Source organism: Rosa rugosa, chromosome 7, assembly GCF_958449725.1.
Source record: "Rosa rugosa chromosome 7, drRosRugo1.1, whole genome shotgun sequence".
NCBI lineage: Eukaryota > Viridiplantae > Streptophyta > Magnoliopsida > Rosales > Rosaceae > Rosa > Rosa rugosa.
In genome coordinates, this window is record NC_084826.1 from 19,207,356 (window position 1) to 19,279,284 (window position 71,929).

Below are 71,929 nucleotides of genomic sequence, written 5' to 3' on the forward strand. Positions count from 1 at the left end.
AGTACGTTGGCAGAGGGTTTGGTGGCACTGAAAGTCGGCTTCTGAGAAGACTAGGACTAGGAGTGTGATCACCGGTAAGAGAAAGAGAAGGAGAGGAGTTGCTCTTAGAGAGGTTGCTCTAGAGAGAACTTAGATCATCTTAGAGATGTTTTGATGTTGTGAATGTGTCTTGGTGTTGGTGTTTGGTCGTGGTACTACAATGGAGACTAGGACCGAAGTACGTTGACAGAGGGTTTGGCGGCACTGAAAGTCGGCTTCTGAGAAGACTAGGACTAGGAGTGTGATCACCGGTAAGAGAAAGAGAATGAGAGGAGTTGCTCTTAGAGAGGTTGCTCTAGAGAGAACTTAGATCATCTTAGAGATGTTTTGATGTTGTGAATGTGTCTCTAGAATGAGAGGAGAAGGTGTTTATATAGGGAAGAAAAATAAGAGTGAAATGATGAGTGGAAGAAAAATAATGAAAGTGGATCGAGTATGAAAGTGATTTGTAAAATATGGAAAAGATAGAGAAATGATGAAATGAAAGCAAAGCATAAAGGTGCAGAAACATGGAAGTGATGATGATCTATTAAAGAGATTGTAGTAGAAAAATATATCCAAGGAAAAAAAGAAAAGCATCTAGCTTTCTTCATGTGGGTAGGAAACATGAACATGTGAATATTAAGCTGGTTTTAGGTCAGTTTCTTCCCCTTCATTCCTTCAATTATTTCTCCAACAAGCCTTCAGAATGAGCCTTCGACTTCTTCATAAAAAATGTTCCACTATTAGTGTAGATCATCCTGACAAAGTTTCAGAACTTTATTCCATGCGGTTGGGCCGGAAATGCTGCTGGATCTCTTACAGGTCCAGTTTTCCAGTTTTGCTTCTGTAGAAAATTGGACTGATTGTTTGAAGGCCTTCCACTCAAAACTAGCTCTGTCACTCTTCATAATAAATTATCCTTGGGATGTCTAGTATTAATCTGGAAAGTTTTAGCTCATTTAGATTTCATTTGGTTAGTCTGCCGCCCCTCCTTCCTTGTTTAGCTCGGTTTCTCCTAGCCGAAGTAGGAAAATGTGCTAAAGTTAACTTTTCATGCTTCCATGCTTCCATAGTAGGCTTTATTTAGCCTCTAAATATATATTTCGAGCTTGTCGACAATATATAGCTTGAGCCACTGACATTGGCTCAATTTCTCCAACACATACCTTGTCAGGCCAAAATGTTCATTTTGGGTCCAAACAGCTCCGGAGCTGGAGGATAAATTCGATTGGAACTCGCCAAACCCGGCCCGTCGTAGAGCAAACTCGTCATTCTCGGTGGTTGAGGTCGACGAACACTAGAGATTGCTTTTGGTTGACTCAGCTTCATCGGCGACGAATTGGATTTCTGTCTCCGTTTCGGAGGAGTAGCATCTCCGGCTGATCTGCTAAGAATAAGCGAAGATGTGGCGGGGGTGGTGGTGGAGCTCCGACGGGGTCGATGGCGACATCAATCTCTCCCTCCCCGGCGAAAGTTCACCAGTGAGCCCGCCTGAGGCGGTTTTCCGGTGAGATCGAGCACGGCTTCACAGCTTCATCGAAGGGAGAAGGGTGCCCAAATCAATCTCATCACCTTCCCCGGCGACAAGTACCTCTAAACAACTCAATCAAGCCGGTCCTTCTTTTTTCTTTTCTTTTTTTTCTCTATTCTTGTTTTTGGCCTTTTAATGAGAAATTTTGATGATATAAAATGTAAATTATTGGAGTAACAAGCTACAAAATGGTGTTATGCCAAGGGAAATACAGGTCTATTGGGGGGCAATAGACGCCTATTGGGGGGCAATAGACGTTTTGAATTGAGGTAATCTCCTCTTTTTTTTCTTTAATCGAAGTTTTATTTGTGTAATTTTAGGAAAATTAGTTCCAATTTCGGTAATCGAAACATCTATTGGGAGGCAATACATGGCTGATAGTCGTCTATTGGGGGGCAATACATGGCTGATAGTCGTCTATTGGAGGACAATACATAGTTGATAATCGACTATTGGGGGGGCAATACATGGTTGATAGTCGTCTATTGGAGGGCAATAGACGTCTATTAGGGGGCAATAGACTATCGGGGCAATAGGCGTTTATTGGGGGGCAATAGATGTCTATTGAGGGCAAAAAAACATTTCCGGTGAGATTTTCAGCAAATTCCGGTGGGCGGAGGTCGGTGACCGGAATCCGGCGGCCGGTGACCGGGCTCCGGCGAAGTCCTCTATGGTTTCTCTCTCTCTCTAAGTAACAAAGGTGAGGGTAAAATGATATTAAAAAAAAATAAAAACAAAAAAAAAATCTTAATGGGGTATTAGGGAAGACATCCTTAGAGTGTTTTGGGTAAGAGGGAATTAAAAAAACTTAGTGGGGTAAGTGGGAAAAAAATCTCTAAAAATGGTGTAAATGGACAAAAACCCTTTTTTTAACAAATTACATATCCATGATATTTTAAGCTTTAACGGTTGAAAAGGTAAAAAAAATCAGTTTTGGTTAACAAAGCGTCTTTTCTTAGTAATAGTATAGATTATGAATATATATCTATACTATTATTAAGAGAAGAGGTTTTGTTAGCCAAAACAGAAAAAATGTACCAAAATGACCTTGAAATTTTAAAAAACTATACAACTCATAAAACAGATAGGGGTAATATAGTTAAATTATAAAATAAACAGAAAAAAAAAAAGTAAAATAAAAAGTGAAAATGAGAAACAGATAATCAATCTACCCACTTTTATCATTCCATGAAAAACTACCCACTCCTGTACATAACTTCCCACTCCCTATTAAGAAAAAAAAATTCAATTTTCACACACATAGTGTGTGGGGCCATCTAGTAAGTTATTGACAAAAGATGACTTAACAAATACATCATTTAAAGATTCAATTAAACATATAAGGACTAAATTTTACAAATAAGGACAATGTGTTTTCCACTTGCCACATGTCATGAGTTAATTTACTTTTTTACCCTTAACTACTTCTTTTGACTTATAATCCCTTTATAAGGATTGAATCTTACAAATAAGGACAATCTAATCTCCACTTGCCACATGTCATGAGTTAATTTACTTTTTTTTACCCTTAACTACTTCTTTTGACTTCTAATCCTTTTATGTACTGCACTCGTCATCGCATAATCCTGCTACTGCACTCGTTCAATCCTGCTACTGTACTCGCTGCACTCATACTCGTCTAGTTCTGCTACTGCCCTCGTACTCGTGTTCTGCTACTGCACTCGTCATCGCCTAATCCTGCTACTGCACTCGTCCAATCCTGCTACTGCACTCATACTCGTCCAGTTATGCTACTATAGTTGTACTCATGTTCTGCTACGTACTGCACTTGTCCAATCCTGCTACTGCACTCGCTACACTTATACTCGTCCAGTTGCTACTACACTTGCACTCGTGTTCTGCTACTGCACTCGTCATCGTCTAATCCTGCTACTACACTGATCCAATCTTGCTACTGCACTTGCTGCACTCATACTCGTCCAATTCTGCTACTACACTTATGCTTGTGTTCTGCTACTGCATATTGCTTGTACTCGTGTTCATACTTGTCTTAATTAGTTAATAAAAGCAACCAGGTTGCAAATCATACAAAATGTTTCAAATCTGTTCCAAAGAAGCAAAGATCAATTACTAATTACTACCAAACCCAAAAAAAACTTCTTTAGAGAAACGTCAGCGATAACTTTGATGGAGGAACAAGAAAACAAATCACATCTAGGTTCCAGATTGAACACCTAATCCCAATCAATTCATATTTGCTTCACATACGCTAAACACACCTAATCCAAATCAATTCAGCAAACCATGAAAACATAAATTTCTTTACATAAAGTCAACCCAATCCAGCTAATTCTTACAAATTGGAATGCATAAACACACGCATACTTAGATTCACCATAAACATCCAAACACCCATACAATAAACACATCAAATGGATCGAATTCGATTCCAATTTTTAACAGATCTGAGAACTGGTGGCGTCATCAAACTCGGTGTCGCACGCCTTGCTACTCGAAGTCGCCGCGAGCCTGAAGCCCAGCCGCTACCGGTGGTAATGAAATCGGAGGTCCCAGACGATCTTGGGTGAGGCGACGCCGCGAGCCTGAAGCCCAGCCGTTACTCGTAGTAACGAAATCGGAGCTTCCAGACTATCTTGGGTGAGGGAAGAGGTGGAAGGCTCAACGGTATTGGTGGCCCAGAGAGAGAGAGAGAGAGTCTACTCTATGGCATCGTAGTAATTTTTAATAAAAACTTGTTTTAACTTGTAATTGCACATGAAGGATAAGTCATAAGTGATTAGGTTTCTTCTATTCTTTTTTGCCTGGGCTCATGTCCTTATTTGTATAAAATTTTGAGCTTTTTACCAATAACTACAATGGGCTATAGTTTATTACCACAAGCAAGATTCAAAATTTGTAACCCATGCGGTGATTACATCGTCTACACAAAAATAAAAAGGCACAGCAACTTCTAATTAATTAGGGCTAATTACTGTTTAGTACCCTGTGGTTTTAGTCCAACATCAATTCAGTCCCTCGACTTTCAATTTCATCAAAAACACCCATGCAATATCATTTTCTCGTCCAATAGGTCCCTCCGTCGGGATTCCGTCAATTTCAGCCGTTAACTGCTGACGTGGCAGTCCAACTCAGCAAAAGTGGGACCCACATGAAAGTCAAATACCGATAATGACCCTGGCCAACCAGATATGGAAATATCCAAAATAAGTCCCAAATTTTGGGGTTAGGGAGATTCGAACCCAGACCACAATGCATGCAAAGCAAAGCCCCAACCACCATGCCATGAAATTGATATATGTCAAACAACATAATATATATATATATATATATATATATATATATATATATATATATATATATATATATATACCCAACAAAATCTGGGAAAATTCAAAATAAACCCCAAATTTTGGAGTTAGGGAGATTCGAACCCAGACCACTATGCATGCAAAGCAAAGCCCCAACCACCATGCCACTTGCACAATATTGATATAGGGCAAACAACATAATATATATATATATTTGTATATGTCAACAAAATCTGGGATTTATTTTATATATTATGTCAACATAATATATATATATATATATATATATATATATATATATATATATCTATACTATTATTAAGAGAAGAGGTTTTGTTAGTTAAAATCTAAAATTTTGACAGAATTGACCCTAAAAGATTAATAAACTTTGAGAATTAATTAAATCACATGGATAATTAAGACATTTACAAAATATTTTTTTATTAAAAAAATACCAACAACCCACTTTTCTCTCTCTCATTTTCTTTTATCTGCAATAACCAACTATTTTCTTTTTTATTTTATTAAAAAAAAATAACTTGCACATGCAGAGTATGTGTGGAGAAATGCTAGTCTATATTATGTCAACATATATATATATATTATGTTGTTTGACATATAACAATGTTGTGCAAGTGGCATGGTGGTTGGGGCATTGTTTTTGCGTGCATAGTGGTCTGGGTTCGAATCTCGCTAACCCCAAAATTTGGGGTTTATTTTGGATTTTCTCAGATTTTGTTGGGTATACAGATCTATTTATATATTATGTTGTTTGACATATATAAATGTCGTGCAAGTGGCATGGTGGTTGGGGCTTGGCTTTGCATGCATGGTTGTTTGGGTTCGAATCCCCCTAACCCCAAAATTTGGGGCTTATTTTGGATATTTCCATATCTGGTTGGGTATACAGATATATATATTATGTTGTTATTTTGACATATGTCAATGTTGTGCAAGTGGCATGGTGGTTGGGACTTTGCTTTGCATGCATGTTGATCTGGGATAAAATCAGCTGTCCCCAATTACACTATCCCCATTCTGTCCCCATGCATTCATTGGTCCACAAAAAATAAAAAAATAAAAAAAAAGATTAAGAAAATATTTTTTTAATCTTTGTGGACCAATGAATGCATGGGGACAGCATAGGGATAGTGTATTGGGGACAGCTGATTTCATCCCTGTTGATCTGGGTTCAACTTTCCCTAACCCCAAAATTTGGGGTTTATTTTGGATTTTTCTATATCAGGTTGGCCAGGGTCATTTTCGGTATTTGACTTTCATGTGGGTCCCACTTTTGCTGAGCTGGACTGCCACATCAGCAGTTAACGGCAGAAATTGACGGAATCCCGACGGAGGGACCTATTGGACGAGAAAATGATATTGCAGGGGTGTTTTTGATGAAATTGAAAGTCGAGGGACTGAATTGATGTTGGACTAAAACCACAGGGTACTAAACAGTAATTAGCCCAATTAATTACGACAATTGCCACAATCTTCATTTATGTTTTCTCCCAAAACCTAACCCGTCCAATCCATTTCTCCCAAAATCAAAACCTCTCTTCCATTCTGGCGAAGAAAGACGGCGAAACTAGGCCTCTCAAAGCTCGGCGGTGAGGGTCAACGATGAAGCTAGGAGGCTGGGCGGCAAAGTTAGGAGCGACGAAGCGAGGAGGCAAAGCTCCGTGCAGCGAAGCTAGGCGCGGCGAGGCTGGGCTGGGATGCTAGGTGCGGAGAGGCTAGGGCTTGGAGGTCAGTTGCCTATTGAGGGTAAGTAGCTTAAATTGATGCCTTAAAGGTCAGTAACCTAAGAAATTTCTAGTTACTGAGGGTCAATAGTTATAGCCTCTGATTTTTGTGCTATTTTTGTTGAATTTTGTAGATTTATTTATCTCTTTTGCTCATGCGATCCATAGAAAGTTAGGGTTTCAAATGTCAGTTGATTATTTTAGTTCGTATACTAATCCTTGTGCTTTGTTATCAAATTACAATCTTGGATTGAGTTTATCATCTATTTATCAGGTGAAAATTGAAGCACCGAGTGTTTTTTTGCATTAGAGATGCATATATGAAACTAATCCTATTAAGGATCAGTATTCTACTGAGAGTAATTTTTCTTCTTCTTTTTTTTAGTCTTTTGACAACGCTCTGTAACAATGATATTTTGACAAGTATATCATCTTTCTTGATGAATTATCAAGCTTTATTCTACTTTTTTATTTCATTCTTGTTGCTATTGATTTTCATTTTGATGTATAGATAACTTCTGGTTTTGGATAATATTTTGTTCTGCTCTTTTGTTTGTGATTAGGTCGTTTGCATTCTTATAGGCTATATATGTATGTTGAGTTGGGGAAGAATTTATAAACTTCAGTACATCTATGGGAAAAGGCAGCTTACTAATCCTATTGAGGGTTAGTAACCTATTAAGGGTCTGTAGTCTATTCGGGAACAATAGCCTATTGAGGATTAGTAGAAATGATGACATATGTGCCTTTCTGTATGTGATGGCTGATTTAAGAGGTTTGAGATTGTGAATGGTGTAACTAAAGTTAGAGAACCATGTGCATTGCTACTGAGGGTCAGTATGATACTAAGGCTTAGTAATCCTATGTTTTTTTTTTTTTTTTAAGGAAGCGGGACAAGAGCTAACTTAGCGCTCTTACCCGAATTTATTAATAATCAGAATAAAAAAGATACATAGCAAGGGGGACTAGACCAAAAACCTTGCCAAGATAACAAGAGTTGGAAGTACAAAATAGAAAAGTACAAATGAGAAGCCTCAGGGACTTAGAAATACATAAAATTAAGCAATGCGGAATAACACATAAGAACCCAAGACCCATAAACTGAATTGCTATCTAAACCTGTATTGGACAATAGAGGAGCGGTCGCTACCATATAACCTTGAAATGAAACCTGGAACCAACCTCCACCAAATAGAGCCTTCATTTGCAGCACCATAGTTGGCAAGCTTATCTGCTAAGGAGTTACCCTCTCTATAGATATGTGAAACACGAAAATTTATAGAAGAAGCGAAATGAATGCAGTTAAGCCAAGCGATACGTAACCTCTAAGGGATAAGAGCTGGAGACTTGAAATAAGTAACCACAAGAGTAGAGTCTGTCTCAAGCCAAATATGAGTCCAATTTCTTACCCTGGCAACACGCAAAGCTTCAATGACTGCAAGAACTTCAGCCTCAATCGCACTAGAAGCCACCACTTTATGCGCAAAGGCACCCTGAAAAGTACCTTCTGAATTTCTAAAAATTCCCCCAAAGCCAGCTGTGTTGGGATCATGAAAAGATCCATCAGTGTTTACTTTCAACCAACCTAGAGGAGGAGGCTGCCAGCAAACAGGGATGAATTTCGGTGCCAAGAGCCTCAATGGTGATAAACCCAAAAGTGTGAATATTGGAAGAGCTCCCGAGGAGGAAGAATAACAATTAAAATAAATTGATGCCGAATCCTTGAGTGAATGGAGGAAAAAAAGCTTGAAGCTGTCTAATGTGAATAAAGCATTATCATACCTTATTTTATTACGTTCAGCCCAGAGACACCACAACCCATTACAAACCGCAAAGCACCAAAGCTTCTTTGTTGAGGGATTCATGGAACCTAACCTTGCTGAAGAGAAAGGCTCCATAATTTCTATTTGAGAGGATTGGGGCAATCTGAAAAGAAGCAACAACCAATTCCAGAAGCTACTCACCAAACTGCAACTATAGAACATATGTTGTAGCGTTTCAACTTGAGCCCGACAGAAAGAGCATTGGGAGCAGAGATGAGTACCACGTCTCTGAAGAGCATCATCAGTTAAGATTCTTCTGTGCATGACTTTCCAGGTGACAATACTTTTCCGAGTTTGGATTGCTTTATTCCAAATTAGTTTTCCCCAATTAGTAAATTGGTTAGGATCATACAAGAAGAGGTAGGCCTCTTTAGCCGAAAGCTGCCCAGATTTAGTTGAAGGCCAAACAACCTCGTCTGGAACAATATTGAGGGGAAGAGGAACGTCCAAAATAATAGAAGCTAGATCTGGAAAGGAGGAAGTAAATGAAGAAGGAAGGGACCACTTACCATCAGTAATATATGCACTAACCTTTTCTCTAAGAAAAGGCAAAAGGTGCTGTGCAATACTAAGAGAGCCAGAAATGGGTACTCCAAGCCAATTATCCAACCAGAAATTAACTTTGCTTCCATCACCTATCACCCATTGCAACTCCGCCGAGAAGGAGGGCCATAACTTTTTTAAACCTACCCAAATAGAGGACTTTTGATAATACTTCAGAACCTGAAAAGATGAATAAACGATCACGGATCAACTTTGCTGAAGGAGATGAAGCCTGAACAATATCCCAACAGCGTGTAAGAAGGAGAACTCGATTTAGGGTGAATAAATTCCTCAAACCCAGCCCGCCTTGTTCAATAGGCTTGCAACAGCTATCCCATGAAATCAAAGTGGAGCCTTTCTTTAGAGAATCCCCTGACCAGAAGAAGTTTCTGACCCATGTTTGGACCTTCAATAACAAGGACCGCGGCCATTCATACACTTGGAAGCTATAAGTAAGCAGACTGTGAATTACCAAAGAAATCAATTGAAGCCTAGCAGCTTGAGAGAGTTGCAATCCTTTTCACAAAGATAGCTTACAACGGACTTTGTCTGCTAAAGCTCGAAAATACTCAGGCTTTGGACATCCTTGAAATATTGGGACTCCCAAATAAGTGAAGGGAAGACTGCCTTCCTTAATACCTAGAAGCTGATGAATAATGTTCCGTCTACGAACAGCATGTTTCCCCAGAAAGGTTGAAGACTTCTGCTTATTAACAACCTGACCCGAATTACGGGCATATTCATCCATAAACCTCATCAATGCCTTTAATCCCCTGGAATTGCTTTGCATGAAGACCATTATGTCATCAGCAAAAAGAACATGTGAAGGAGGAGAGAGCTTTTTCGGGGCAACAATGCATTTGATCTTACCATTGTTCACTAAACAGGTTAACCCTCGACTTAAAACTTCTTCTGCAATACAAAATAACAGAGGAGATCGATAACGGATCACCTTGTCTGACGCCGCGAGAGCATCCAAAGAAACCACAAGAAACTCCATTAACCATGACTGAAAGTTTTGCTGAATGTAGAATATTGTGAACCCAACCAATAAAAATAGTACCAAAGCCAAAAGCTTTAAGAACTCGAAGAAGAAAGTCCCAATCCAGCGTATCAAAAGCTTTACTGATGTCAAATTTAATTGCCAGATTACCCCAGCGACTCCTTCTATCTAGCAGGTTGACACATTCTGAAGTGAGAATAATTGGATCCACTATAGTTCTACCCTTTACAAATCCACTCTGATTCGACGAAATAATCCTTGAAGCAATCAACCCAAGTCTATCAGCTTAGTAATCCTATGTGTATTGCAACCTCATTTGATGTTTATTTATGACGATTAATAGCTTTAGCTTCATGATTGCATTCACTTGATTCCATGAGGTATTCAATTCAAATCTATTATCGGTTCAGTTGAGCTTGCATTTTTAGACAGATTTCTTAGCTTTACTTTATGGGAAGGTCATTGCAATTATGTATACCTATAGCCCCTGTGGATATTTGATCTTATTATTGCTGTTAGTATTGCTCTATGGATATTTTCTTAATCAAATTGAGGGTCAGTAAAGTATTGAAGGTCAATACACTACTGAGGGTCAGTACTCATATATTTGCATTTATCATATACACAGATTAACTATAAATGGCAAAGAGGAAGGCTGCTGCAATAGACAAAGAGGATGTACTGATTGAAGAACATGAGAAGAACCATGGTGGAGAAATTTTTTCGCCTTGACGAGAGCTGGTATTCGAAAGTAGGTGATAATTGAAGGCAAGCAAAGATCGTTTTAGGTTAGATTGTATTAGGATTAGGATTTGCATTTGATCAATCTGAATTGTTTTGTTTTGTTGAATGAGATTAATAGCGAAATATTGATCTTTTGCAGATGTACGTAGATTTGTGTTTATGAGTTGATAGGATTTTGACGAAAGTAAATTGACATAGATGCACTACTAGGATAAAGTTCATAGACATCAGTTCACAACTGATGTTAAAAAAAAAAAATCCGATGTCTTAGTGGGTGATGTTAAAGATCACCAAAACTAAGACATCGGTTCACAACTGATGTCTAGTTTGCCACAAGACATTGGTTTAAGGTTCAGAACCGATGTAAAAATGTTTATGTGATCACCATTTTGGTGTGTTTATCTATTGTCGAACCTTCATATTTTGGCATTAGATGCTTAATGAAATATAAGTCTAACAACACAATTATCCATTTTAACATCGTTTCTGATTTAGAAACGATGTCTAATAATATTTTACACATCGGTTCTAATAAATTTTTACATCTGGTTCATAAGCTAGACATCGGTTTTCTACTTAGATCGATGTCCATAGTTACTCTACACATCGGTTTTTGTTTATACATCGATGTCCATATTAATTTTAGACATCGGTTTTATGTTTGTATCGATGTCCATAGTTACTCTAGACATCGGTTTTTGTTTATATATCGATGTCCATATTAATTGTAGAAACTACAGGAAAAAGAAGATGGTCTTCATATCCAACATCTTGGATGCTGTAACAAGGTATTCCTACAAGGAAGGACTGCAGAAACTACAGGAAAAAGAAGATGGTCTTCATATCCAACATCTTGAGAGTAATTTCAGTCCCGGAACAGCAACAATCCATCCACTCAACAAACCTGAAGTAACACCCAAAATAGGGCACACACATAGATATAGATTGATACATAGGATTAGAAAGAAATTAACCGAGAAATTAACCAAAAGATACCCGGAAGCAATTGAAAACAATTTAACGCAAAATCGAGTGAGACCCAATAATCTAATACCTGAATCGACGGCGGGCCTTGTCTTGAATGTTAGGTCTTATCTTCCATGGTGGGCTCGATGAGGGAACAAGGCGGAGCTCCGGCATGGACTGCGTCATTGGTGGATTTGAGAAGAGAGATGAGAGAAGAGGTGTTCCGGAGGAGGAGAAGGAGGAGAACGGAGACGGAGGCAGAGAAGGAGGAGAGTGGAGATGGAGGCCGAGGCGGAGAGTAGTTGGGTGCTGGTTGGAGGCGGAGGATGAGGAAGAGGAGGTCGGGTGCTGTGTCGTGGTGGGTAGGGTTTGAGAATGAAAAAATGTCGAGGCAGTCAATATGACTAAGTGTTGGGGAATTGAAATTTTGTTCCCCGCGTTGAAAATTTTGTAACTTAGTCATTTTCCGCGTTTTTCCAAATTTTGAAAAAAACATGTAGACATCGGTCAACTATTAGAAACGATGTTAATGTACAGATAGAAATCGGATTTTTAAGAACCGATGTTAGAAAATATTTTTACATCGCCTCAAATCCTAACCGATGTTTATGACATGATGTCTATTAACATTATTCTAGTAGTGATGCAAGCTTTTTGAAGTCTTTTTTATTGGTTAATGTTAATGGATCGATTTAATTACTAGGTTTCAAACCAAAAATAATGGTGCAAGGTCAAATAACTTTGGCTCTTTTATGTGTATACAAACAATCAAATAGGTTAATCATTTAGAATTGCCTCTAAAAACTGGAAAGAACTGTAATTCGTGCATGTCAGAATGATACTAAAGCTCAGTACATTAAATATGCAATCTCTCAGAATGATACTAAAGCTCAGTACATTAAGCCGATAAAGGTTATTTTGGTAATTTATTAGTTAATAGAATCAATTCAAAAAATGGCCGCATGGGGCTGGACCTTGCGCAGGGTTTAGCTACAGTACCGCAAGGGAATTGAAAAAAAACAGGTCTGCTAGTGGTAATAAATGGGCTGAGATTGTATCTATTGGTAATTTGCTATAAATTTTTTTGAAAGTGGGTTTTCTGTGTTTACATCTTTAGTCATGTGCTACTATGTAATTTTGTAAATTTTTTCTTTTCTCTTTTGGTAAGTAATTATGCGTACTTGAGTGATTAATTTAGCATTTGCACAGTTGCACTTATTGATTTTGATTTTTTTTGTTTTTTGGCGATGGAAGGATTTTTATTCAACAAGAAACTACATTAATTACAAGCAAAAGACCAAACCGGGCCCAAAGAAAAAGACCAAACAAACGCAAAAAAACTAGCCCAAACAACCCAACAAGTTTCAACCACAATGCAGATCGACCAGGAGAGAGATGACATAGTGACATCCCCGCCACCAGCCAAACCCAAGGGTGACACAGAAACGTCACCAGATCGGCCGACAAAAACTTGGAGTCCAACAAAAACAATCCCGTACAAGAACAGCAGCACAGAACCCATCGAAACATCTCCATAACCCAAATCTCTAAACCATACAAAACATCCTCCGAAACAAACACAGGAACCAAAACAAAAGAAAAAAATAAACGATTTGTAGAGGGATCAATGGGACAGACGACCAAAGACCAGGCAGACCCTTGTTGCACTACCGTAATCATCGGATTTACGCGTGATAACGGGAAAACCCCGTTTAAAAAGACAATCCAAACGACGCCGACGTCGGAGCTCCGAAGGACCAACGAGCAATCGGTGAAGTGGAGTCTGAAAGGTGAGGATGATGTGCATCTTGACCATGAAGAATCAAAGATTTGAGAAATTGAGGAAAAGGAAGGAAAAAGAAAAGAGAGAATTGACGGAAAGGACATGAGAAGGAAGAGGGTTGGTATGGATGGGGAGGATGAAGAAAAAAGAAGAACAGAGGGATGATAGGGATGGATAATCTCGAATTGAAAAATTAGGAAAGGTTGGGAGAAGGGATCTGGGAAGGAAAGGAAAGCAAAGGCATAAGGGAAAACATACCAGCCACCGTCGTGGCAGAGAGCTACCATGAGAAGGGTAGGGAAAAAGCCTCACGAAGAGGGAAGGTATCTCCCCCGACTTTCAAGCCAAAGATCCAGATAAAAAAGATCTAGATCTGGCAAGAAAGGGGGGGGGGAGGAGGGGGAAAGTTGTGTCAGCTGGGTTTTTTTAGAGAGAAGGCAGAGTTTCTCTCACTAGAAAAAAAGTACCAACCACTTAGTATAATGTCGTTTTGCACTTATTGATTTTGATGAACATTTGAATTGTGCTATACTAGTTTCTTTTTTTGAAAGGACTCTACTAATACTACGAGAAAAGAATGAGCAAAAACTAGAGATAGCCCAGGGATCGAATGAATTTCATTCTTTTCTTCATTACGGAACGTGCCAACTGAAGCAAAACGCCTTAGTCATATCCTTAATGCTTTAGTCGCATAAAACACTAAACATAACTAGCCTTACTACAGAAATACAATACAGAGTCCCATAAAACACTAAACATAACAAGCCTTACTACAGAAATACAATTAGAGTCCCATAAAACACAAAACCTAACTAGCCTTACTACAGAAATACAATAAAACACAACTAAATGTTAAATCCACTATCAACTTTGTGGGAAAATTTTGGCAACTCCACTTTGCAGAGAAATCTGCGAAGCAGGAGCACCAGCACCAGCAGCATCTATGCCCCGTGAGTGTTTCCATTCCCTCCATCAGGAGAATATGTAGAAGGCTGTGTGTATCCTGCAGCACCATAACCTGGCTGACCAGATGGGGGTGCACCATAAGATGGGGTGCCATAGCCTGGCTGACCAAATGGGGGTGCACCAAAAGATGGGGTGCCATAGCCTGGCTGAGCTGCTGTAGAACCATAACTAGATTGAGCATATCCATATCCATATCCATATTGAGCAGGTTGTTGAGTCCAATAACCAGTTTGAGAAGTTAGGGACAATCCATGGTAGCCATGTTGATCATAACCTGGTGGCTGATATATACCATAGCCATCTTGAGGATAACTTAGTTGATTATAGCCATATTGAGGATAACTATGTCCTTGCCCGGAGGTGTGATAAGATGGCGGAGACGCATTATAGTAAGGAGCAGTGGAAGGAGGTGCTTGATAATAACCACCTGCCTGGGAGGTCTGCTGAGTTGGTGCAACAGCTGCCCCTTGATGAGGATAGCCAGGATAATATGGCTGAGATGCATTATACTGAGGAGCATATCCATAAGCTAATTGTTGCACTGGAGGACCACTAGGAGCTGAGCTAGTGCGAGGAGCTGGTTGATAACCTTGCTGTGAAGATCCTCCAGCCATTGCTGGATTTCCAACTATCTGCAAGAAAATTAATCTCATAAACAACCACAACGAACTTCCATGGTGGAAGAATACAAAAAACGCAAAGGATGTACAAGAGCAAAGATTGGAAAGAAATAAAGGTTGAAAACAAATTATTTGAAAAGAAAATGAGAGTAATCAATTTCAAAAGAAAGAAAAGCAGTCTGATGAGTTTCACAACAATCAAATGTACAGCAACTAACATCAAAACCATACCTCAGGAACAGCCTCTATCAAACGCACAGCCTCCCTAATATTGGTCGTAGTTCCACCAATTCTTACCTTAACAGTTGAGCTTCCCGGATCGGCTTTAACGGGGACCAAGGTGACTTTGGTTTTGCTTGCAATACGTTGATTTCTCACCTCGGCCAATTTAGTTTTTGCCAAGGTCAAAGTCGTGTATGGGCCGCGCCGGTCATATTAGATAGCATCCTCATTTACCTCCTCCTCCTCCTCCTCCTCCTCCTCCTGCTCCTCCTGCTCCTCCTCCTTCTTCTCTCGATCCTGTCTCCATTTAAGGATAACCTTGTCCGCTACCTTCCTGATAGTATTCAAATCCGACTTCTCCATCACCTTCCACTCTCTTCCTGGCAGCCTCCTTGAATTGCTGAGTTTCTATAATAGAGGAGAGTGGACTGAGAGGATGGGATTGTTGCACCCACAAACAGATGACTGGAGTGGGTCGGTGTCACGGCGTCTCGCGATCCCTAAATTTTGCAGGTGGGCTTCAACATGACTCGGCATCGTTTTGTGTAGAGTATATTTTGATGGTCATTAATTATTTGTACTTTTATTTAGGTTAATTCTAGTACCTTTAATAAATACTTAGAGCGATCATTTAAAAAGTACTTCTCAAATTTAACAAAAACGCTTTTAGATGAAGATTCACTTGACAAGTGCTTTTCATACTCACCCGAGCATTATAGCGCCTCTGGATCTCCGAAAAGCAAGCTCAATTCCCAAACATGCTTTAATACTCTTCCAAACAAATATAAAACTAATAAAGAAAAAAATATAGGGTCCTTTGGTGACCCAAAGCACTAAAATTGACCAAAATTATCTCACTTATCCCAGCAACATATTTTTATTCTCACTAACCTAATTTGAAACAAAATGACAATTTTGCCATAACCTAATTAATGAATTTACATCGTGCCATCTTCCAATCTGCATACTATCTCTCTCTCTCCCCCAAACTCGGTCACCACGGCAGATAACTTCCAGCACCGACTGACCGGGACGATCTCGCCGGCCATCCCTCCTCTCACTCACCTCGATCCCTATCTCTCTCTCTGCCGGCGCCAACTGACCGGGACAATCTCGCCCACCCATCCCTCCTCTCACTCACCTCGATCTCTCTCTCCTCTCTTTCTCTCTCTGCCGACACCGACCGACCGGGACAATCTCGCCCACCCATCCCTCATTTCACTCTCACCTCGATCTCTCTCTCCTCTCTCTCTTTCTATCTCTACCGGCGCCGACGTTGACTTCTTCTTCTTCTTCTTCTCTCTCTCTCTCTCTGCTACCGCCGACGCCGACTTCTTCTCTATCTTTTTCCCCTCCCTCTCTCTGCCAGCTTGCCTAAAGACGACGAAGAAGCTCAGGTCAGAGCTACCTCGCCGGTGGAGAACTCGGATCTCGATGCAAAGACGAAAGTCATGGGCCCTACACTCCGCTATCTGGCCAGCACCAGCAGCATCTATGCCCCGTGAGTGTTTCCATTCCCTCCATCAAGAGAATATGTAGAAGGCTGTGTGTATCCTGCAGCACCATAACCTGGCTGACCAGATGGGGGAGCACCATAACCTGGCTGACCAAATGGGGGTGCACCATAAGATGGGGTGTCATAGCCTGGCTGAGCTGCTGTAGAACCATAACTAGATTGAGCATCTCCATATCCATATCCATATTGAGCAGGTTGTTGAGTCCAATAACCAGTTTGAGAAGTTGGGGACAATCCATGGTAACCATGTTGATCATAACCTGGTGGCTGATATATATCATAGCCATCTTGAGGATAACTTTGTTGATTATAGCCATATTGAGGATAACCATGTCCTTGCCCGGAGGTGTGATAAGATGGCGGAGATGCATTGTAGTAAGGAGCAGTGGAAGGAGGTGCTTGATAATAACCACCTGCCTGGGAGGTCTGCTGAGTTGGTGCAACAGCTGCCCCTTGATGAGGATAGCCAGGATAATATGGCTGAGATGCATTATACTGAGGAGCATATCCATAAGCTAATTGTTGCACTGGAGGACCACTAGGAGTTGAGCTAGTGCGAGGAGCTGGTTGATAACCTTATTGTGAAGATCCTCCAGCCATTGCTGGATTTCCAACTATCTGCAAGAAAATTAATCTCATAAACAACCACAACGAACTTCCATGGTGGAAGAATACAAAAAACGCAAAGGATGTACAAGAGCAAAGATTGGAAAGAAATAAAGGTTGAAAACAAATTATTTGAAAAGAAAATGAGAGTAATCAATTTCAAAAGAAAGAAAAGCAGTCTGATGAGTTTCACAACAATCAAATGTACAGCAACTAACATCAAAACCATACCTCAGGAACAGCCTCTATCAAACGCACAGCCTCCCTAATATTGGTCGTAGTTCCACCAATTCTTACCTTAACCGTTGAGCTTCCCGGATCGGCTTTAACGGGGACCAAGGTGACTTTGGTTTTGCTTGCAATACGTTGATTTCTCACCTCGGCCAATTTAGTTTTTGCCAAGGTCAAAGTCGTGTTTGGGCCGCGCCGGTCATATTAGATAGCATCCTCATTTACCTCCTCCTCCTCCTCCTCCTCCTCCTGCTCCTCCTGCTCCTCTTGCTCCTCTTCCTTCTTCTCTCGATCCTGTCTCCATTTAAGGATAACCTTGTCCGCTACCTTCCTGATAGTATTCAAATCCGACTTCTCCATCACCTTCCACTCTCTTCCTGGCAGCCTCCTTGAATTGCTGAGTTTCTATAATAGAGGAGAGTGGACTGAGAGGATGGGATTGTTGCACCCACAAACAGATGACTGGAGTGGGTCGGTGTCACGGCGTCTCGCGATCCCTAAATTTTGCAGGTGGGCTTCAACATGACTCGGCATCGTTTTGTGTAGAGTATATTTTGATGGTCATTAATTATTTGTACTTTTATTTAGGTTAATTCTAGTACCTTTAATAAATACTTAGAGCGATCGTTTAAAAAGTACTTCTCAAATTTAACAAAAACGCTTTTAGATGAAGATTCACTTGACAAGTGCTTTTCATACTCACCCGAGCATTATAGCGCCTCTGGATCTCCGAAAAGCAAGCTCAATTCCCAAACATGCTTTAATACTCTTCCAAACAAATATAAAATTAATAAAGAAAAAAATATAGGGTCATTTGGTGACCCAAAGCACTAAAATTGACCAAAATTATCTCACTTATCCCAGCAACATATTTTTATTCTCACTAACCTAATTTGAAACAAAATGACAATTTTGCCATAACCTAATTAATGAATTTACATCGTGCCATCTTCCAATCTGCATACTATCTCTCTCTCTCCCCCAAACTCGGTCACCACGGCAGATAACTTCCAGCACCGACTGACCGGGACGATCTCGCCGGCCATCCCTCCTCTCACTCACCTCGATCCCTATCTCTCTCTCTGCCGGCGCCAACTGACCGGGACAATCTCGCCCACCCATCCCTCCTCTCACTCATCTCGATCTCTCTCTCGTCTCTTTCTCTCTCTGCCGACACCGACCGACCGGGACAATCTCGCCCACCCATCCCTCATTTCACTCTCACCTCGATCTCTCTCTCCTCTCTCTCTTTCTATCTCTACCGGTGCCGACGTTGACTTCTTCTTCTTCTTCTCTCTCTCTCTCTGCTAGCTCCAACGCCGACTTCTTCTCTCTCTTTCTCCCCTCTCTCTCTCTGCCAGCTTGCCTAAAGACGAATAAGAAGCTCAGGTCGGAGCTACCTCGCCGGTGGAGAACTCGGATCTTGATGGAAAGCCGAAAGTCATGGGCCCTACTCTCCGCTATCTGGCCAGTCGCTGCTGATCCATGCTCCACAGCCTCGAAGAAATCCCGGTCTTCTATGCCTTGCTGGTCCGAGTTCGAGTTCGACTGCAACCGAAAAGGAGAAGAGGACATGAGTACCCAGATCATTTTCTGGGTGCCCAAATCAGTTTCTTTTTTCTCTTTTGGTAAAATATGGGCAGAAGGCCCAGAAAGAAAGAAAAAAAAAAGATTTCATTGGGGGTAATTGACGTCTATTGGGAGGCAATAGAGGTTTTGAGTTGATGTAATCTCCTCTTTTTTTCCTTAACCAAAGTTTTATTTGTTTAAATTTAGAGAGATTAGTTCTCATTCTGGCGATCGAAAGTTATATTTGTCACGCCCCTGATTTTTAACACAATTAAAAATCGATATATAACCCCATAATTATACATGCGTGAACGTTCAGCCATCAATACCAAATACCTGGAAAACTTTTTCCCTTTATACAACATACATATTGATGCCCTGAACCCACTATGTCAATATTGACCCGCCCACAGAGTCATATATTACATAAGCTTACGAATTAAATTGTCCACAACAAGATAAAACGCAAAAGCTCCTCAGAGTATACTACATAGCGGAATTCATAACATTGGCAAGGCCAATCAATTTTGCTTCCTACCTGTTCTGTTGCCAACAAGCTACCTCGGCTTCAGCCCCGATTATCCTACCCTGCAGGATTAACCCCTACACCGTTGGAATGGTGCACCGGGTTGTCACACAACAAACCCGGTAAGCTTTTGCAAGCCCGTATGAGTAACTCGAAACAACTCACACCAAATCACAACCACAACCACACTTAAAAAAATCAAATTAAGTAAAATCAATAATCCCTGCATTGAAACTTAGTTCAGGAGATCACATCAAAACAACAATCCAAAAAGCAGTAATCCCTGCATTTAACTTAGTTCAGGAGATTACATCAAAACAACAATCCAAAAAGCAGTAATCCCTGCATAATACTTAGTTCAGGAGATTACATTAAAACAATCGATAAAATCATAGTAATCCCTGCATAGAAATTTAGTTCAGGAGATTACATTAAAACAATCAATCTCAGTTTAAACATTATTCTCAAAACAACTCACACTTAAATTCTATCAAAATAACATAGAAAGCAACTCACACCTTGATTTCTATCAAAATAACATAGAAAGCAACTCACACCTTGATTTCTATCAATCGTACCAAAACGTACCATAGAAAACAACTCACACTTGAATTCTATCAAAATAACATAGAAAGCAACTCACACCTTGATTTCTATCAAAATAACATAGAAAGCAACTCACACCTTGATTTCTATCAAAATAACATAGAAAGCAACTCACACCTTGATTTCTATCAATCGTACCAAAACGTACCATAGAAAACAACTCACACTTGAATTCTATCAAAATAACATAGAAAGCAACTCACACCTTGATTTCTATCAAAATAACATAGAAAGCAACTCACACCTTGATTTCTATCAATCGTACCAAAACGTACCATAGAAAACAACTCACACTTGAATTCTATCAAAATAACATAGAAAGCAACTCACACCTTGATTTCTATCAATCGTACCATAACGTACCAAAACGTACCAAGTCGTTAATAAGGAAAACAACTTACACCTTGTCCCCTTAAAAACCGTTAATAAGGAAGCAACTCACACTTTATTCCCTAAAAACACGTAATGTCATGAGTTGTCAATAACCAATTCCCGTTACCCCATGAATTACCTAGATGGCAGACAGACTAGAGCTCTAACTGAACGTAACCACTCGTCCGGCCAAAGACGTGATTACCTGATATTCTGCCCAAGGTCATAGACCTTCGTTCCTCGGGCCGCACTGTCCCTTGGAGCAAATCATTAAAACAGTCGCACAGGACTCAAAAACATTACACAAATCTCACGCTTTTCAAAACAATCGAAATCGACATTTCCATAATCATTGTTTCCGAAAAACCACAAAACAATAAAAAGCATCATTTCATGCATATTGTTTTCATACACAAATCTCAACGCTTTTCAAAACAAATCGAATCAACAATTCCAAGTCATTTGTTTTCCAAAAGCCACAACCCAAAACAATAAAACGCATCATTCATGCCTATTGTTTTCATAAATCCACAACCCACTAAAACACATAATTTGCAGTTAAATCAATAACTCACAAAACGATAAGGTGTTCCGTTCCAAAATGAACCTTGTGAGATTACTCACCTCGAAACTCCCGCTGCGTCTTCTATACAGAACCGAACCAAAACTATCACCAACAACTCGTCCAATTCACCTTTAGAAGCACCTAATCACCAATGACCTCAAATCAGTAACTATTCACAAACGATTTAAGTCCGAAACCTCTGTTTTGAACTAAAATCCCCAAAGTGGTGCCAATCGAGGCAAAACCACATCCGAGACCTCCCAAGGTCACCGGAACACTTCCATGATCGATGTGTCCAAATCACAAGTCGATCGGATACTCAAATCCTCACGGATCGAATAAATTTATCGATATGAAACGATAAAAATCATAACAAATTCATTCGAACTCCAAAACTTGCATATTATATATCGAAACGCTCGTATCAGCGAGTAGAAGACATATAATACCAGAAACTGTCTCATACATGGCCGGAACACCGCCGGAACGCCGCCACAGACGGAGGCGCACCGCCGCCGACCAAAACTCAATATTTCACAAAACTCCCAACATCAAAAAGCTTCATCTAAGCATGCTTGTGCCAACACATAACTAGCTCGAAGTCAGAAAACAACCATAAGGGATCGAAAACTACCTCACAAGCCGTGAACAGTAAACCCAACTGAGTTGATCGAAGTTTCACGTAAACCGATCGAAACAAACACCATAGATCGATCAAGGAGCCTCCCACGAACCCAAAGATGGAAGCTTGAAGCCTTGACGTCGCCGGAACTGTGTTTTCCGGTCGGGTCCGAAAACACTAGGCTGCACCACCTTTCTCCGTCGCACACAGTAAGAATCGACGTTAGAGAGTACCACAGGGACGACCAGACGGAGGAGGCGAACTGATCTGGAAAGTCTCGTCGCCGGAGATGGCCGGAGCTCGCCGGAAAAGTCGGGTCGGATCGACCGGGTCCGGGTCAGTCGAAGATTTTCGTTTCTGAAGGCGCGGACGAGAGAGAAGAGAGAGAGGAAAATTATTTCCGGAAATGGAAATGAGGAAAATGAAATAAAATTCTGATTTTCCATATTTATACTAAAACGGAAACTTCTTCCGATAGCCATAACTTCCTCATACGAACTCCGATTGACGCGTTCCACATGTCCACGAACTCGTATCGACGCGCTCTACAACTTTCGTGAAGGAAGTTTTCGGAGAATCCCAACGTATCAAAAGTCAACCTTAGCAACCCCCCTAAAGTCATACTTTTCGAATAATTATTCGCCCGAAACACTTCCGCTCCATCCACGAGCCACGAAACCGTCCAATAACCACAATCTAAATTCCGGAAAATCCTCGGAAAATAAATACGAATTTCCGGGGCATCACATTCCACCCCCCTTAAAGAAATTTCGTCCCGAAATTTAAACGTACAAAACCAACAAGTACGAATAACTCATTCCAAGCCTCCATAGGGTATTGAACTAGTCAATTATCCCCGATCAAAGTTCACGAAACCGTCCATACAAAAACAATCCAAACATCTCACCTGTTTCAATCACAAACCAATGCAACAACAATTCTGCACAACTACAGCACTATGCACAACCACCTAAGAGTCCAAAGTCCTGTCCTCACAATATCTGCATCGATATATCATCTATTGCAACACTCTCATTACTAAATTTAAAATGACATTTCATTTCAAATCAATCGATAAACTCTAGGTCTTGCCATAGTCAACTATTTGCGAAATCACAATAAGCATTCCAACCATCTCCAAACACAACAAAATGAGATTCAGCCTCAGCCGAACTACTCATCAATTGTCACATAGTATTGCACATACAAACAAAGTTGTAAAAGACTTCTCTATTACAACAATGAAAAATGCATCATGCAACCTACCACATAAAACAGTACTTTACAAAAGGAAGCCACACACAAAAGTCTAACTATAGACATCAGGCAAAGCCTGTCACAGCACACAAAGGAATCAGGTTCTCCACTATCACACTTCGCCTTAGCAAGAAAAGTCTTAAGGCTGATAAGACACCTCCATTCCCTACACTTTGCTAAAATTAGCATCCAAAGGCTACTGTCCCCGCTAATTTCCCTGTCTCCTACCCTGCTGCTGGGTACAATCCCTTGAGAAATGCCCTGTCTGGCCACAAGTAAAACATGCCAAGTTCTTCGGTTTCGTACAAACCCTAGCAGTATGGCCAACCTCCTTACAGTTGTAACATCTCAGAGGTGCTTCTTGCCCAACAGGTGCAGCCGCTTCCTTAACAGGTGCAGCCCTAGCAGGTGCAGCCGCTTCCCTAGCTGGCGCCTGCTGATGAGTCCTGCGTCTCTTCCAGAACCCACCCTGAGCATCTGTCCCTTCACTGCCCTCAGCAGTTGCCTTTCCCTTCCTTCGGGAGTCCCTCTCAGCTGACTCCTGCTCCTGGAAAATCAGGTTTTCCTGCTCAATGGCCATAGCCTTAGCGAAAATGAGCTCCATCGTCTTCAGTTCCAAAACAGCGACATCACGCCGGATCGAAGCATTCAGTCCCCACTGAAACTTCATGGCTAAGCTCTCAGCATCCATTTGCCTCACAAAGCGATACAACCTTGAGAACTCAGCCTCATAATCCCTCACACTCTTAGTCCCTTGGACTAACGAGACAAATTCCCTTTCCAACTGCTCCCTCACTGAAGGCGGAAAGTACTTCTTCCTGAACAGTTCCACAAACTCATTCCAGGTCATGGTGGACACATCCATAACCCTCTGTGTGCCGCTCCACCACACCCGTGCATCGCCTTGGAGCATAAATGTGGCAATCTTCCTCTTCTCAACGTCGTCACAGACGACCATCTCGAAGTAGGTCCTCATGTTCTCGATCCATTGATCTGCCAACATGTGATCCGTTCCTCCCTGGAATGGAACTCCTCCCAACCTCGAAATCTCCTTTGCCAACTTCGACAAACGAGTGGGATCAGCAGCATTCACAACCTCCACAACAGGTGGAACAGGCAGCTCAACATTCGATGCCTCAATATCATTCTCAAACATCTCCTCAACAGGAGGAGGAATCCTGCCCCTACCTCGGGCTCTACCCCTGCCTCTGGGTCTACCTCGACCCCTAGCTCTGCCTCCTCGTGAATCCATCACCTAAGGAGCATAACAACCTGTGATTAATACTTGCACAACTTCCAACTACAAGTATAAGTCAACGTTATGACTAAATCAACCACACACTACGTCAGAAGATACAATTCTATCCCCAACGTAAACAAGAGTTACATCTAAAGGCCCTCACTCCTCAAAAGATTATAACTCCTAGAAGCTACTCTAAGCTCCTACACTTTGTTCACTGAGCCAACACTACCCTGAAGACTCACATTCCAACTCTCACTGCATACCCAATGACTATATCAATACCGAAGAGCATCAGATGGGGATCCGCTGCAGACGGGCCATCACTCGAGGAGTATTGATTGTCACCAAATATGCACCTTACGCTCTGATACCAATCTGTCACGCCCCTGATTTTTAACACAATTAAAAATCGATATATAACCCCATAATTATACATGCGTGAACGTTCAGCCATCAATACCAAATACCTGGAAAACTTTTTCCCTTTATACAACATACATATTGATGCCCTGAACCCACTATGTCAATATTGACCCGCCCACAGAGTCATATATTACATAAGCTTACGAATTAAATTGTCCACAACAAGATAAAACGCAAAAGCTCCTCAGAGTATACTACATAGCGGAATTCATAACATTGGCAAGGCCAATCAATTTTGCTTCCTACCTGTTCTGTTGCCAACAAGCTACCTCGGCTTCAGCCCCGATTATCCTACCCTGCAGGATTAACCCCTACACCGTTGGAATGGTGCACCGGGTTGTCACACAACAAACCCGGTAAGCTTTTGCAAGCCCGTATGAGTAACTCGAAACAACTCACACCAAATCACAACCACAACCACACTTAAAAAAATCAAATTAAGTAAAATCAATAATCCCTGCATTGAAACTTAGTTCAGGAGATCACATCAAAACAACAATCCAAAAAGCAGTAATCCCTGCATTTAACTTAGTTCAGGAGATTACATCAAAACAACAATCCAAAAAGCAGTAATCCCTGCATAATACTTAGTTCAGGAGATTACATTAAAACAATCGATAAAATCATAGTAATCCCTGCATAGAAATTTAGTTCAGGAGATTACATTAAAACAATCAATCTCAGTTTAAACATTATTCTCAAAACAACTCACACTTAAATTCTATCAAAATAACATAGAAAGCAACTCACACCTTGATTTCTATCAAAATAACATAGAAAGCAACTCACACCTTGATTTCTATCAATCGTACCAAAACGTACCATAGAAAACAACTCACACTTGAATTCTATCAAAATAACATAGAAAGCAACTCACACCTTGATTTCTATCAAAATAACATAGAAAGCAACTCACACCTTGATTTCTATCAAAATAACATAGAAAGCAACTCACACCTTGATTTCTATCAATCGTACCAAAACGTACCATAGAAAACAACTCACACTTGAATTCTATCAAAATAACATAGAAAGCAACTCACACCTTGATTTCTATCAAAATAACATAGAAAGCAACTCACACCTTGATTTCTATCAATCGTACCAAAACGTACCATAGAAAACAACTCACACTTGAATTCTATCAAAATAACATAGAAAGCAACTCACACCTTGATTTCTATCAATCGTACCATAACGTACCAAAACGTACCAAGTCGTTAATAAGGAAAACAACTTACACCTTGTCCCCTTAAAAACCGTTAATAAGGAAGCAACTCACACTTTATTCCCTAAAAACACGTAATGTCATGAGTTGTCAATAACCAATTCCCGTTACCCCATGAATTACCTAGATGGCAGACAGACTAGAGCTCTAACTGAACGTAACCACTCGTCCGGCCAAAGACGTGATTACCTGATATTCTGCCCAAGGTCATAGACCTTCGTTCCTCGGGCCGCACTGTCCCTTGGAGCAAATCATTAAAACAGTCGCACAGGACTCAAAAACATTACACAAATCTCACGCTTTTCAAAACAATCGAAATCGACATTTCCATAATCATTGTTTCCGAAAAACCACAAAACAATAAAAAGCATCATTTCATGCATATTGTTTTCATACACAAATCTCAACGCTTTTCAAAACAAATCGAATCAACAATTCCAAGTCATTTGTTTTCCAAAAGCCACAACCCAAAACAATAAAACGCATCATTCATGCCTATTGTTTTCATAAATCCACAACCCACTAAAACACATAATTTGCAGTTAAATCAATAACTCACAAAACGATAAGGTGTTCCGTTCCAAAATGAACCTTGTGAGATTACTCACCTCGAAACTCCCGCTGCGTCTTCTATACAGAACCGAACCAAAACTATCACCAACAACTCGTCCAATTCACCTTTAGAAGCACCTAATCACCAATGACCTCAAATCAGTAACTATTCACAAACGATTTAAGTCCGAAACCTCTGTTTTGAACTAAAATCCCCAAAGTGGTGCCAATCGAGGCAAAACCACATCCGAGACCTCCCAAGGTCACCGGAACACTTCCATGATCGATGTGTCCAAATCACAAGTCGATCGGATACTCAAATCCTCACGGATCGAATAAATTTATCGATATGAAACGATAAAAATCATAACAAATTCATTCGAACTCCAAAACTTGCATATTATATATCGAAACGCTCGTATCAACGAGTAGAAGACATATAATACCAGAAACTGTCTCATACATGGCCGGAACACCGCCGGAACGCCGCCACAGACGGAGGCGCACCGCCGCCGACCAAAACTCAATATTTCACAAAACTCCCAACATCAAAAAGCTTCATCTAAGCATGCTTGTGCCAACACATAACTAGCTCGAAGTCAGAAAACAACCATAAGGGATCGAAAACTACCTCACAAGCCGTGAACAGTAAACCCAACTGAGTTGATCGAAGTTTCACGTAAACCGATCGAAACAAACACCATAGATCGATCAAGGAGCCTCCCACGAACCCAAAGATGGAAGCTTGAAGCCTTGACGTCGCCGGAACTGTGTTTTCCGGTCGGGTCCGAAAACACTAGGCTGCACCACCTTTCTCCGTCGCACACAGTAAGAATCGACGTTAGAGAGTACCACAGGGACGACCAGACGGAGGAGGCGAACTGATCTGGAAAGTCTCGTCGCCGGAGATGGCCGGAGCTCGCCGGAAAAGTCGGGTCGGATCGACCGGGTCCGGGTCAGTCGAAGATTTTCGTTTCTGAAGGCGCGGACGAGAGAGAAGAGAGAGAGGAAAATTATTTCCGGAAATGGAAATGAGGAAAATGAAATAAAATTCTGATTTTCCATATTTATACTAAAACGGAAACTTCTTCCGATAGCCATAACTTCCTCATACGAACTCCGATTGACGCGTTCCACATGTCCACGAACTCGTATCGACGCGCTCTACAACTTTCGTGAAGGAAGTTTTCGGAGAATCCCAACGTATCAAAAGTCAACCTTAGCAACCCCCCTAAAGTCATACTTTTCGAATAATTATTCGCCCGAAACACTTCCGCTCCATCCACGAGCCACGAAACCGTCCAATAACCACAATCTAAATTCCGGAAAATCCTCGGAAAATAAATACGAATTTCCGGGGCATCACAATATTAGGGGGCAATAGATGTTTTGAATTGATGCAGTCTCCTCCTTTATTTTTTCTTTAATTAAAGTTTTATTTGTCTAAACTTAGGGTGATTAGTTCTCATTCCGACGACCAAAAACTCTATTGGGCGGCAATAGGCATCTATTGGGAGGAAATAGACGTCTATTGGGGACAATAGAAGTTTATTGCCCCTCTATTGGGGCAATAGAGGTTTTTTTTTTTTTTTTTTTTTTGTAGGGGGGAGGGGCGGACAATAAACTTTCCGTGGACCTATGAGATCACCGACAACCTCTTTGGAGACCTCCAACAAGGTTTTCAGAAAAGTCTAGTGGACGGCAGCTAGTGACGAGAATCGGACAAAGTCTCCTATAGTTTATCTCTCTTCCATTCACACACACACACTCTCTCTCTCTCTCTCTCTTTATGTAAAAAAAGGATGAGGGTAAAATAATCTTAAAAAAAAAAAAACTTAATGGGGTATTAAGAAATATCTTGTTAGAGTCTTCATAGGTAAGAGAGAACTAAAAAAACTTAATGAGGTAAGTGGGAAAAAAATCCCAAAAATTAGGGTAAATGAACAAAAACCCAAGAATATATATTTTTGGCAATCTGTTGGGATCATAATCCATAAAATGAAGGGGCCGTGACCACTTACCCAATTTCAGTCTAAAAATTGCCCACTTACTCCACTAAGAGTATTTTGCTCCCATTTACCCAATCTAACATCTATTGATAGTTTTACCCTCATTTTAATCAACAACTACACTCCTCTCATACTCTCTCTCTCCAGCCGGACGGTCTCTCTCTCTCTCTCTTTCTCTCTCATACGGTTATACCTCTCCGATCTGAAACTCTCTCTCTTCTTTCTATCTCTCTCTCTCTCCGGCCCTTCCCTCCCTCCTCGTTAGAGTTGGACAGCCGACGTCGCTCGGTTGGATCTCCGTGCTCAACAATGGCCTCCCGAAGACGACGACGGTCGGCGCGAAGGACAACTCCGATCTAGTACTCGAAACATGGAATTCGATTGGTACTCCGTCACCTGTGAAGCTTTTCCGAACACCACCACTGGTTTCCAGTCGCCGTTTCTTGAAGATTAATTTCCATTGGGTTTCGACGCTTTCAACCGGATTCCGACCGCTCCACCATCGGGTTTCTGGATTTCTGTGATGAGGGTTGCAAGCAGGAGATGCTGATGGAGAGGGTGGAGTCTGGAAGGGACTTGAGCGCCATGATTTTTGAGAGGTTGAGGGAGGATAATTTTCTAGAGAAGGTCGACCCGACCCAGGCTCAAGCTACGGGTGCTCTGGAATCCGGATGTTACAATTATGTTGGCAGAAAGTAATTCTAATCATGCATGTGTGCCAGTTTGTGGTTAATTGGTTAAAGTAAGCCCAAATATGCAAATAGCTTGGGTAACAAAACTTCTATGATCATCACCCACTAGTTTGGGCCTTAGTCACCGTTGTACCAAAGAGAAGAATCCGAATCCAAGTATAGCTTGGGTAACAAAACTTCTATGATCGTCACCCACTAGTTTGAGAGTTTATGCAATTCACATGAGGGCAATAATATAATTATTAGAGGGTAATAATATGATTATTGGGGGCAATAATATGATTATTGGGGGGGCAATAATATGAGTATTGGGGAGCAATAATATGATTATTGAGGGGCAATAATATGATTAAAGGGTATTATTAGAGGGCAATAAAATCAGACGCCGGAATCTGGTCACCAGTCCTGTAGCCGGATTCGGAATTCCGGTGATTGGTTGCCGGATTCCGGTGATCGGTCGCCGGATTCCGGTCACCAGTCGCTGGATTCCGGTCACCGGAGTCCGCGGCTGGCCACTGGTCACAAGAGTCCGGAAATGTCTCCGATGACTTCTCTCTCTAAGTGACAAAGAAGGAGAGGGCAAAATTGTCCCAAAAATAAATAAAAAGGAATAAAAAAAATACTTAATTGGGTATTAGGGAAATTATCTCTTAGAGTGTTTCGGTAAGTGGGGTTAATTAACCCCAAAATTGGGTAAATGATCATTTCCCCTTAAAATGAATTGAAACAAGTAAATTAAGGAAATTGAAAGAAAATAAACTAAGCAAGATTCATATTCATAGATAATCTCTTACAATAGATGCATGTGTCTTATATAGCTCTATTTGCTATAACCCTAGATACCCGTTTTCACAATACAAAATTACATAGTAGCACATGACCAAAGATGTAAACACAGAAAACCCACTTGCAAAAAAATTTATACAAATAAGGACATGAGCCCAGGCTCAAAAGCCAAATGAATGGCTTTTAATGGCAAATGACTAAAATACTCGAGTTTCATCATAATTTACGGCATTGCCACTGTCCAATACCCAAACTAAACCGAGTTTCATCAATTTCCAAACTCACCGATTTGGAAATCCTTCAAATTCTCCTTCCACAGTGAGAATTTCAGCTAGAAGCTTTGAGGGAAGATGATCAGTGACTCGAGGCGCTCCTAATAAGACCGGTTTCACTTCCAGAAGTGGCCAGAAAATGGAGAATTTCGCCGGAGAACACAACTGCTACAGTGACGGTTTTGGCCAAAATTGATGGTTTTCTGGCCAAATCGCTGTGACCCATGGTTTTCTACCCACAGTAACTTTCCATATGTATACTAATTACCATAAATAGTAACTTTCGTATTTCGCTTATAACTTTTGAATACGAAGTCCGATTTTTACGAACCAAATATGCACGCGCTCGGTTTAACGTCCTCTACGATTTCATGAAGACAAACTTTTCAAATTTTGACCCAGTCAAAAAGTCAACTTTTAGGGCCCCCTAAAATATCGAAACTTCAATAAATTGTGTAGAAAATCGTCATTCCTCGTTTAATAACAACTAAACATGAAAAATTTGATTCGGGGCGTAACAAAGGTTCTGTAGTTTATTTTGATTTCTGTAACGCCCCAAACTGCACCTCACCAGCTTGAGCACGTCACAGTGCCGCGAGACCCCGAAACATAAACCGAAGGTTCGATTTATATTCCAGAAACCCGCAAGGCATTTTATTAAATAATTTTTTGTAAACCGCACAGCGAAAACGTTTAAAATAATATTGAGGTGAAAACTTTAAAACTTTTATTTCAAATATTTGTCCGTCTAATGCTTGAGTCAACAAGGAGTCAAGAAATAATCGACATATCCGAGTATCGAATTTAGAATAAATGATCAATCAACTACTTCTGAGATGACACTAAACATCCAAGAAATGGAATTAAACTTCGAAACCTGTTCCCATTACAACCATTTACCGAAGTTGACTCCGCACACCCGCTCCGTCCGTCAATCCCGTCACCAGTGCACAGTACCTGCATCCACACTGTTGTAGGGGTGAGCTTTCGTCCTCGCTGCTCAACAGGGGCTTCACCCTGGCTAGATTTGAAAACCTTTAAATAAACTTTTGTGGCGCCAATATAAAAACATATGTAAATGCATTTTCTTTAAGAACGACATCTTAAATGATTTTCCGATATAAAATCTGATGCATGAACTTCAAGTAAATACGGGCCCAAAACAATACCTGATGGCCGGTCCCATAGACCAACTACACGACCTTACCTCAAATCAATTTATAACCAGGTAAGCGTAGCGAGAGCGTCCGCTACCTAGCTACACACACGGAATCGGGTCGTCATTACGATTGCGCACCGTCCGACCGGTGTAGCTAACCCTTCAGAGGTTTAGGGAATCGAACCCAAGGAAATCAGTGCCCCTTTCGCTCTCAAGCCATCAACGATATCTCTCACGGAATGGTTAGTATGCATTGCATTTAAACATAACCATACCATATAATTTAACATGCATCATTCATCACTTTATATAAAAATAAGAAAGCGACTAACCGAGAAAGGCCTCGAATCCCCTACCTGGATTCCGAAGTCGTTTAGTTCACGTTGTTCGAGATTCACGTACCTTCCTTTCCTCGGGTAACTGGAGTCCTAGATTCCGACATAATGATCGTTAATAATCCGTTAAACCATTATTTATAATCTCGACGATTATCTAAACGTCCAACCAACTTTTCCTGATTTGACCATGATTGACCCACATCGGCTAATGTTTGACCAATCACAACAACCCCAATAACTATCCCAATTACTTAACATTTCACTTGAAATTGGAATATTGACCAATTTTATATGCCTTTTAACATTTTATTTCTGTTTTTCTTCACGATCACGTCACATAGTAATTTCATTGAATTTAAATGAAGTGTGCCCAAAACTACTAAGGACACCAACTTAACTCTGCATTTGTACCAAAACCCGATACTAATACCATCGACAATTTCATTCATCAACCAAAAGCATTGCAAACCAATTCACTACTTCAATTCCGATTAATAACCATTTTCTTAATTTTTGCACTTTCACCTCTCCAATAACTTCTTCCTGTTGTTCTTTACTTCCCAACCAAAACTCCATGCATACAACACAACATTATTCGCACAATTTCAAACAAAACCCATCCTGCAACAGCAACCACAATTCTCCAAGGCTAAAGATAGATAACGTAGCTCACCTACGCTCAATTTCAAAACACGGTACTTCCCGGAATTTTGACGATGAACAAACGGAGGAGCCGGAGTACACCAACCCAGCAGCTTCAAAAATTCAGCTATAGTCGAGGTTGACACGTCTACAGGTGCAGGCAAGACGGAAAATGAACCCAGAAGAGCTAGAACAGCCGCCGGCGTCGAAAATCACGGCGGAGCCGAAACCAACCCAAAATCGAAAATCATTAAACTCGATCAAATCCAAAAACTAATTATACCCAGATGTAGAGCTCGACGAGAGGATTACATTTCATACCTCGGACAACCCAAACGGTGGTCGGAGTAGCCGGAAAATTCAGAAATCGTCGGTAAAGCTTCGAGCTTCTGAGCTTCGAATCTCTCTCCAGGGTCTGTGCGTGGACGATCCGTGGCCAGAGGCACGTCGGCGTGGTCTAGGCGAAGCTAACGCCGGTGGTCCGTCGCCGAGATGTGGTCGGACGGAGGAGTTCCGACTGGGTCGCCGGTCTCTTTCGCGGGTCGAGACGCCTGGGACCTTCTCGATTCTTCTGAATCGTTTGATCTGATCGTAGGCTATTTATAGCCAGACCCAACTTAAATCCGAGGGCTGAGATTAAGCGGTGGAGAATTGGAGGGCTGAGATACCTCCACGTGATTTCTTGTTTTCCTTTAATAATTTCTTTAATCCCAAAACTTCCAAAATCCGTAAAAATTAGCTCGGGTATCCGAAAAATTCTCCGAAAATTCCCACGAACTCGTCGCGTTACGTATTTTATTATCGAGTCCAAAAATAACATATTCCATCTTATGAAAAATTCGGATAAACATTCCCGAGTATTTAATTAACCATCGAGGTCGAAAATTTAACCCCTCAAACGATCTCACTAATACCTTTAAATTTTTCCGGGGCTCACAATATACATGAGGAGCAGATTCATGAATTTAGTATCACTAAGGTTCTGTGGTTTACTTTGATATGATCGGCTGCTGTCAATGATATGATCTGCTACTGTTCAAATTGAATTGATCTGCTACTTTATAGTTTATGGTTTATGTTAATGATATGATATTCATTGTTTATGGTTCAAATCGGCTACTGTGTGGAGGTGCAAAAGGGTGATGACACAAGAAATAATCGAACAAAACCAGTGAGAAGAAAAGCTCCGGCACGTAGGAAAAAGTGCAGTAGCAGAACTGGACGAGTATGAGTGCAGCGAGTGCAGTAGCAGGATTGGACGAGTGTAGTAGTAGCAGGATTAAGCGATGACGAGTGCAGTAGCAGGACAAGAGTACAAGTGCAGTAGCAAAACTGGACGAGTATGAGTGCAGCAAGTGCAGTAGCGAGATTGGACGAGTGCAGTAGCAGGATTAGGTGATGACGAGTGCAGTAGCAGAACACGAGTACAAGTGCAGTAGCAGAACTGGACGAGTATGAGTGCAGTAGCAGATTGGACGGGTGCAGTAGCAGGATTAGGCGATGACGAGTGCAGTAGCAGAACACGAGTAGGAGAACTAGACGAGTATGAGTGCAGCGAGTGCAGTAGCAGGATTGAACGAGTGCAGTAGAAGGATTAGGCGATGATGAGTGCAGTAGCAGAACTGGACACGAGTACAAGTGCAGTAGCAGAACTTGACGAGTATGAATGCATCGAGTACAGTAGCAGGATTGGACGAGTATGAGTGCAGCGAGTGCAGTAGCGGGATTGGACGAGTGCAGTAGCAGGATTAGGCGATGATGAGTGCAGTAGTAGAACATGAGTAGCAGAACTGGACACGAGTACAAGTGCAGTAGCAGAACTTGACGAGTATGAGTGCATCGAGTGCAGTAGCAGGATTAGGCGATGATGAGTGCAGTAGCAGAACATGAGTAGCAGAACTGGACATGAGTACAAGTGCAGTAGCAGAACTTGACGAGTATGAGTGCAGTAGCAGGATTGGACGAGTGCAATAGTAGGATTAGGCGATGAGATGAGAGTAGTAGGAGAGTGAGGTCTGAGATTCTTTCTCTTAGCAACGTGTAGAAGAAAGATATATATTTTTTTTTTGCTTTTGAGAAGTAACATAAATTGATTATTCTTAGAAAAAAAAAATAATATAAACAGATTATTCTAAAAAAAAAAAGTAACATAAAGGGATTATTCTCATAAAAAGAAAAAAAAATATAAAGGGATTAGAAGTCAAAATGAGTAGTTAAGGGGGAAAAAAAAGTAACATAAACGGATTATTCTCAGGGAAAAAAAAAAGTAATATAAAGAGATTATTCTCGGAAAAAAAAAAGTAATATAAAGGGATTAGAAGTCAAAAAGAGTAGTTAAGGGTAAAAAAGTAAATTAACTCATGACATGTGGCAAGTGGAGAGCAGATTGTCATTATTTGTAAGATTTAATCCTTATAAGACCATCTCCAACGGAGTGGTTATTTTCCACGTGGAGGCCCAACAGCTATAAATGACAGATAAAAAACAAGTCCAACCCAGATGTCATTTGCCACATGGATGACAGTTTTGTTTCAATCTGTCAAATTTGACCGTGGCTGAGTCTTCTGTCTTTTAATTTTTTATTATTTCTCTCTCTTCTTGCTCTTTCATTCTCGTCTCTCTTTCTTTCCTACCCAAACCAAAGCAAAAGTCTGTACATCTGCAATTTTGACATAAAAGAAGCAATACTACTTGAAATTTTAAGAGTATATCAGTAGAAATCTGATTCCAATAAGGTTATTACTTGAATCAAAATTCTGATTGGTGTACCCAAAGCATCAGATTGTTTAAAGATGTGAAGATCAAGAAGGGGAAAAGCAGTTTGGGTTCAGAGGAAGAAGATGATTGCTGGGTAAAAAGGTCTCTGCAAAAGAGATGGATCAAGAATACCTACGGCCAAATAGTACGTCTATGGTGGCTGGTGATGATTGATCAATATTTGAAAAAAAAAAAATGAATACGATGGAGAGATTAGAGAAACAACCCAAACAGGAAAGGAAGATAGAGAAGGAAAGAGAAAACAGTCCAAACAGATGAGATGAGATCCAAAAAGGATGTTCGATGGTCCTCCACCGTCTTTGATCAGAATCTTCTCAACTTTGGTCTGCCTTATTTACAAGATTAACTGATGTTCAAAAAGATAGAGAGGAAAAGAGAGAAGGAGAATGAAGATTCGTTGAAGAAAAGAGAGAGAAGAAAGGATGATAAACATAAGGGAGCTTCTATTCATACCTCCAAAATTGGTATTTTGACCTCCTCACTTAATAGACCTCCAACTTACTTTTACAAATAACCAATTTGCTATCTACACCTCTTAATTTTCCCATAATGCCCATTGTCCAATTAAATAAATAAAAGCTTTTTTTTTTTTTTTCAATTCATACCTCAAAAAATCAATAGTTGGACCTCATTCAATTTTTGAAGATTTCACAATTCTATTTTACCTTAATACAATTAAGCTGGAAAAAAAAAAACTTTTAGTTGGTAGTCGTCTCTCTCTGCCCCTGCTGCTTTTCTCTCTCTCTCTCTCTCATTATCATTTGTAATTTTATAGAGGTTGTTTACAACCTTGTACGTGTGAACTCTTTTCAGAAAATTTTCAACGTTTTATGATCTTATGGAGGTTAGATAGCTTATGTTTCTTTTTGTTGAATCAATGAAATACAATGACTCTTTCTCCCCTTGTCAAATCTTCTTTCCACCTCATTCTTGCTAACAGTTCCACAATTTTTTGTTTCCTGATTTTTTTATCAGTTTCATAGCTGAAGCTCTTTTTTCATATGAAACCTATTTCCATTGATGGGTGATCAACCACAAAGTTTAGAAAATTTTGACAACAACATAGATAACGTTTGCCGATGTATATTTTAAGGTTCACGTTGGAGGAGAAAGTTTTCTCCAATTAAAGATTACTACTATACGTAGAGGTAAGAAATTTTCTTTTTCTTCCCTCTTTTGTGTCTTTATTGGTAATTTAACATAAGTTGACAAAGTCAACTATTATTTGAAAAAAGAGGGAGGTCCAAATAACAATTTTGGAGGTATGAATAGAACCTCCCTAAACATAAAAAACAGAAGAAAGGAGAAAAAAGTAATAAAATAATAATATTCTTTTGACCCATCTATTGGAGTAAAATTCTAGTAAATGTCAAATTGCTATGTCAGCTGTCAAATTTAAATTTGACAGAAACCAAAAGACATCTTTGCTGGAGATGCTTTAAAGGGATTACAAGTCAAAATAAGTAGTTAAGAGTAAAAAAGTAAATTAACTCATGACATGTGGCAAGTGGAGAGCATATTGTCTTAAGTGTAAACTTTTGTCCTTAAATGTTCAAAACCAAATGTTGTGGAGTTTTTTGTGTTTTGAAATCCTATCAAGGGGGTATATGTAGTTTGCTATATTTTATTCTCTTAAATGAAAAATTATTTAACATTCTGTTAGTGGGAGGACAAGTGTCACGATATTATACAAGTAACAGAATTGGAATACAGAAAACTGTGACGGGTGCTCTCCCTCCCAATGAAAAATCTCTTATTCAAAAGCTATTTAATAGCCACTCTAAAGAAATAGTCTATTTAATACTCTAGTTAATTCTATATACGGTAGAAAACCAAAAGACTAGAATCTTAAAGACTCAAAAACCACCATTCTAGAACTCCAAGGGTCTTGATTAAACGACGCATTTAGAGCACGTTTACTTATTAGGAATGTGAATGAAAATGGAAGGAATGATTTCGGGTTAAAAGTATTTCTGCGTTTACTAACCGATAAAAAAATCAGAAAGAGTGTGGGTCCAACCTTCTTGTCAGAAATCGATTCCTGATTATCAAGAATTTGATTGTGAGGGGGGGAGAGATGAGTTTAGGAATCAAAGCCTCTAGAATCAAGACCGACTCCTTTCTTCTCCCATTTCACTTGTCTCTGATTCATGATTTTTTTTTCTTTCCAAGCAAGTAAACATGCCATCAATTTTGTATGAATATGTTCCGTATCATTATCGACATAAATGAATGAATTGACGCTTTGAGAGACTCAAAAAATCAAAATATGATACGAAACACAAGTAAAACCCAACCTAAACAAAACGGAGTGGGCCGACCCGATCTATTTGACTTTTTTTGAAATATCTATTTGACTTTGTTGCGAACTTGAAAGAAGCCTCAATTAAATAGACACACGAAGAAGCTTCTCTCCTACTACTCTCACACAATCTCAGCGTGTGCTTCAGCACAGATGTGGGTTAGAAAGTGGGGAAATTACCAAAAAGGACAGAGAGAGAAGAAAAGTTATGGTGAACTGAAGAAGTAAATATAGGGTCCCTACCGAAAAGTGGTAGTGGGTATTATTGTTATGACCCGACTCTCGGAAAAGCTCCGTCTGTCTCTCTTCCTTCTTCTGTACAATCCAACCCGGTTTCTCTCTCCTCCTAAGCAGCTCTTGGCTACTCTCTCCGTCTCCACGCTCCACCTCGCACGCGCCCTCGCCTCCAAAACCCTAGCCCTCTTCTTCTTCTTCTTCGCCATGGACGACACCTTCCCCTTCGCCTCTCCCGACGGCGACAACGACGGCTGGGACTTCGACCTCCAGTCCCGCAACCGCGCCCAGCGCCCCCGCCTCCTCCACGACTACGACGACGACGACGACGTTTCCGACAATGCCGTCGATAAGGTCTACCTCGTTCCCTACAGGTAACGCAGAGAGAGAGAGAGAGAGAGAGAGAGACTTGGCTGTGTTCTTATTTGAATGGCCGTGGGATTTGATTTCTTTGTTCGCATTGCTTGCTTTGGATTTCAGGTGGTGGAAGGAGGTTCGGACCGAAGACGATGATCGTGGCGAAGGGGTGTTGTACAGCACTTCGCCGGAGGAAGACGACTCCGGCTCGGAAATTGTGTTGAGTTTGAGGAAGAGGGACTCTGCTGAAGAAGGGTTTTCAGGTCGCGAGTATGCCTTGGTCCCTGAAGCGACATGGTGCCGCGCACTCATACGGTTAGGGAACTTTCTTCTATAAAATTTGTTTCTAATTCTGGTATCTCTCAACTTATAATTGCTTGATTAGGGCACGCTTTAGATTTTTAGGGTTTAGAAGTTGGAGAGACTAGTACATTGCTCTGGTATAAGTCTTAATTGTTTGTTTACGTGTCTGGATTCCATTACATTTGCACTCTCCAATGTGATGAATATGGTAAGCAACATTTTCAGCAAGAGCTAAGCTTTTTAATTTTTTCCGTAATTTATTTGAATTGCCTGCCTTGATTGCTGTATTGTAAAACGGCAACAAGGGGAAACCTTGAGTGTAATAATAGTTGGCGGAGCTTAAAGGGCAGATCTGATCAGAGCTTTCTTGTTTCCACCACTTGAAGTGACTTGAAAAGTTGATTTCTATTCATATATACATGACTTAATAATTTTTATGCGATGGCTGCTTTCTCTTCCGCCCCCCTTGTGTCTATTTGTGCACCACTGTTGTCATGTAATCTCTATTATGGAGTGGCCTGGCCTACCTTATAGTGGCATTTATTTGTCTTCTCTTCTTGTAGGCATTATGATTTTAATACAGCAGCAATGGATAATGTGAGCTTCTTTGGTGATGAAGAGTTTTTAAAGGATGTCTTTTCTTTACAAATTAGGCTCTTTGTTTCCTGGGAAACAAATTCATTGGTTGTAAAGATCAGCCAAAAGGTTAGTTTTATTATTGAACCCTATTCTGTAACCCTTTGCTCTCGTTATAGTTCTGTAATAGATGAATTCTGATAATTAGTTATGGAAGTGGGATATTTTGGATCTCAATTTGATTATATGGATTGCTGCAGTTCTTGACATATAAATGTCTGGGAGAATAATACTCTAGATTCGGCTGAGCATAATAGAAACTTCGAAAGTGGAATTATTGGTGCTTTTTGCCACCATAGGAAATTGGTGCTCTTGATATGATAGATATGCAAAGGGTCTAAATCCTTCATATGCACTGATCCTAATTTAATTTAATACAAGAATTAGATATCTGATTGGAATGGTTCTGTGATATTTGGTGGAAACTTGGTGAATATAGTTTTATGGGGGTGGTACAATCCTACTGGAAGAAATGTCATATTGGGTAAGAGGAGTCAGGTTAAGAAATACAGAAACAATAAGTGGCAACATAATAATTTTGATCGATAGTTTGACTTATTGCAGTTGGACTTGAAGCATGAGGAGTTGCTTTTTTTGATGTAAAGTGTTGTATGCTGTATGGTTGGTGTGACATTGTGGTCTTACTGAAATTTGGACTGTTAAATTTCTCTTTATTTTCTTATAACACTATACTTGTGACATGAATATGCTTCTTGCTGAAAAATGCATATGATAAGTTTCCGTGCTTGGGTCAAATTGCTCTGGGATGAAATAGTAACACTGTTCAGTGCAGTCAGCAGCAATAGTTCACATTAGGATGTACTAGCGCAGTGGTAGTTGGGTAAAGTCCATGCAACTAGGCAATGTATCGATAGGTATAGTGGCTTAAGCAACAGAGTATTTATTATTCTCTCCTCAGACACCCAAAAATGCAAGGATTTATCTCTAGCATACAAGTTGTAATTATTAGGAAATAGTCATGACGTGTATGATTGGTGGATTATTCCTTGAATGTTATATCTTATGTGGCCTTGCTTAATAGCTCAAACCACATCTGTTTCTTTAATTTTAGATCGGTTTCTTATCTATCTGACTATAGAGTACAATTTTCAGGATAATGCGGCTGATTCTTTCAAGAGAGCCTGCATTATTTTCAGTTCAGAGCCCGAGCCGGTGAGTGAATTGACAATAATCATTTACAAATATTCTAAACAGCATTATGTACAATTGTTTTATGTGTTGATATTCACTTGTTCATGAATTGATTGGACAGTTGCATATTTGGGACTTCTCAGGGCAGACAACCCAATTTTTCATGAATGACAGAATTAGTTTGCCAAATGACATTCCTGGACAACTGAACAAAGAGGTGAATCAATTTTATATTCCTTTTTTGTTTTTTTCCTTTCTAATCTTGTCTTTACTTTCACCAGCAAGTGCCGACAAGAAATGTTAGGATGTTGAAATATAATGTGAATTTGAATAGATGAATAACACTTGTGTATGAGGTCTTCCATATAGAGGGAAGGATGAATGAAGAAGAAAACCAACTTTTACATTTGGTAATATTTTTACTTTTACTTGCAAGTGTCTGTGAACATTAGGATGTAAATAGAGTTACCCTTTAGTTAGCTGTACCTTGTCAAATCAGAGAATTTCTTGTCACCTATGCTGGTGACTCTTGTTTTTGTTTTTTGGTTCCTTTGTTTTTTACCCTTTCCGTCTGGCACTGAAGCATCTTCTCATAGGAAGATCACTGTTACAAGGCATAAAATACTCTTGGGAAACACTGACCAGAGATGGCCAAAAGTTGTTCTGGCATGTTGTGCCTGACACTGTTAAGGGGACTGGATTCATACAGAAGGGAGAATTAAAGCAGAACCTGATGTTCTTTCTGTGATGGTCATTTTTACTATTTATATCACAATACGATGAATAGCAGTTTTTATCTCATTGTACTTCTTTAGGCCTGTGACTTCTTAACTCAGTCCGCTTTATCAGATTTTTATTGAAGGTTATGCTGGTGATTGCTATTATAATCTGAAGTAGGTCATTCTTGAAGTTCAGCACCATGCATATCTGCATTGAGCAACACTGAGTAGCTTGTATGAATTGTTAATAACTGGCTGTTTTATCAATATCTTTAGCTTTACAGGGGTAAACAAATCAGGTGGATTTGAATTTAGACGAATACAGAATATCAAATTGTGCTTGTATAACAACAGTCTTGGCAAGTTTATGTAAATTATGCTTCATGAATAAAGCCTTAACTTCAGCAATTGAAGGTTCCTCAAAGTCGGTGATCTTCTTCCTAGTTGAATCATGAATTCTTGAATGTTTTTCAAAAGGACCGGAGGCATAGTATAGAAGAATGCAGATTTTTATATTACAAATGTCTAATCAACTTAATTTTGAATGCGCATTGTGCATTTTAGATATAGACATATATCTCTATGGCAGACTAAACTGCAAAGCTCAGCCACATACCTTATTTTCATGCTTTCTTTGCAGATTGTCCTGGAATTGCATCTTCATGGATTTTCAGAGGTCAGAGGTTGGAGGAGTGATGACATGGCTGAAAACCACTTCAGTATTGATGGTTGTATTAGTGGTGGCTCTTCTAAAATGAATGGGAACATTTACTACGTCAATCCCTATTTAAACTCAAGCAACTCCTGGCGAAGTGCTGTTATGTATAGAGGAGTTGGTTCTTTAGGCTTAACTGGTATAAAGAATCTTGGGAATACTTGTTTTATGAACAGTGCAATCCAATGTTTGGTGCACACTCCAAAGCTTGTTGACTATTTTCTAGGAGATTACCGGAAAGACATGAACTATCAGAACCCATTGGGAATGAAAGTATGTAATTGAACGAAGCTTTCTTAGTTTCCATTTTAAATAGTGGAATCTTTACTTTCGTTGATTCCATGATACTAAATCCTCAATTTCAGGGAGAGCTTGCTTTTGCATTTGGAGAATTATTGAGGAGATTATGGGCTCCAGGTGCAAGGCCAGTGGCTCCAAGAATGTTCAAGCAAAAACTTGCCAGTTTTGCTCCTCAATTCAGTGGCTATAATCAACATGATTCCCAGGTTAGTGAGTAATTTTGGTTATCTGTAGTTCCTAGGTACATTTATTTACTTTTGTTTTGTGTGGTAAATAAGTTCGTCGTTGTAATTTGGTGAAGTGTTTCATTTAGGAACTCCTTGCTTTTTTGCTGGATGGTCTCCATGAAGATCTAAATCGTGTGAAATGCAAGCCATATTTTGAAGCTAAAGATGCAGAGGGTCGTCCAGATGAAGAAGTGGCGGAAGAATATTGGCTGAATCACCTTGCTCGCAATGATTCCATTATTGTTAATGCATACCAGGTAAGTTGTCTTGTTTAAATGCTTTTTCATTTTGACATTAAATTTCTACCTATACCTACCAATTAAGTTCTGTGGATCAAATTCATTTTCATTGTAGGGTCAATACCGGTCAAAATTGGTTTGCCCCGATTGCAACAAGGTGTCCATTACATTTGACCCCTTTATGTATCTATCACTGCCATTACCTTCTACAACAATGCGGAGTATGACTTTGACGGTTTTAAGCACAGATGGTGCTGCATTGCCTACTACATTTACTGTAACAGTGCCAAAGAGTGGGAAGCTCGTGGATCTTACTGAAGCCTTAAGTATTGCCTGTTCTCTAAGAGATGATGAAACCCTGTTGGTGGCTGAGGTATTTACTGAATGTTCTCTGTTGCATGTCGTTGGGGGCGGGTGGGAATGACATATTGTATGTCTGTATGGATGGGATGCATGACAGTTATACTTGTCATGTGGCAGTCGTGATCGTGTCTGCATTGTTTGCCTTTCGAAAATCATTTGGCTTTTTGTGCTTTCACCTCTCACATTCTGTTGACATCTTAGATTTTGCCAATTGCTAATGCTTTGACCTCTTTGTTTGTAGATATACCAGTGTCGCATATTTCGTCTATTGGAGGATCCATCTGATTCATTAGCCTTTGTTAGAGACGCTGACAAACTGGTTGCTTATCGCTTACCAAAAGATTTTGAGCGATCGCACTTGGTTGTGTTTCTTCATCAGGAGAAGGGAAAGTAAGTTTTAGTTGATTTCTGAAATAAATCATCACTTCTTTATACAAAATTCAAAAGAGTGATACTGCTTTAAATTTTCATGCTGTGATTAGTTAATTTGCTTTTCTCCTTCCCTCCTATACTGTGCCTAACCAAAAATATTATTGAAATAAATGAGCGACCTAAAGAATCTGTGGGATTACAAATTAGCTGGGGGTATTTTGGGAGTAGGAGATGTTCAATGTGATATCCTCTTTACATTTACATGTACTCAAGGTACTATGTCTGATAGAGAAAAGATATTTTCTTCTATTTAAGGATCTAATGCAATTTAGGCAGGAAAAGACACATGACATGGATGCAAAATAATAGAAGCTGTTTCTTACAGCTGACTAGAATATACGTTTAGTACAAAATATACCCTATTTGTCGGTTCAGCCTATTCTTCAAAATCAGTTTGTGTACGTTTAACTCCATGAACAATGTCAGTGATTTTGTATGTGCTATATAGACGGCTTCATTAAAAAAAATTGATTAGCTGATGTTATGTGAAGTATTCTTTTCACTTATTTGTGCTGTAGTAAAAGGGTAGTAATTGTTCAGAGTGTTCTATTAATGTTTTATATTCTTCAAGATAAATGTCATATGGTAATGAGAATTGCATCCCACAGTTAAATCAGTCAACTTGATTATGACCTTTAAAAGGTTTTTGAGCTTCAAAATTGTTATCTCTTTTTTTTTTTTTTTTTTTTTTTGTGCTTCCTTTTCTTCGGTTTCTTTTGATTTATCCTCTTGAATGTTCGTGTTTAATTCGCAAGTCTTTGTTTCTTATTCTGCATTTTAGGTTGTAAATACCTTTTGCGTATTGTTTTCTTTTTTCCTTTAGCATGCTAAGGGGATGTCGAAGGTTTTTTTTTTCTCCTCTACATTATAATACAAGGCTCCAATAGCACTTTATTTGTAAGTACATGGCTCTGGGAAAAAAATGCAATAATCTCATAACACATTCGGTAAATTGGTGTTTATATTAGATAGACTTTGACCATCGTCTGTTGATTATGAATTATATCTTTTATTCCCTTTTTTTTTCCCAGTTGTGATCTCTTGAAAAGATCAAGTAGTGTTTGCATGTTTATGTTTTCAGTGATGAAAATTTTGTTATTATTGTCATTGTTTCTAGGATTTGTTATTGTTTTTGTTATTATTTTTCTTTAAACTACTAAATACTTTTTTCCATCTGCGGTCAGGTATTACTATAATCAAGACACAATTGGTATCCCACTTTTAGCAAGGGTGTCTGATCCTTGTTATGGATCTGATATTCGCAACGAATTCCTAAATAATTTAAATCCATTCTTGAAGCCTGATGGAGATATATCAGATGTTTTTGATGATGATTCTGGAAACTGTGCTAATGAAGACTCTAACAAGGAGGATGACAGTAGTCCTACAGTTTGGGATAATGATTCTGACACAGACAGGGGAACAATGGGTGAAGCGCTGTTGGATACTGACTTCAAATTTTACTTAGCAGATACAAGAAAGGAAATAGAGTTGAATCAGCTGATAGAGGTCTCACGGTTGCCTGTGATACCAAGGCCTAAGATACTGGAGGTGATTGTTTTATGGACAGATGAGATGATTAACAAGTATGATACACGCCTTCTAAACTCTTTGCCTGAGGTTTTCAACATTTTCACGAGTAGTGAAGAATCTGTTTCCCTTTACAAATGCCTTGAGGCCTTTCTGAAGGAAGAACCTCTAGGACCTGAAGACATGTGGTTAGTGTCTGTTCATTTGAAATCACAAGCACAAAAATGTCATATGTCTTATTGAATTATGAAATTATTTTTATGAAGTTTTTTTTTTGTGCGAGTGTTTTTGTTTTTGTTTTCTATTTTTTTAATGTTAATTTTGTTCTTATTGGTATTATTGTAATGATGGATTGCAGTTTCCTGGTGCCTATCTAATGCTGATTTTACAATTATATTACAGGTTCTGCCCTAGCTGCAAGACTCCTCGGCAAGCCAGCAAAAAGTTAGATCTTTGGAGATTGCCTGAGATATTGGTTATTCATCTGAAAAGATTCTCGTATGACCATTATTTTAAGAACAAGCTAGAAACATTAGTTGATTTTCCCATTTATGATATGGACATCTCAACATACATAACCCACCGCAGTAACCAGTTATCCAGTCGATACATGTTGTATGCAATCAGTAATCACTATGGTGGCTTGGGTGGTGGTCACTATACGGCATTTGTTCATGTAAGTGTTGTTTAATCTATTGTTGGAAGTACCTTTTGTGAATTGAATATGCCATACTGTCATGAAACTTGGACTGCAAATATAGTTCAAGGCGTGGTAACATAATATATGTATCCAATTTTTAAGTTTCAGTTTCAGATTAAAGAAATGTAATTTTTTTTTTCTAAATGAGAAAGAAATATATCACAGCTAGTTGTAACTTTTCGAACCTTAAAACAGAAACACTCACTTGTCTTGTAGCTGTTACTTTTTCTCAGACCTGATTAGCAGGATTGTGGAGTGCCTTTTTACTATAGAATGTTTGCTTTTCTTCTCTACATGGACCCTTTGGATGACATGGATTTTCTAACCACCTTATTCCCATGCAGCTCGGTAAGGGTTCATGGTATGAGTTTGATGATGATAGAGTTTCTGCTGTTAATGAGGAGAGGATTAAGACTTCAGCAGCATATGTTCTTTTCTACCGAAGAGTACCAGATGTATAGACATATCACAATTGTATAGTTCATTAATGATTGGGAAACAGTTAGAGAGGAACAACACCCTGCTTAGAGGAGAGATGTAGAGAAGGAACACAAATGGTTCATGTTGTACAGCATTTGGTGTCAGTGAGTGAGCCATAATAGCATTTTTAGAAAGGGTCATAGTAGCAGTAGGAGAAGCGGCAAAGAAGAAGCATCGTTTTGAGAAGGGGAAGATAGCATCACCTCTTTGGTTTTTGTTTTAGATGTATATATATTTTTCATACAGAAAAACATTGAAATTACATCAATTGCAATAGATGTGTCTTTCCTTTCTATTGGTATTTGTAATGGTGCCTATTGTCTGTCACTTTAATTATACCGCATTTGAGTTGGTGTAAGACTAGGGTCTCCACCAATCTCATTGCAACTAGTTTTTTTTCCGATCAAAATTTTTTAAATTCTCGACCGAGATGAGAGGTTTTTCCGGTTGCTATCTCAACTCTCTAGTACTGAGGTCAGGTCTGTTTGCCATAGGTGTTTGAATTTATCAGGCTCATCCTTTAGGTATTCGGAGTTCTGAGCATTTTTTCAGATGAGGAAGAGACATTTGGAGAGTAGTGCTTGACACTAGGCCTGACATTTAAATCCGTAATCCGCAAACCCGCACGGTAAAAGCCCGCACGAACCCGTCCATTTTTTTTTATATTCGGCAACCACAAGAAAGGCGAGCAGCCGAGCACAGCAGCCTCCCTTCGCAATCACTCACCGCTGTCTCTCTCATCTCTCTCTGCGCGCCCAATTTCTCAAGGTATTGGATCTGTCATTTGCTTTGGTTTTTTTTCGATTCTGTGCAGTTTTTGTATCTGGGTATTGCATTTTGTAATCTGAAATCTGAGTGTGTTATTGGTTCTGGGTTTGAATGATGGAGTTTTCGTTGTGATAGATTTCTGGGTTTTTGTTGTGATAGATTTCTGGGTTTGTGTTATAGGTTGCTTAGCAATTCGAAATGGGTTTAGTGATGAATTCCTGGTATTAGGCCATATGGATTGGTTTGAGTGGTTTAGATCGTGAGGAACTAATTGTAGATGCTCAAGGGACTATTCCATCTTCCAAAACTTGCCGACGAAGTCCATAATCTTTCGAAACGTCAGAAAAAGTAAGAAAAGGGTACTCAGAGGACAGAGTACTCTTCAACCCACCTGGGCTTTGTTTTAATAATCTTACAAATTTGTTGAGCGACTTGTTTAAAGTTAGAATCTTTGGTTTCTGTTGGAAGGTATCTAACTGGGGTTTTGGCGGAGGGGTCTTCGGATTGAAGATGAAGCTCTGGCCATGAACCATTGGGTCTTTCTAGCTATAATTGCAGGTTGTGTATTGAGAATGGAAATTAACGTCGATATTATTGAACGGAGAGAAATGGTGAAAATAAGTGAAGGTTAAAGCATGAGATTTTGGAATCTATTCTGTTCAATGACATATACTATTTAGCTAGTGAGTGAACTGCATGCTATTGATGGTCCAAACTCCAGAGTTTTTATTTGTAACCTTATTGCATCAATATAGTTATAATCCTTGCTTCAAGCTTAGCCACGGTTTTTTTGGTTCAATACTACTAGTCAATGGTTCTTATTAGTGTAAAAAAAAATAAGAAAAAAAAAGCTGCTTACGGGTTTTAACGGGTTCCAACGGATAATCCGCAAATCCATCGGGTTTAGCCCGCGAAACCCGTTAGTTTAACGGGTTCTTACCGGGTCGGCCCGTTAAGAACCCAGCCCATTAAGAACCCGCATGTTGCCAGGCCTACTTGACACTAACAATATGGATTCTACTTTAGTAGAATCTAGTGTTCATCAAGCTAAGTTCTTTTGGGGTGATCTAGAAAATGAAGAACCCTCGGTCATTATACATATGCTCAGGTTGAGATAAGTAATTTGTGTTCTTGGTTTGATGAAGGTGAAGTAACTCTGGAAGATGAAAATCTTCTTAAGTTTATTTCAAAGTCTCAAAAAAAAAAAAAGAGTATCGAAAATTCAAATTGAAGATCAAAAGAGATTTACAAGACTAGTGGCATATTTTCTTTGGTCACTAACTGATCGTGTGAATACCAGTGTTAGCAAATAATGATAGTGCCTCTTACAAAAAAACGAAAAAGAAGAAAAGAAAAAGAATATCGAAAATTCAAATTGTTCCTTTTAAATCTTATATCATCCAAGTGGAACCTTATATAATTCGAAAAGAAGGGTGGTCGTGATAACGGGGCAGCGATAGTTGTAAGCACTCACTCTCCAGAATTGACGGTGTCCGACTACTTGTCCCATCTTTCAGGTTCAGTTGAGTTCTATACTTACATGAAATAATCCAAGAATTGATCGAACGTGGGATTTTTTAGATTTTTGCATCTATCTGTAAATTTGGTTTCTGAATCACTCTTCTTGTTTGGTCCTCAGATTTTGTTCTGGGTCTACTCAATTTAGTGAGTTCTCCAATGGCTGCTTCTGTGACTGGTAAGTGAACTCTGCTCGTAACTAGTTACAGTTTATTATCGAACCTTTGTTAAAGTAACAAAGATGTAATCCAGAAACCTTTTTTTTTTTTTTTTTTTTTTTCTGTTGGGTATTTACAACTAGGTAATGGGTTCTGAAATCTTTGTACTTGGGGTGATATTAGCTCTGTTGGGTTTTTGTTGAGTTTAGACCATGGTCGGTTGTGGAATTTTTATCTATCCTAGAATTCAATTGAGGTATTAGGAGTTTATAACTTACCAAGCAAAGTCAATTTTGCCCAGTAATGTTGTTATTTGGCTTTGTATATGGTTTAAGAGAATAGTCTCCTTTCCATGTGTGTGTGTTTTAATGCTCTGATATTCTTTTCAGCCATTTAGAGATAATAAGAATTGATTTTCATCAGGAACAGCACATGAAGATGCTGCAATTAGAGGGGGGGATAAGCTTGTACTAAGGGGTTTGAAGTTCCATGGTTTCCATGGGGTGAAGCCAGAAGAAAGGAAGTTGGGTCAGAAGTTTCTGATAGATGTTGATGCTTGGATGGATCTTCGGGTGGCCGGAAGATCTGATCAGTTGTCAGACACCATTAGCTACACTGAAATTTATCGGTCAGTAATTGCGCATCATCTTCTACATTTCCTTTATCTTGGAAGCTCATATATTGGTGTTCTAGTCAATTGCTGTAATTCAGCATTTTCACATTGTTGTCAAATAATTACCTCAGTTTGATATGGCTTTGAAAAACTTATTAGTCTTTCTTTAATAAATTCTGTTTTAATTCAGTGGCTGTGCTCTAGTCTAATAAATACATTATTATTACTTATAGTTGCTTGTCGAATATGTAAAATTGAAGTACACCTGTGGAGCTAGGCACCTGTAAGTTGTATGCCCAAAACAAAAACTTGATACAATATGCTTCTCATTTTATGGGCCAATTAAGGTTTTCTCATATTGTTATTGGATATGTTTTGATGATTTAAATTTGTAAACCACAGCATTGTAAAAGAGGTTGTAGAAGGGCCACCTCATAATCTTCTGGAGTCTGTTGCTGAACTCATTGCATCTACCACTCTGAAAAACTATCCCCAGATATCTGCTGTCTCTGTGAAAGTTGGAAAGCCTCACGTTGCTGTTCATGGTCCTCTTGATTACTTGGGCGTTGAGATATTTAGATACAGAAGTATTGATGCACCGAACTAAAGATTTTATCATTTAATCTATGTCCACGTGATAGCCTGAAACAGGTTTGCTTTGCGTGTTTATTTTTATTTTTTTGTTCCTTTCAAACACTTGGTGGGGATTCTTGTTCTATAGTTTGAACCAGTGCACAGGTGACTGTAGTTCCTTCTCACGCTTATGCTTATTTATTGAAATTTTTTTTTTAATTTATGATTTATGATATGTGATTCATTTCTTTTACCCATTTCACTTTTCGGGAAGAGTTTAGCAACTTCCTTAATTTATAAAGTACTAAAATATTAGCTTAGATGTCTCCTTAGTTTTCAAATGTCCTTTGTGCCATCAAATCTGTCTATTTTTCTATTGATTTATTTCTCTGAGCGACCACATGATGTTACTTTTCAGCTACTTTTCCAATATCTATTCTTCATTTCTTAGTTATTAAATTCCATACCAACAGTCCAAATTCCGGTTTCAGCAGTTACGTTGCAGTGAATATGAATCTGTAGTTTTGTCCATCTCACTGGTTACTTTATGATTTTACTAGTGGTCTAGTTTTTGGTCTTGTATGCTTGAAATGACAGGGAATGGTTTAAAAGTGATAGGGAAAACCTGTCTTTGGTGGTCTCAACTGAAATTAGTCAAATCACACTGATCGACACCTTTGGGATTTTTGACAGATTGAGGGCATCTCATTGTATTTGTTAGCTATAACTGAATCCTGATTTTAAGTACAACTTTTCTGTGTGATTTTTGCATAGTAAGTTTGTGCAGCTCTGCTGTACCAAATGATAAGTTCGTGCCGAGTATTGGCGGTATTTCTTGAGGAACCTGCAGTGGTACATTCTGCATAGTAATTAGCAGCTTACAATTTCTATTCAGTTATCTATGTTAGGCAAGGTATGAAACCATATTCTGGGGAGTCATGCCTGGATATTTGCCCACTCTAGAACTACTGTATAAATATCACTAGTATTTGCAATTGCAGATACAAGTTCTGAAGTTTCTGGCCATCAGAGCGAATACTTTTGTAGGACATTCGACATGTGTGATGCAGCTATAGCAATACCAAACTTGGTTGTTCTTTCCATAATTTTGTGTGTGTGTTGTGGGGGGGGGGGGGGGGGGGGGGGTTGTGTGTGTGTGTGTGTGTGTGGAAGGAGCCTAACCCAACCTGTTTATAATTTCGTATTCTTGTAATTGTCAAGCATTGGTGAACCCAAATGTGCGAGTATACAGATGAATTACTGACCTTCCCAGGATATATTCTGTCAAGTGTATATAAATGCAAGTACGTTGCAGAAACAAAATATAACTATATTTGATCTGTTTAATGACCTTGCCTAGATAACTGGTTTGAACATTGTAATTCAGAGACACAATATAAAGGTACCACGCTTACTTAAAAATAATAATAAATAAATAAAGATACCGTGCAGGATTAGATAGAAGTTCGAATTTATTGCAGTTTGGAAAGGGTTGATATACAGATCTATCAACCCTGACTGCTCCTCTTATATACACGTATAGACACTTTAAGGGCCGTATGGAGGGGGTTGAGGGAGACCCTTGATGCCACAGAGAGGTGTCTGGTCTAGCAGCATGTACTCGTCCCTGAGAGAGCGTGCGACATTTTCAACACTCAAGTAGAGCTGTTGTCCTAGGTACGCCCTCTCTGGCTGTGCTGACCTCAAGTTCCACATTCCAGCGTTGTCGAATGTCAACATAATGGCGGCCCATGAGCCGGGATACACGTGGACGGTGTGTCGGCTTATGGCGTCAAGAAGGTTGTAGTTCCTTCTTTTCTCTGGTGCCCACCTCCCAAACTCGATGGCAACGGGAAAGAAAGCGTATCCATCCAGATGCCATGACTGAATGCTCTTCTCGTGGTTCTCAAAGATAATCTCCACAAAGTCCCGGTAGGTTTGGTTGACAACATTAGGTGCTAAGGTGATCTTGTCCTCTACTTCAGCTGAGGGCTCGTCCTTGATGATATCGTACTTGAAGACCTTGTCCGCAACTCCAAAGTACTGGGCATACTTGAGTGGGGTTTCAGTGTCAATGTGGGAGACTCCATTTATGGCATAGCGCAGCTTGCCATCAACCTTGCTGGCAGAGTTGACGAGCTTGATGGTGCGGGTGATGTTGATGGCACCATAGTGATAGGAGCCTTGAGGGTTAGGCCTGGCAGCACTGGCAGTGAGGTTCCATCTGAAGGAGCGGGCTTGGTTGAGAGACCAAGCCAATCCCACAGGAGGCGAAGGGAGTTCGGGGCTTGCAGGACCCTTGCCGTTGGTGTATCGGATAATGCCTAAACCGGTGAGCATAGTCTTGGTGAATCGGGTGTCAGCCACCATGTAGTAGTCCATAGGTTCTTTGTCAGCCGTGACAAGCGCCGAAAAGCATTGCCCGAGATGCACATCAAGAGACTCGTATATGTTCTGGACGACGTGAGAGCCTTCCATCTCAACAAGCTCCATTGTGTGGCCTTGGATCCTGAAGTTGAGCGAGTTCTTGAGACCAACATTGCAGACTCTGAACTTGTAGGTCTTTCCGGGCGTCATGGTGAAGAGGGGCTCATCAGTGCCATCTCCCTTTGCGTTCTTGCCATTAATGAGGACACCGTCCGGCCTTCCCATGGAGCGACCCATGTCCAATTGTTTCCTGAGACTGCTGTGGCTTTTGGTGTACCAGTCGCCGATGAGGACGGTGTAGTCATCCTCGGGATCAGCATATGGAACTGGGATCAAGAGACGACTGTTAATACGGAGGCCACCGAAGGCACCACCTGCTCTGTGCATGGCGGTGATGGGATAGTAGAAATAGCTTCCAATCTGGTCCTTCACTTGGAAGTGGTACGTGTAGTTCTGACCAGGAGGAATAGGGCACATAGTCCCTGGTGTTCCATCTTGCCATGAATTCTTCTTCTGTTGGATTCCATTCCATGTGAACATCAATGGTTCATCAAGGTTGTTGAAGACATTGATGACGATGTTGTTGTTGGTGGTGGAGTTAATGTTAGGTCCCGGAAACTCGCCGTTGATGAGAATGCCTTGCTGGGGGACTCCTAGGGGAGAGATGGTTCCATAGGTTACATTCCATGTGAAGAAAAGGTAAGGATCCTCACCATGAACAACTGAGATTACGCCAATCGAGAGGCACAACAGCAGCAAATTCATGGTCATGGAACCCATCTCTCTGGCTCTACAACTCAACCCTTTCCAAACGCAATAAAATCTTTTTTTTTTCTTTTTCTTTTTCTTTATCCCTAAATTCCTATCCCTATTTTATTCTTAGGACATGGGAAGAAGATCTCAATCTTCTTCTTCTTTGTTTCGTTAAGGGTCCCCAACCTCTTCCCTTTTATACTATTCATTGCGATATTCTGAACCATTCAAACTGTCCGGGATTGTCTCTGAGCTAGCTCACCCTTGTTAGGTTCCGCGTGATTGAACAAAACAACAATAACAATTATTTACCAAAAATGATAACATCATGTAGTGAAAAAGAAAATAAAATCATGCATTAACCACACAAAACAAAACAAAACAAATCGTCATTCTCTCCTGCGAAACCGTCAAAAAGATCTCTCTCCTCCCCACATTTTCCAAACGTTAATTGATTCTGGTGGAAATTAAGACAGGGCACATCCTTTCTCTTTTTGTTGAATTAATTCTGGTGGAAAATTAATTCATGAGTCTAGGACATAACACTTAGGAAATTGGGAAATTGCAGACAGTGCCGTAGCTACTATTTTCTAAAACAAAGTTTAAACTAGTAAGCTACTAGAAAACTGGTTTTAAAAACCATATCAAGAGTGCCACAGTATTACAATTGTTATGAAGGAAACAAAGTTACTACTAATTAGTTATTTGGACCGACTTGTATAATTCAGATTTTTCACAGCAAATTATCGTCTATCTCTGTTGATAAGGATTCCAATTTGCACCATCCATCATATAGAGCTGAAAGGGAAAAGCAAAAGAACAAACGAAGGAGAGAGTGAAAAGAGTAAATCTACACGGATAATATTTTCTCTTATATATTTCTATGTACTCTATTTTTTTGAAAAGTGAATTCATTGAAACTTTTAACGATTACAATCGTTTAGAATGGCATCCCGAAAGACCTTGGGAGCAGACACAAGCCATAGACGGCTTGAAGCTAGAGCTAAGCTAGAACAAACCAGAAGGTGTACTACACCAACAGGAAGTTCATGTACAATAAAATACTGCTCTGAATCACTTATAAAGACACTAACAGAAAACAGAAGATCAATTCTCAGCCTCCTCAAGATAATTACCAACAATGAGACCATTGCCACGATCTTGAGATTTGAAGACCAAACCATCAGAATCTGTAATTCGGGCATGCAAGAGATCGGTAGATAACTCAAAACTGTGTTCGTCCCGGCCAGTACAATTAACATTGCTCGCCAGGCACGCAATTGTGGTACTCACAGCGTGATTATACAGAGATCTTTCATAGAATATAGCAATGAACAATCTGCCTGCACGTAAGCACAACACATCCAAAATAAGACGAAGAACACATTTAAGCAAGCAAATATCCAAAACACCTCCTGGGTCCCAAATCCAAATCTGTGGAGAACTCAAGCCCAACCATTGGGCTCTGTTTTGGGCCCAAAGCCAGCCCAGCCCCCAAGTCCACGACCTTATACTGGGCACCCAAAAAACTGATATGGGCACCCAATCAAGGCAGGACCCGGTACAGAAAGGGAGAACCAGTGCCGCCGTCCCCATTACCGGCAGCAAGCTTGCCGTGCCAAAGTCTAGGCCCGTCGCCGCCGCCGTCAATTGCTGCACCTCCGCCATCCAACTGCCCTGAATCACCGCGCCCGGCAGTGCTTGTGCTTCTCCCGCCTCAACCGCCAATCCCAGATCCAAGTATCGACAGCCATAACCAAGAACCCTCGCCCCGCCGAACTCAGGCGGCCTACCCCATCGCCACAGCATGCGATCAGAATCAGATCCCATCGAACCCAGCCTATTGGACCAAACGCAGCATCGCAAATCTGAGATCGAAAATGAACCCCAACTCAGAGCTACTCCACACCGGCCAACACTGAACAGGAACACGATCAAAGACACAATCAACGCCTTCATCACTGCATCTCTGGTACCAGCGAATCCTCAGAAGAGTGCCGCCGTTTCTCTCTGCTCAAACCCTAGGGTTTGCTAACTCTTTTTCTAGAATTTTGGTTCTTTCTATGTACTCTATTGTAGGACGAGTTACATTTTTCTTTTATTTTATTTTTATTACACAATAACATATCGTCTTTGGATTGACTCAGGATATTCAAATTATTATTCATATCTGCCACAAAACCAAATGATCGTGCCAAAGGATACCTTTTCCAAAAGAGTGGAGTGGCCTCTCAAACTTCTCTCTCTTTGAGAAACCCTAAAGCCGATGGCAGATCTTTCTGACGGGAAATCACTCTTGTCTGGCAGCGGCTTGATGTTTGGGCTAGCCCGGCCTCTCCGACGTTTCCAGGCTGCTGCCAGCCTTCCAGACAGGTACTGATGCTATTGCCGAGGAAGCTCTTGGTTGGGGTTCTGATTAAGGTTTTGCAGGTTGGCTTTTCAGCAACTGGTCTTGGTGGACGTCTCTGAGGCGCGTTGTCGTGCTGAACAGAATAGGAGAGTCTCATCAACGGTGGCGTGGATCGGCGGCGGCATAGGTCTTGGGATGTTGGTCGATGGGATGCTGTCTCGTGGCGGCTGGTGGAGAGACGATGTGGATCACGACGACATAAGTCGGAGCGATGTCGATTGCGGCAGAGTAGGTGGGGGTGGAGCTCTACTGAAGCTGTGATGTGCGGCGGTGAGGATGCAGATGAAGACTGGGCTTAGGCCAAGCCGGGCTGAGAGAAGATTGGGTTGAACTCTTCCTTGGGCTATCTGTTGGGCTGGGCTTTTACCTTTAGGCCTATCCTATGTTTTTATTTTAGTCTATTTACAATAATTTCCTTTGTTAGGAAGCTATGCACTTTAAGTACACGATTGTGACTCTAGTGCCTCTAGAGTAGTACCAAAGGAGGATTCCTACTATGTCTACGTACATGAATGTCTAATGATTGGGTCTACTTCTATGTACCACTGCGGGTACTACCACTATCTTCTTGTCTGTCTGTAGATGGCAGCGGAATGGTATGTAACGGCCTATTCTGGCTTTAGATGAATATATTGGCACCCGATTTTGGGTTTGATACAAAAAACAAAAAAAATGATCCTGCCAAATGTTATTTTTTTTTTTTATATGTAGTACGTTTTACCACTTCACTATTCATGAAAGAGGTAACAGGCAACTGAATTGAGTGTTTGGCTCCAATTTTGCTGCAGCTGGTCAACAGTCTCTTTTCTTGCGCGGGCGTGCCAGCACCGTTCGGGTGCGGTCGTCGGGGGTGTCCCTTGACCTGACTTCTTTCAAGCGATTGTAGACGAGGAGAGCACCAACCTCGTCGTGGGATTCTTTGTGCCTCGTGGTGAGGACTTTGCTGAAGTTTCTTCTTGTTCACAAGTCGATACTCAATATTGCAGATTGAGCAGAGCGAAATCACCGGGAAATGTTGAGATCTTGCTAAAGCGTGACTTTAGCTTGGCTGGGTTGCTAGGGCGTTACCCTTGCTTGGCTGGTTCTGTAACCGTTGTGGTCGCGGCACTACCGTCGGCTCCCGAGGAGACTAGGACCGAAGCACGTTGACAGAGGGTTTGGTGGCACTGAAAGTCGGCTTCTGAGAAGACTAGGACTAGGAGTGAGATCACCGCTAAGAGAAAGAGAAGGAGAGGAGTTGCTCTTAGAGAGGTTTGCTCTAGAGAAAACTTAGATCATCTTAGAGATGTTTTGATGTTGTGTTGTGAATGTGTGTTTTAGAATGAGAAGAGAAGGTGTTTATATAGGGAAGAAAAAGAAGAGTGAAATGATGAGTGGAAGAAAAATAATGAAAGTAGATCTAAGTTCACTTGTAAAATATGGAAAAGATAGAGAAAAGATGAAATGAAAGCAAAGCATGAAGGTGCAGCAACATGGAAGTGGTGATGATCTATTAAAGAGATTGTAGAAGAAAAATATATCCAAGGAAAAAGAGAAAAGCATCTAGCTTTCTTCATGTGGGTAGGAAACATGAACGTGTGAATATTGAGCTGGTTTTAGGTCAGTTTCTGCCCCTTTATTCCTTCAATTATTTCTCCAACAAGACTTCATTATATGCCTTCGACTTCTTCATATGAAATGTTCCACTATGAGTGTAGATCATCCTGACAAATTTTCATATTTTTATTCCATGTGGTTGGGCCGAAAATGCTGCTGGACCTCTTACAGGTCCAGTTTTCCAGTTTTGCTTCTGTGGAAAATTGGGCTGATTGTTTGAAGGCCTTCCACTCAAAAAACGCTCTGGCACTATTCATAAGAAATGATCCTTGGGCTGTCTAGAATGGATCTGCAGAGTTTCAGCTCATTTCAAGTTCATTTGGTCAGTCTGCCGCCCCTCCTTTCTTGTCTAGCTCGGTTTTTCCTAGCCGAAGTAGGAAAATATGCTAAAGTTGACTTGTCATACTTCCATAGTAGGCTTTATTTAGCCTCTAAATATATATTTCGAACTTGTCGACAATATATAGCTTGAGCCACTGACATTGGCTCAATTTCTCCAAGACACGCCTTGTCAGGCCAAAATGCTTATTTTGGGTCCAAACATTGAGAAAACTAAAATAAAATATTGTGTCGCCAAGTATTGGTGATGGAGTCTCGATATGTTCCGAGTTCTCGTGTTTTTTTATTTTATTTTATATTATTTGATTTATCTAACTGAAAAATTGAAATTGGAAACCGTTATCGATCCTTGGATTTTAAGGACGATACTGTCATTAGAAAAATGAATGTTGTGCATCTGAAATAGTCTGTTAAAAGGCCCGCTATGGCATAAGATCTTTACTAAAAGTTTCTAGACTTGAGGTATTTCAATCCAAATCCCTTTTGACATCTGTCAGAGTACGTCAATAGAATGTGCTTGCACGCGCCTGACAAACAATTAGATTTCTTCCTGTCCGGTGGCGAGCCCTTTCGCAGTCGCCAGACGGGCCTTTGTCGTCCCCTTGTGGGACTGATGTGGTGTCGGGCTCCTCGATCGACATTCTCAGCCGGTGTGGGGAGATTGCAACGGTGGTTTGTAAGGTGAGGAAGGAGAACACGGTGGCTGTCGGGTTGTGGTTTGCCCCTTGCTGGCCTGGGCGGAGGTGTGGTGTACTGTCGCGGGGTCGGAGGAAGTTTGGTTGGATGGAGGCGTGGCTTGATTCAGATCTGCAGCAGGGTTCGATCAGATATAGGTTTTACCCGATCTGGAGGGCTCGTGGTCGTGTGATATGGTTTGGATCGATTGGATCCAGTCTGGAGTGGATCTGACCTAGAAAGGTCAGGCACGATATGGTTTTGCTCTGGAAGGGTGGTGCGATCAGGCGTAATGGTGGAACGTGGAGGTGGGAATCTGGCGAGTATGGCAGGAAGGTGGTCTGTCGGCGATGGCTGGGATGGGGTTGGGCCTAGCTTGGCTGGCGGCTGTTTTTTCTCCTCTTTCCTGGGTTAAGGCTTAGGCTTGGGGCTGGGCCCATTTCGAGGGCCTTGCCTGGCCTGGTTGTTTATTTACTATTTTTAGTTTTGCTTATGTTAGTTGGTTAGAATTGTAGCACCATCGGTGTAATAAGTCCCTGCAAGTATTTTGTAGGGTTGGTCGGGCTATATGCATATGTTTGCACTCTAAGTGCCTTGTCTGGCCTAGTGAGGCGACGATCTATTCTGATTAAATGGTCGCAACCTCCTAGTGGCAGGATAAAACTGAGTGTCATCGGATTTCTTCTCCGGCGGCAACATAGTGGGAAAGCTGTGATTATGGTAATTATGCTTCATTGTAATCGAGTTATCTTTCCGGTATGTCACCGCGATATCAAAGTAAATGGAGTAGTCAATTGTGCACTCTTTGCTAGTTGGTGCTTGTTAGGATACATGTTTTTTGTAGAGACTCCTGATATCATTTCGAGACGTACTCTAGATGCTTATTGTAATCAGGGGTTTAGGCTCAATGTCCCCCCCTTGTATTCGACAGTTTCATTAATCGAGGCTTGAGGGCAGCCGCACCAGCCCTTTATTCAAAAAAAAAAAAAAAAAAGTTGGATGTAGTCCATGCATCTTTTCTTGTTAATTGCAGTTCATTTTCTTTTTTTAATAGTCCATTTAGAACCAAATAAGGTAAATATTTCCAAATTCACTAATTGAATCACAATTTTAGCTCAGTTTTAAATTTCAAATTCAAATTCCAAAATCTACAATTCATCAATGAATAATTTTCAGACATATAAGACTAAATGCATTCCTATGAAATCAATATACCTAAAATGTAGGTATAGAAATACCGAATACTTATATACCTACATTATAGGATGAAAAACATTAGAACAAAAATTCAAACATTATTACTTCAATTGTATCCATATAGTAGGTATTTAAAGTTGTATAGTAAAGATTTGACCTACCTAGACATACAAAACAAGAAAAAAACATAGAGTATATTACCAATTTAATCAAAAGGTACAAATATGTACATATATAACCTATACCTAATTAAAAGATAAAAAGTATGAAAGAGAAAGAAAGAGGTATGTTAGGAATGAAAAATTTAGATGTTGAGTCAGCAAGATATATAGAAAATGAAATAAATTCAATGTGGCAGCTAAGTCATAGGACCGAGATTAACAAAAAAATTCATCTGGACTACATCCAATACAGGGTGTGAGTTTTAGACTTAGATCAAATTAATTTACTTCTTAACTACTTATAAGCTGCAATCAACAAAATATCAGTAAAATCAAAATACTACATGTGAATTTACTTAGTTTACATGATTCTTTCCCATGCAAATTGAAACTGTCAGAACCGAAAACCAAAATTGAATGCTTTTGATTGAATCTGACGATGGCTGTGTGTGTGTGTGTGTGTGTGTGTGTGAGAGAGAGAGAGAGAGAGAGAGAGAGAGAGAGAGAGGAGAGAGAGAGAGGAGGGATGGCCGGATCTGATTGCGGCAACTAGCACTGGTCGCTGACGTCCTCCGGGAGCTCCAGCCCAGAGACTCTCAAAACTGGCACAAAGCGCGACCTCATCCTCCTCCTCGGCGACACCATCTCCAACCGTCGCCCTATCTGCTGCAGGTTGGAAGCTTCGGTTCATAAACCAGATCAGAAATTCTAAGGGGGGAGAGAGAGAGAGAGATCGATGACGTTTATGTAATTCATTAATTAGATCAAGGGCAGAATAGTCATTTTATTTTAAACTGGGTAAATGGGAATAAAAATCTGTTGATGGAGTAAGTGAGATAATTTTGACTAATTTTGGTGCTTTGGGTCAATGACCTAATAATTAAACTATTTTCTCCTAGTAGCATAAGGTTATCTTGTCTAACTGTTCGATGAATCTTCTTGGTCGAAACATAAGTCTGCCAAAAATGTCATGGTATCTTGGAGGAGGTTGGTTATTTCTTAGACTAATTATGCCTGAACGGCCGTCCCACCAACCTACTTCACACGTGATTACAGACTTTTGGGTTGTGGAATTCATATTAGCCATATCATATTTGTTACACCCTCTATTGACATATTTGAAACATTTGTTGTGAACGAATAAAAATTTCGAGCTGAAGTCCTATATGTGAACTATGAATAGATTACTTATCGGATTTAATTTTTTTTTTTAAGGGACTCGAGCGTGTGCACTTGGATTTGAACAAAGGATCAGAAGTCGAGAACGAAACTAAGTGTGGGCAAGCACTCCATATCCAGGTATGTGAGCGTCCCTATCTTTTTAGTGGTTTTATGTGTGTGTATATGCTTATGTAATATTATGTTACCTGTAAATGTTTGTGGATGCCATGGTCAATGCCTTGATAATTTATATGCATAAATTGTTGATTATCGAAATTGAATGAAAATTGAGGCTAGACTTTGTTTGTTATGATGAGATATATGTGTTTAGTGATATGAAAGTGATGCTTCCTACGGGGTCGAAACCGTGAACCTCCAAATGGACAATATAACCATATGTCTTATAGATCCCGTGTCACTTTAGTAGTGTACGTTGGGGATTGACAGTGAGTTCATATGACATTAGGCCAGTAAATAGATACTCTCGCAGCCCATAGCTGGTAAAGAAAGTGAATGAGAAATATTAACGGGTTTTAGCTATGATCGATAGTTGGCCTAGTTTGCTGAGTATATGAAACCAATGATCCTCACCATGAGCGACCCGCTTCTCCTGCCACTGATGCCCGCCTCCGCGAACGTGATCCATTGTCGACGATCATCACTGTCAAAGAACATCAATGAATGAGAGGATGCTATGAGGCATCGTCTCAGTTAATACTGCTGGAGAGAGAATGAGAGAGATCCTTGAGTGAGTGACAGGTTGTAGTTTCATAATTTATCTAAGCCTTAAACTGACATTTTGCCTTTAAATGAGGTGATTGAGAATTCTATTCTGTTGATTAGGTGAGTGTGAGTGTTTTGCTTAAAATTTGGGCATAGGGTCAATGCCCCATAAATCAAATATTCACTTACTTTGATTGAGGCTTGAAAATTGCAATCTTTTAAAGAAACAGGTACGTTTTGAAAGCACTGAAGCCTCCTTTGGTTCGCGAATTTGAGAGATTGAAAAAGGAAACTCTTTTCTTTCTTGTGTTTGGTAAGCACATGAAATAGGAACAAGTTTCCTAAAGCCCAGAGAAAGTGAAAAAGTGGGGTAAAATGAATCATACCCCCAACTCTTTTCTTGCATTAATTATTCACTTCTCATTATTTTGTTGCATTAATTACGTATTTCCCACCAACTTTCAGGACCACTTCTCAAGTATTTCCAAACAGCGGAGAGGGAAAATTCATGGGAGTGGATAAGAAACTAACTATGGGATTTTTTTATTTTTTATTATTATTATTTTTTTTATAGAGAGTGAGATTAAACTTGCTAGTATTCTGACATCCTTAACCTAGCCATCTGCGTCTAGGGTTTTCTTCTCCGTCCTGGGGATTAACTTGCTTCACCATGAGCGTGGACATTCTCAGTTGGAACTGCAGAGGGATATGTAATCCAGCCACAACTCGAGCCTTACGGGATCTGGTCAGCCAGAGTCGACCTCAGATCGTGTTTTTGTGTGAAACAAAAATTAGTCAATTACCAGATTTCCAGGCCCTTCATAGGGATCTAGGGTTTGCTCATTTTAAAGAGGTGTTGAGCGAAGGCCAGGCCGGTGGCCTCGGAGTGTTCTGGAAGGAAGATGTTGGTGTTCAGATACGCACGGTTTCGGCTCATCATATTGATATGGAAGTGTGTACAGGTCCAGGAGAACCACGATGGCGTCTTACTGGGTTCTATGGCTTTGCACGTACGTGTGAACGTGATCTTTCTTGGCAGCTGCTTAGGGATTTATGTGACCTAGATTCCCTGCCTTGGGTGATTATTGGGGATTTTAACGAGATTCTGACTAATGGATAAAAGTTGAGTGGTCCGATTCGTCCTGAGAGGCAAATGAGGGGCTTTAGAGAAGCTTTGGGGTATGCAGAACTTATTGATCTAGGGTTTCAAGGGTCCAAGATGACGTGGTGGAACTCTGAAACGCAGTTGTGTCTTGATAGAGCTATTGCTACGAACTCATGGAGTGATATTTTTGGTTTCGCTAGGGTACGACATCTAGCACCGAGTGACTCGGACCATGTTCCCATTTTATTGCAAGCTAGTACTGCTCCTCTACCTTTGCGACCTCGAAGACATAGATTCAAATTTGAATCTTTTTGGTTGCAACACGAGGAATTTGATCCTCTTGTGCTTTCTAAATGGCAGACTGAGTTTGAGGGAGTACCTATGTATGAGCTCACCAGGAAGATTGTATGTACTAGACAGGCGTTGGAATCTTGGCAGCAAAACACATTTAGACTGGCAGCAGCGGATGTTTGAGGTGCGGAGTAGACTTGAGTTTTTGATGGGGGAACCGTACTGCAGCTTTCTTGGCAGAGAAGAAAGAGTTGATGTTGTCATTACAAAGTTTGTTGGCACAGGAAGAGGCCTTTTGGAAGCAGAGGGCTAAGATAACTTGGTTACAGGAGGGTGATAGGAATTCAGGTTTTTTTCACAGGAAAGCTGCAAATAGGAAACGGAAATATTCTTTGTTGGGTTTTTCGATGTGAATGGAGTGTGGCAGGAGGATGATGATGGATTGGAGAGGGTTGTATCCTCCTATTTCTCGAATATGTTTACTGCATCTACTCTGGATAGTGAAGCAGTGGAACTTACTTTAGGTGCGATACAGCCATGTGTTACCTCTGAGATGAACCAGAAACTTTGTGATCCGTACTCTGAGGAGAAGGTTAAGATTGCTTTGTTCCAGATGTATCCAACCAAATCACCGGGTCCTGATGGTATGCCTCCTCTATTCTTCCAACATTATTGGGATTCTATTGGTAGGGATGTCACTGCTGCAGTCTAGAGTTTTCTGCATACTGGATCTCTATTGAAACAGATAAATTTTACACATATCTGTTTGATTCCAAAGGTGAAACAACCGGAAACAATGAGTGACCTTAGACCGATTGCGCTTTGTAATGTCATTTATAAGTTGTGTTCCAAGGTCATTGCCAATAGGTTGAAAGTTTTTCTACCTGAGATTATATCTCCATTTCAGAGTGCTTTTGTTACAGGTCGTTTGATCACGGATAATACTTTGGTGGCTAATGAGATGGCTCACTATGTTCACAATAAGAGAGAGGGTCAGGATGGGTACATGGCTCTTAAGCTGGACCTCAGTAAGGCTTATGACAGAATGGAATGGGCCTTCTTACGTAAAGTGTTGGGAAGATTTGGCTTCGCTCAAGCTTGGATTGATATAGTAATGCAATGTGTGGGCTCTGTGAGGTATTCCTTTTTAGTCAGAGGTAAACCTAGAGGATACGTTATTCCTTCTCGTGGGTTGCGACAAGGGGATCCACTATCGCCGTACTTATTTTTACTTGGGGCTGAAGGTTTCTCGGTTTTGCTTCAACAAAAATAGCGCCTGGGCTTATTGCCTGGAATTGCTATATGTCAGGGTTCTCCGTGTGTAAATCACTTGCTGTTTGCAGACGATAGTATGCTTTATGCACAAGCCACTCCAGCAGCTTGTTTTCACATCCAAAATGTCATTGAGATATATGGTAGAGCATCTGGGCAGGTTGTCAACTTTCATAAGAGCTCCGTGGTTTTCAGTAAGAATGTAGGAGGATTTGTCCAAGATTCAGTGGCCAGTTTGTTGGGGGTTGAAATAGTGGCGTCACATGAGCGTTATTTGGGATTGCCAACCTATGTGGGCAGAAAGAAAACGGCTACTTTTGAGTATCTCAAAGAGAGGCTGGCAGAAAAGATGAAGCATTGGCAAGGTAAATTACTAAGCGGTGCTGGTAAGGATATTTTGATCCGGGTGGTCGCCCAAGCTCTCCCAAATTATGCTATGAGTGTCTTTCAGCTTTCGAAAAGCCTTTGTGAGGATCTTGAGCAGATGTGTGCCAGGTTTTGGTGGGGCAACACAACTGATAAACGAAAAATCCACTGGAAAAAGTGGGATGATCTTTGTCACCCTAAAGAGATGGGTGGGCTGGGGTTTAGAAGCCTTTCAGAGTTTAATTTGTCCATGCTAGCAAAGCAAGCTTGGAGAGTGGTGTCTAATCCGATGTCATTGGTAGCACGGTTGTATAAAGCGCGCTACTATCCTGATGGTAATTTCTGGACTGCTACAGCTCATGCTTCGCCTTCCTACTCATGGCGTAGCATTTTTGCAACGCGGGATTTTATCCGAACAGGTTCCTTCTGGCAGATTGGTGATGGAAATCAGGTGTCGATTTGGGATGATGCTTGGATCCCAAAGCTGCCCAGTGGCAGGCCACAGGGTATATTACGGCAGGCCGAGTACCCAACTACTGTGAATGAGCTTATTACTAGTCCTAACTCTTGGAATGAAGATAAGGTTCGTTCTACTTTTCTTCCTGAAGATGCTGAGGCCATTCTCTCAATCCCATTAAGTAATTAATAGACAGCATGAGGATCGTTTAACTTGGCAATTGGAGAAGCGAGGTATGTTTACTGTTAAATCCGCTTATCGCTCTGCTTTTTCTCGAATAGCATCGGTGTTATCTCCTGCAGTGGTGGCTAATCAGCGAGTTTGGAAAAAGATATGGTATGCCAAAATGCCAAGTTCAGCTAAAGTAAATGCTTGGAAGATCTGTCAGAATATTTTGCCTACCTTGGATCGTTTAGCATCTAAAAATGTTGTCTTGGAATCTCCAATGTGTGTGCTGTGCAATGCTGAACCGGAAACAATTATTCATTTATGCCGAAATTGCCAGTTTTCCAGGGCTGTCCTTAGTACTCAAGATGCCATAAGGAGGGGTTGTTTCGAAGTTGACACTGATCAGATGGATGCATTGAGTTGGATACATTATAGCTCTAAGAAGCTCTCATTAAATGGATTTGCTCAGTTTCTATTTTTTCTGTGGGGTATATGGAAAGAAAGAAATGTTCGAGTATGGGAGAAGAGGGACACAGCGGCCCGTGATGTTGCATTACTCTCTTCTACTCGTTTGAGTAGTTATCAGTTCCACAATTCTAAGTTGAACTGTGGCATTACTACAGGTAGGGTTCTTCGATGGCAGCCTCCTCCTATAGGTTGGTTGAAGTTGAATTTTGATGGGGCTTACCATGGAGATGATGGTAGGGCAGCGATAGGCTTTCTGGTACGGGACTCGAATGGTTCTTTTATTCAAGCTATGGGGAAGCCAGTGGCTCATGTGCAATCTGCTGAAGATGTTGAACTTTTGGTGTGTAAGGCAGCTGTGGCATTTGTTTTGGAGAATAGGCTGCAGCCTATCATATTTGAGACGGACTGTCTGGCCTTGAAGCAAAATCTGATGCAGGGGGTCCATAACTCATCTCTGCTTGGAAGGATCTATGATGATCTTACTGAAGATATGGAGCTTATTCCTAGTATGCGGATGATGCATGTGCGTAGGGAAGCTAACTCGGTGGCCCACCTTTTGGCAGCTCATGCGATTGTTTCTGGACATGATTTCTTTTTTTCTACTGTTCCCTCTTTTATTCAACATGTAATTGCTGCTGAGCGGCATGTACTCTGAGCTGTTGCTCAATGATCAATAAAAGCCTAACCTCCTTCAACTCAAAAAAAAAAACTATGGGACAAGATAAAGAAAAAAACTTTTCTTTCCGCAAACCAAATGAGACCTTAGTGTTGTACTATAATTCAAAGAAAGACAAAGCTCATTAATGAATGAAATTATTAAGTTTAATAAAATACGAAAAATAAATAAATGTAGGTATAGCAAGTGTCGATGTATTTTTTATTAGTAAAAGTGTTCTGTTTTTTTTAATTATATTTTATTATTGATTATTTGGTTTATCAAATTCAGAAACTGACATTTTTTTTTTTTTTTTTTGAGATGAATGGTGTCAAACTTTATTAAAAAGAAGTAGCTAGTGATTACAAAGTTCATGAGTAATAACCTCATGAAGAAAAGAAGGAACAGAAGAATAAAAGAGAGCTTGGCCCATAGCAGATGCCTGGGCAGCCATTAGATGAGCTGCCTTATTTGCATCTCTTCTTGTATGCACTATCCGAACATTAGGCAGTGCTTCCAACAACACTCCTAGGTCTTCATATATACGCCCTAGTCTAGACAAGTTAACTCCAGAACTAGATAGCTGCTGTTTAATAACCAAAGAATCTGTCTCCACAATTGCAGGCTGCAAGGACTGCTCAATTATAAGCTCCAATGCCTCCTTGCACGCGAGAAGTTCAGCATGCTCAGCTGAGAGCAACCCCCATATTGGCCTTCCTTTACTCACAAGAAAGTTTCCTGAACTGTCTCGCAAGACCAAACCAATGGCACCTGCTCCAGAAGCAGTCACAAATGCCCCATCGATATTTATTTTGATACAGCCAATTGGAGGACTTTGCCAACGAACCTCCCTATTAGCTCCTCTACCACGATCAAGATTACAAGAATTATGATAGATATAATCTTGTAGCCTGGAAGTGGAAAATAAAACAACATCCCCCACACTCCTGGCTTTACCTTCCCAAACTCTAGTATTCCTTTTTTTCCACACACTCCACAAAAGAAAGATAAAGAGATCAAACAGAGTTGAAGACAACCTACTCGAACAAAACATAATCCATTCCAGAATTCCCATTCCATCTGATTCAGTAGTGAAACATACCTGAGCCAGCGTAACATTGGAACGCAAAACTTCACGAGTAAAGGTACAATCCCGGCACAAATGCAGTGTAGATTCAATCCTCCCAATGCAAAGTACACACAGTTGGGAGTCAAGAGGAACATGTTTTGTCACCAACCTTTCCAGAGAAGGAAGAATATTGTGACAAATCTTCCACATATTCACTTTAGTAGTAGCTGGAACCTTAGCTTGCCAAATTCGCTTCCAAAATTGGGATGTCGTACCAACCAACATCATTGGTCTCCCCACATTTTCAAAGCAAGCATGTCTGTAAGCTGTCTTTACAGAGAACTCTCCTTTTTTTTCAAGTCGCCATGCAATCCTGTCATGCACTAGACGTCTAGAGAGAGGGATTGCCAAGATAGCTTCTGCCTCTACCCCATTAAACAGGGACCGGATTTTAGCCTCATCCCACACACCTGGTGCACAAAATAATTCCCCAACAGTCATATTCTCATTATACCTTGTCCGACCAGAGATGGGAGCGGAATTTGGTAACCCTGGCACCCAAGCATCAGTCCAGACACTCACCATATGCCCAGCACCCACCTGCCAATACGAACCTGATTTTAACAAATCTCTCGTCCCAAAAATGCTCCTCCAAGAATAAGATGGAGCACTATGGGTCGAAGCATGCCAAAAGGAACTATCAGGAAAGTATTTTGCCTTAAAAATTCGAGCAATGAGAGACTGCGGATTGCTAGCTAACCTCCAAGCTTGCTTTGCAAGCATAGCTCGGTTGAAATCAGATAGACTTCGAAATCCCAAGCCTCCCTCTTCTTTAGGAAGGCAAAGCTTCTCCCAAGCTTGCCAATGTATCTTTCTTTTGTCATCTGTACTCCCCCACCAGAACCTTGCACACATTTGTTCCAAATCCTCACAAAAATTCTTTGTTAATTGAAACACACTCATGGCATATGTAGGAAGGGCTTGAGCTACAACCCGAATTAGAATGTCCTTTCCTGCTCCACTAAGCATTTTCCCTTGCCAACTCTTTAACTTCTTGGCCAAATTATCCTTTATGTACTGAAAAGTTGCTGGTTTCTTACGTCCCACGTAGGTTGGCAACCCTAAATATCTTTCATGAGACTCCACTATTTCTACTCCCATTAACAAAGCCACTTCCTCCTGCAAATCTGTGCTAACATTTTTACTGAACACAACTGAGGATTTATTAAAGTTCACAAGTTGTCCTGAAGCTCGGCCATAAATGTCAATCACATTCTGTATCTCATAACATGCCTCAAGCGAAGCCTCTGCATACAGCATACTATCATCCGCAAACAGTAAATGATTAACAGAAGGGGCACCATGACAAACCTCAATACCTGGCAGCAAGCCAAGATGTTGTTTCTGTTGTAGAAGCGCAGAAAAACCTTCTGCACCAATCAAGAACAAATAAGGTGACAAGGGGTCACCTTGCCTCAAACCCCTGCTAGGTGTAACAAGTCCTCTAGGCTTTCCTCTAATCAAAAAGGAAAACTTTACTGAGTTTACACACTGCATTACCAAGTCAATCCAAACTCGAGAAAAACCAAATCTTTCTAACACCCTCTCAAGGAATTCCCATTCCATTCTGTCATATGCCTTGCTTAAATCCAATTTCAGAGCCATATAACCATCATGCCCTGCTCTTTTGTTGTGTACAAAATGGGCAACTTCATTGGCAACAAGGATATTGTCTGTGATCAATCTACCAGGAGTAAAAGCGCTTTGAAAAGGTGAAATGATTTCCGGCAATAACACCTTAAGCCTGTTTGCAATGGCCTTTGAACATATCTTATAAAGAACATTACAGAGTGCAATTGGCCGTAAATCCGACATCCTCAGAGGATTGTCAACTTTCGGAATTAAACAAATGTGAGTAAAGTTCACCTGTTTTAACAGCAGCCCGGTATGTAAGAAATTCTGCACAGCCTCTGTTACATCCTTTCCAATATCTTGCCAGTAGTGTTGAAAAAATAATGGGGGCATGCCATCAGGCCCTGGTGATTTTGTAGGATACATTTGAAATAAAGCAATCCGAACTTCTTCCTCCGAATATTGCTCACAAAGTTGAGCATTCATTGCTGGTGTTACACAAGGCTGTATAGCATTTAACGTGTGAAGCATAGCATCCATGTCAATCGGAGAAGCAGTAAACATGTCAGTAAAATACTTCGTCACCACATGTTCCACTCCATCATCATCCTCACGCCACACACCTTGGTCATCGAACAAACCATGAATAGCATTCTTACGTTTCCGATTTGCTGCCTTACGGTGAAAGAAACCTGTGTTTCTGTCACCTTCTTTGAGCCAACTCACCTTTGCTCGTTGCCTCCAAAACAATTCTTCTTGGGAGAGCAGAGACTGAAGTTTATCCATCAACAATTTTTTTTCTTCCTGAATTACCACCGTAGCATTGGAATCCAACAACTCTTCAAGCCTAGTACGTACACCAAGCATTTGTTGCTGCCTATATTTGAATGTCTCCCTCTGCCATTTATCTAGGGTAATCCGAGTATGGGCTATTTTCTGAACCACTTGGAACATGGGAACTCCAGTGAACTCAGTCTGCCAGCACTGCTTAACCAATGGATCACACTCTCGATGTTGTAACCAAAACGATTCAAATTTGAAGCGATGATGTTTTGGCCGTTTAGGAATAGGAACTGCACTAGCCTGAAGAAGAATTGGGACGTGATCGGAATCGCTAGGAGGCAGATGAGTAACCTTAGCAAATCCAAACACATCACACCAAGTAGGAGTGCAAACAGCACGATCCAGCCGTAGGTGGGTTTCCGAGTTCCACCATGTAGCCCTAGGACCTTGAAACCCCAGATCGAGCGACTCACAATAACCCAAAGCATTACGAAAGCCCCTCATCTGTCGTTCTGCCCTAGGTGGTCCGTCAATTTTCTCCCCATTGTTGAGAATTTCATTGAAGTCCCCAATCACTACCCAGGGCAGTGAATCAAGATCCCCCAGATCCTTCAACAGTTGCCAAGATCGTTCCCTATCACATGTACGTGCATAACCATAAAACCCTGTTAGTCGCCATACAGGATCGCCAGGCCCATCATGAATCTCCGCATCAATATGATGGGCAGATCTGGTTCGAATCCTCAGATCGATTTCTCCACTGACATTTAAAAAGAGTTATCAATCCTTGGAAATAAAAAAAAGTTGGAAGATAGAATAGATTGATAACGGTATGATAGATTTATTCAGAGTACGTAGCTAACAAATGAGGTACTATTCATTAGCCAATTAAATCTTTCGTGAATAAAAAAAATCATTTACTTTGACCTTTTTTGACCATATATTATTGTTGTTGTTTTTCTTTCGGTAAACAGTTGTTGTTGTTGTTTTTACTAGTTTTACTGTTATTTTGTCAAGCTGGAACGTAACAACGTGGACTGAAATTCTAGAAAGTTTGAATGGTTGAGAATTTCCCAAAGATGTTATAAAAGGGAAGGGTTGGAAACCTGGAGGAGTCGGAAAAAACTCAAAGCATCATCATTTCTTCTAAATATTCGAAAGAGAAAGAAAGATCAGAAAGATTTTAGTTCCACAATGATGAATATTTTGTTGTTGTGCCTCTTGATTGGCGCAATCTCGGTTGTTCATGGTGAGGATCCTTACCTTTTCTTCACATGGAATGTAACCTATGGAACCATCTCTCCCCTAGGAGTCCCCCAGCAAGGCATTCTCATCAACGGCGAGTTTCCGGGACCTAACATTAACTCCACCACCAACAACAACATCGTCATCAATGTCTTCAACAACCTTGATGAACCATTGATGTTCACATGGAATGGAATCCAACAGAAGAAGAATTCATGGCAAGATGGAACACCAGGGACTATGTGCCCTATTCCTCCTGGTCAGAACTACACGTACCACTTCCAAGTGAAGGACCAGATTGGAAGCTATTTCTACTATCCCATCACCGCCATGCACAGAGCAGGTGGTGCCTTCGGTGGCCTCCGTATTAACAGTCGTCTCTTGATCCCAGTTCCATATGCTGATCCCGAGGATGACTACACCGTCCTCATCGGCGACTGGTACACCAAAAGCCACAGCAGTCTCAGGAAACAATTGGACATGGGTCGCTCCATGGGAAGGCCGGACGGTGTCCTCATTAATGGCAAGAACGCAAAGGGAGATGGCACTGATGAGCCCCTCTTCACCATGACGCCCGGAAAGACCTACAAGTTCAGAGTCTGCAATGTTGGCCTCAAGAACTCCCTCAACTTCAGGATCCAAGGCCACACAATGAAGCTTGTTGAGATGGAAGGCTCTCACGTCGTCCAGAACATATACGAGTCTCTTGATGTGCATCTCGGGCAATGCTTTTCGGCGCTTGTCACGGCTGACAAAGAACCTATGGACTACTATATGGTGGCTGACACCCGATTCACCAAGACTATGCTCACCGGTTTAGGCATTATCCGATACACCAACGGCAAGGGTCCTGCAAGCCCCGAACTCCCTTCGCCTCCTGTGGGATTGGCTTGGTCTCTCAACCAAGCCCGCTCCTTCAGATGGAACCTCACTGCCAGTGCTGCCAGGCCTAACCCTCAAGGCTCCTATCACTATGGTGCCATCAACATCACCCGCACCATCAAGCTCGTCAACTCTGCCAGCAAGGTTGATGGCAAGCTGCGCTATGCCATAAATGGAGTCTCCCACATTGATACTGAAACCCCACTCAAGTATGCCCAGTACTTTGGAGTTGCGGACAAGGTCTTCAAGTACGACATCATCAAGGACGAGCCCTCAGCCGAAGCAGAAGACAAGATCACCTTAGCACCTAATGTTGTCAACCAAACCTACCGGGACTTTGTGGAGATTATCTTTGAGAACCACGAGAAGAGCATTCAGTCATGGCATCTGGATGGATTTGCTTTCTTTCCCGCTGCCATTGAGTTTGGGAGGTGGGCACCAGAGAAGAGAAGGAACTACAACCTTCTTGACGCCATTAGCCGACACACCGTCCACGTGTATCCCGGCTCATGGGCCGCCATTATGT

The 71,929-nt window shown here is 40.6% G+C and overlaps 5 protein-coding genes and 1 long non-coding RNA gene across 11 annotated transcripts in view; 3 read left to right on the forward strand and 3 right to left on the reverse strand.

The window, feature by feature from the left end:
• Positions 1–16,749: 16,749 nt before the first annotated feature.
• LOC133722974 (uncharacterized) lies at positions 16,750–17,970 on the reverse strand. Its single transcript, XM_062149815.1, has 2 exons — positions 17,836–17,970; positions 16,750–17,268 (listed from the first exon to the last, which is right to left on the reverse strand). Exons 1-2 carry the CDS (start codon positions 17,968–17,970, stop codon positions 16,750–16,752), a joined length of 654 nt encoding a protein of 217 aa, XP_062005799.1.
• Positions 17,971–32,233: 14,263 nt separating this feature from the next.
• LOC133721985 (uncharacterized) lies at positions 32,234–33,029 on the reverse strand. The gene is made up of 2 exons (XR_009852415.1): positions 32,793–33,029; positions 32,234–32,658 (listed from the first exon to the last, which is right to left on the reverse strand). It is a non-coding gene; the product is annotated as an uncharacterized LOC133721985 (long non-coding RNA).
• A 4,767-nt stretch (positions 33,030–37,796) lies between these two features.
• On the forward strand, positions 37,797–46,239 carry LOC133720229 (ubiquitin carboxyl-terminal hydrolase 8-like). The gene is made up of 13 exons (XM_062146435.1): positions 37,797–38,159; positions 38,266–38,457; positions 39,009–39,150; positions 40,195–40,254; positions 40,355–40,450; positions 41,593–41,940; positions 42,033–42,173; positions 42,281–42,451; positions 42,549–42,806; positions 43,038–43,186; positions 44,413–44,946; positions 45,161–45,434; positions 45,803–46,239. The coding sequence occupies exons 1-13, from the start codon at positions 37,822–37,824 to the stop codon at positions 45,917–45,919; spliced, it is 2,820 nt and encodes a 939-aa protein (XP_062002419.1). The 5' UTR covers positions 37,797–37,821; the 3' UTR covers positions 45,920–46,239.
• A 129-nt stretch (positions 46,240–46,368) lies between these two features.
• On the forward strand, positions 46,369–49,796 carry LOC133720230 (dihydroneopterin aldolase 2-like). Of its 6 annotated transcripts, none has more exons than XM_062146437.1 (4): positions 46,369–46,706; positions 48,346–48,402; positions 48,806–49,010; positions 49,398–49,796. In XM_062146437.1, the coding sequence occupies exons 2-4, from the start codon at positions 48,384–48,386 to the stop codon at positions 49,600–49,602; spliced, it is 429 nt and encodes a 142-aa protein (XP_062002421.1). In that variant the 5' UTR covers positions 46,369–46,706; positions 48,346–48,383; the 3' UTR covers positions 49,603–49,796. The 6 variants fall into 6 exon arrangements, with proteins under 6 accessions (XP_062002421.1, XP_062002424.1, XP_062002425.1 ...); XM_062146440.1 differs by having other exon boundaries at positions 48,812–49,010; XM_062146441.1 differs by lacking the exon at positions 46,369–46,706 and adding an exon at positions 47,761–48,228 and having other exon boundaries at positions 48,812–49,010.
• Positions 49,797–50,877: 1,081 nt separating this feature from the next.
• LOC133723720 (L-ascorbate oxidase homolog) lies at positions 50,878–52,912 on the reverse strand. Its single transcript, XM_062150599.1, has one exon. It carries the CDS (start codon positions 52,773–52,775, stop codon positions 51,117–51,119), a length of 1,659 nt encoding a protein of 552 aa, XP_062006583.1. The 5' UTR covers positions 52,776–52,912; the 3' UTR covers positions 50,878–51,116.
• Positions 52,913–70,470: 17,558 nt separating this feature from the next.
• LOC133719976 (L-ascorbate oxidase homolog) overlaps positions 70,471–71,929 on the forward strand; it is a 1,665-nt gene continuing 206 nt past the window's right edge. The window contains exon 1 of the mRNA XM_062146175.1: positions 70,471–71,929. This exon is cut by the window's right edge and continues 206 nt beyond it. Within this exon, the coding sequence (XP_062002159.1) occupies positions 70,471–71,929 (1,459 nt within the window).

Bases quoted from the DNA above. Each gene is read 5' to 3' on its own strand.
- LOC133723720 (XM_062150599.1), bottom strand. From the start codon at position 52,775: ATGGGTTCCATGACCATGAATTTGCTGCTGTTGTGCCTCTCGATTGGC.
- LOC133720229 (XM_062146435.1), top strand. From the start codon at position 37,822: ATGACCCGACTCTCGGAAAAGCTCCGTCTGTCTCTCTTCCTTCTTCTG. The intron at 42,452-42,548 runs GTAAGTTGTCTT...TTTTCATTGTAG, and splicing joins TTATTGTTAATGCATACCAG to GGTCAATACCGGTCAAAATT. The intron at 42,807-43,037 runs GTATTTACTGAA...CTTTGTTTGTAG, and splicing joins AAACCCTGTTGGTGGCTGAG to ATATACCAGTGTCGCATATT.
- LOC133720230 (XM_062146437.1), top strand. The intron at 49,011-49,397 runs GTCAGTAATTGC...TGTAAACCACAG, and splicing joins AGCTACACTGAAATTTATCG to CATTGTAAAAGAGGTTGTAG.
- LOC133722974 (XM_062149815.1), bottom strand. From the start codon at position 17,970: ATGGAGAAGTCGGATTTGAATACTATCAGGAAGGTAGCGGACAAGGTT. The intron at 17,269-17,835 runs GTAAATGAGGAT...TATGCTCCTCAG, and splicing joins AGGAGGAGGAGGAGGAGGAG to TATAATGCATCTCAGCCATA.